Source organism: Cynocephalus volans, chromosome 1 (assembly GCF_027409185.1).
Source record: "Cynocephalus volans isolate mCynVol1 chromosome 1, mCynVol1.pri, whole genome shotgun sequence".
Taxonomy (NCBI): Eukaryota; Metazoa; Chordata; class Mammalia; order Dermoptera; family Cynocephalidae; genus Cynocephalus; species Cynocephalus volans.
Genome location: NC_084460.1, coordinates 290,333,986 through 290,406,074, shown reverse-complemented (window position 1 = coordinate 290,406,074; position 72,089 = coordinate 290,333,986). Strand labels below are relative to the sequence as shown.

General features: G+C 40.8%; 1 protein-coding gene and 1 pseudogene across 1 annotated transcript; both read left to right on the top strand.

The window, feature by feature from the left end:
• The first annotated feature begins 10,183 nt into the window (after positions 1-10,183).
• LOC134361839 (thiamine transporter 2-like) lies at positions 10,184-17,736 on the top strand. The gene is made up of 5 exons (XM_063076972.1): positions 10,184-10,333; positions 12,042-12,867; positions 14,922-15,114; positions 16,817-16,958; positions 17,560-17,736. Exons 1-5 carry the CDS (start codon positions 10,184-10,186, stop codon positions 17,734-17,736), a joined length of 1,488 nt encoding a protein of 495 aa, XP_062933042.1.
• A 15,700-nt stretch (positions 17,737-33,436) lies between these two features.
• Positions 33,437-71,629, top strand: LOC134369888 (thiamine transporter 2-like; annotated as a pseudogene).
• Positions 71,630-72,089: the final 460 nt, after the last annotated feature.

The window sequence follows — 72,089 nt, the reverse complement described above, 5'->3', positions numbered from 1 at the left end:
CACTAATAACATTCAGGGGAAGGTGTTCTTTATTTGTTTACCTCTGTAATCATTTGTGTTTCAAAAAGATCTAAATCTGGGTGGGTGTCTGGGTTTTTTAAGGGGATTCCAAAACACAGCAGCTGAGGAATGGGGTAGACGCCAGTGCATGAAGTCTGTGGCTTCCTTTTCCAGTTTCTTAATGGTATCTCTTGATGAGCAGATGTGGTTTTTTGGATGAAATCCAATTTATCACTTTTTTTTTTCTTGTAAGATGAATCTTTTTTGTCATTTCACTGAAATATTTGCCAGTCCCCAGATCACAAAGATCTGTTTTCTTCTAGATGGTATGCTATGATATTAGAGTTTGTTAGGTCAGACTAATTTTTGTGTATGACGTGAGGTAGTCATCAGTAACATGCTTTTTTTGTTTGTTTGTTTTGTTTTGTTTTTGTGACCGGTAAGGGGATCGCAACCCTTGGTTTGGTGTCGCCCGCACCGCGCTCAGCCAGTGAGTGCACTGGCCATCCCTGTATAGGATCCGAACCCGCGGCAGGGGCGCTCCCAGTGCCACACTCTCCCGAGTGAGCCCCGGGGTCGGCCCAGTAACATGTGTTTTAAATGATATGAAGTCACAGCCAAGATACAGTAGCTCGCTAGAAATTAGTGAAAGCGCCCTCCTCCAGTCCCGACTTTGCAGAAAAGAAAGCAGTAGCCAAGGAATTCCCTTGAATTCCTCCCCCATGCCTTCCTCCAGCACCAACTTGCCTTGATTTAAGCTGCCACAACTCTTTGTTTTATTTGAGTGTTTTACTCACTGTTGCATTCTCTTCCGTTTTAGAAGTAAGTAGATTAAAGGCATAATTAATTATTATACTCTGCTATCAGCTAAAAGCAAATATCTCAGTTTTTAGTAATCAGACTTAATTTAGTTTGTTTCTGGATAGTGAAGGGTTTGACTCTGGCAGCACTGAGAGCCTAAAAAATGGGCTTTGTGGAAATGTACCTTTGGTATAATATGAAATACTCGTATATTTGGTCTCTGTTCTTGGTTCCTGTCACAGAGCTAAAACTCATGGAAATTCCTGAGTGATAGGAGTGTCTTTTGTTATTCATATTGAGCCCATTGATAACACTTGAGTTTATGTTAATGAGCTGTTTTAGGGTGTGGCCCATAGAGAGCTTCAGGATGGATTCAGTCACCAGGAAGAGCAAGTGATTGGAGTATTAGAGGGTTGGAACTTTCAGTCCCACTTAACAACCTCCAGGAAGGGGAGCTGAAGGCCAACCTCTATAAAACTCTTGAACAATAAGAGCTGAGAGCTTCTAGGTTGCTAAGCCCTTGAAGGTGATGGGAGGTTGGTGCACCCAGAGAGGGCGTGGAAGCTCTGTGCCTCCTGCCCCATCGCATCTCTTTACCTGTATCCTTTGTAATATCCTTTTTATACTAAACGTAAATGTTTCCCTGAGTTCTGTGAGCTGTCCCAGCAAATTAATCAAACCCAAGGAGGGGGTAGAGGGAACCCCAATTTATAGCTGCCAGCTGGTCAGAAGTATGGGTGACAACCTACTACTTGTGAGTGGTGTCTGAAATCGGGGGCAGTCTCGTAAGACTGAGCCCTTAATCTGTGGAATCTGATGTTATCTCCAGGTAGAAAGTGTCAGCATTGAATTAGAGGACACCCAGTTGATATCCACAGGAGAATTGCTTGTGTGGGGGGGAAAAACCCCCATGTCTGGCCACAGAAGTGTTCTGTGTTAAGAGTGTGAGTAGAAGGAAAAAGTTTGCTTTTTCCTTCAGTAAATACTGGCCCAAACTCTATTTTTAAAAAGGCTTTGGGCCTTGGGGCAAGTGAAATCATTTGCAAATGTCACTCTCTTGCCCAGCTGCCCAAATCCTTTGGAACTTAGAGGCGACTGGTGATTCTTCTTGTGTGAATGCACTCCAGTGGTTTGGCCAACCCTCTGCGTGGTGGTTGTGGTATCTAGCCACTTTTGCAGCAGCCATGGTTATTGTGGTGGGCCACCTACATGGGGGTGCTGTTTTTGTATGCTCCTTGGCACTGGCAGTATGCCTGGTTGTGGGGTGTGTTTGGTACCCTTCTCCATACCTCTGGTCCCTGGGCAGGCCCCAAGGCACTGGCGCCACGTGACTGGTTGTGGGAGAGGTGTCCGGTCCCCTTCTTCATGCCCCAGTTCCCTGGGCAGGCCCCGAGGTGCTGGTGCCAGGTGCCTAGTTGTGGGAGGAAGGTCCAGCCCCAACGTGCTGGCATTTTGTGCCTGGTGTGGGAGGAGGGTCCAATCCCTGGCTCCATACCTCAGGTCCCCAGGAGGGCCCTGAGGTACTGGTGCAGTGTGCCCGGTTGTGGGAGAGAGGTCCAGTCCCCTTCTCCATATCCCAGGTCCCTGGGTGGGCTCTGAGGTGCTGGCATGTTGTGCCTGGTTGTGGGAGAGAGATCTGGTCCCCTTCTCCATGCCCTGGGTCCCTGGGTGGGCCCCAAGATGTTGGCACAGTGTGCCTGGTTGTGGGAGAGAGGTCCAATCCCCTTCTCCATGCCCTGGGTCCCTGGGTGGGCCCCAAGATGTTGGCACAGTGTGCCTGGTTGTGGGAGAGAGGTCCAATCCCCTTCTCCATGCCCTGGGTCCTGGGGTGGGCTCCGAGGTGCTGGCATGTTGTGCCTGGTTGTGGGAGGGTGGTCTGGTCCCCAACTCCATACCCCAGGACCCTGGGTGGGCCCCAAGGCACTGACTCAGTGTGCCCTGGTTGTGGGAGGGTGGTCCAGTCCCCTTCTCCATGCCCTGGGTCCCTGGGCGGGCCCCAAGATGCTGGCAAGGTGTGCCTAGTTGTGGGAGAGAGGTCCGGTCCCCTTCTCCATGCCTCAGGGGACCTGAGGTGGGCCTTGAGGTGCTGGTGCAGTGTGCCTGATTGTGGGAGACAGGTCTGTCCCCCTTCTCCTTGCCCCAGGTCCCTGGGTGGGCTCTGAGGTGCTGGCATGTTGTACCTGGTTGTGGGAGGGTGGTCTGGTCCTCAAATCCATACCCTAGGTCCCTGAGTGGGCCCTAAAGCACTGGCTCAATGTGCCTGGTTGTGGGAGAGAGGTCTGGTCCCCTTCTCCACGTCTCAGGTCCCCGGGCATGCCCTGAAATGCTGGCTCAGTGTGCCTGGTTGTGGGAGAGAGGTCCATTCCCCTTCTCCTTGCATCGGGTCCCCAGGCAGGCCCCAAGGTGCTGGTTTTGTGTGCCTGGTTGTGGGAGGGGGGTCCAGTCCCCTTGTCCATGCCTTGGGTCCCCAGGCTGGCCCTGAGGCACTGACTGGTACAGTTTCCCTGGAAGTGGGGTCTGGTCCCCAGATCCAAGCCTCTGGTTCCCAGGCAGGCCCCAAGGTGTTGGTGGTGTGCCTGGGCCAGAACTAATTTTTTGTCCTTTGCTTCTAACATGGGGGAACTTCCTGTGGGAACCAGTACTTGAGTGTGTGGTTGTTTAAATTGCTACTTTGCTGCTGTTTCCCTAGGGAAGGCTTTTTGTGCAGCTCAGGGTTTAATGGTTGATCTTTGTTGCTTTGCCTTCCACGGATTCCCCTGGGTGACAGAGCCACAAAGGATTACACAAAGCCCATCTATTTTGAGCATTGAGAAGCCCTGAAGAAGTTAATCTCCCAGAACCCTCAAGAGCAAGGCATTCCTTCCATTTGGGAAATTAACCACGAATTGGGGTTCTCTTCCCACATTTATTCTCCAGACCAGAAAGTTACAGGAAGAGAACATAGGTGGGGTTATAGTTTAACAATATAGGCTGGTAACATTCAGGAAAACAAGCCAGATGACATTCCATAAGGCAATTTAAGTGATTCAGCAACAAAAGCTTGATCTAAGCAAACATTCCTTCTCTCTACAGCAGCTTTCCAGTATCTTTACATATCAATCAGTAACTTGTCTGTCTTTGAACCAGCAGCCTTGCTGTGTTACAATTCTTTATCTTATGACAGATACTATATAGCCTGGGGAAAATTTTCTTGTTTTACACAAGGTCAACATTTTATATGTACTTTTAAGAAGTTAGACTAAACCTGAAAATGCAAGAAACTAGGCCCTGTGAAATATATTTGCTTTATAGTATACTCCACAGATCTTATAGGTACTTCTGGCTCTCCAGAGACCCAGTGGATCTGTGTTCTGTAGAATCTCTGATCTGGGCCTGAGTGTTTCCAGCAAACTGCACCCCATGCACATCTGCATTCCTGACCAGTCACCTCTGAGTGGTCTTGTGCTGATTGGGGGGCAGATCAGCTGTCTTTGCTGTGTCCCAGTGTTCCCCTGGTGGGCACGTCTCCCCCACCACCTGTACTCCAAACACTTCCCATGGGATAGGCCCTGTGCCAGTCCCTTGCAATGACTCACTGGCCTCTGAATGGCTCCCTTTTTTCAGTTGTTCTGGCTCCTCGCTCTTGGATGGGTCCACAAGAACCCTATTAGTGGTCTTGCTGTCCTGGGGGCTGCCAAGGCCCTCTTCTCCCCTGCTGCCTCCAAGTAACTCCATCTAAAGGGCACAGCTGCAGCTTCTGCCACCTCCCGCTCCATGAGCTCAGCAGCTCCAGCCGTGGCCCGAAATGCTCAGAGCAGCTTTTTCTTTCTCTCATCGTGGTTTCTCCCACCTTTATGCACTCCGTACGTCTTTCCTCCTCTTCCCCTGAGCTCCAGCGACCCCAGCTTGGCTGATGTTACATTTTTATAGTTTTAAATTTGGTTGATTTGTGGGAGAGAGTGACACTGGGGACCATCTATTCTGCCATCTTGATTGGATCCTCTGCATTGTTATTTTTTATTGTTGTTAAAGCATTTGTATAGAAAAGAATGCTGGCCTGAAGCCACTTGGAACGATTTAAGGAGGTAGTTAAAGAACAACTATAAGGATATGGTTAAAAGTTAAAAAAAAAAAGCCAAAAAACATGGTAATTGGAATAAAAGACGAGAGGAAAAGTTGAAGTCTGATAGGAAGATACAAGCATGGAAGAGGTAAGAGGTCACATAGAAAGAAATTTCCCTGAGGGCCGGCCCGTGGCTCACTCAGGAGTGTGCAGTGCTGATAACACCAAGGCCACGGGTTCAGATCCTATATAGGGATGGCCGGTTGGCTCACTTGGGAGAGCGTGGTGCTGACAACACCAAGTCAAGGGTTAAGATCCCCTTACTGGTCATCTTTTTAAAAAAGAAAGAAAGAAAGAAATTTCCCTGAGTTAGACCAAAACAAAAATAGTGAGAAGCCACTCCAGGCAAACTTGATTATAGTCAAAATATAAGTAAATGTTAAATTTTATAGTAGATAAGGAAAAAATCTATGAGCACCTTAAAATGAAGTAGGATTGGATATGCCAGCAAAGGAATTGTCATTTTTCAGAAGGCTACAGCACTCCGTGTCCCCAAGGAAGGGGAAGCAGTAGTCAGAGATGTAGCCCAGCGAAGGACCAAATTACAGCAAATTTAATTGAAGATCTCCATTGTCTTTATCATGATTCTAGAATTGGGAAACGCATTATTCCGTAAAAGCAATAAGGGTTCCAATGAGCCAAGCAGAAGAGGTTGGTTTTACAGACAGAAAAAGGCAAAAGAAAGCAAAAGCAAAGAACAAAAGGCAGATGGGTCACTTCAAAGTAACTTTCTGTGTAAGGTGGGGACAGGAAGACAGAATAGAAAAATAATACCGGGTCACTTCAGACTGTCTCTTTTGTGTGAAGCTTAAGGCAGAGAGAACTTCATTATCATCCCTATTGAAGATTTACACTGGCCTGTTCAGGAAATTGGCTGTTATCTTTCTCCTGACTTCTCAGAAGTTCTGACCACAGTCTAAGTGACTTAGCAGGGGTGACTCCATTTTGATTTTTAGTCTGGTCTTTTGGGACCTAGTGCAGGAACTTAGTCCAAAACAATGGCCTCCTGTAATTTTTGTTTAACAGGCCTTATGAGGAATAGGTGGAAATGGCCCAAAATAGAGACTGAGAGAAGTTGGAGACTTAACAGTACAATACTGAAAGGTCCCCTGGTGGGACAGCAGCAACTTTTTTTCATAAGGTGAAAAATATTTATTCTCCTACCAGCAAAAGAGAAAGGAGTGCATCATCTCCAAGGTAATTTAGATGGTCACTTCCAAGCAAAGCTGTTGGTGGTACTGGGGGCTCATTCAAGGTCACACATGCTGGCTGGGTGAGCGTCTCTGTTGTGTAACCCGACAGTACCCACTGCCGTTCCTCCAGGGCCCACGTGGTGAGCTGCAACTGGGTCAGAGGCAGGTGCTCTCTGGGCTGCTGGTGGGTGGAGCAGGGAGACTGTGACCTGCCTGCGGCCACCATGTCTCAGAAGTGGAGCCGGGGCCAGAGCACAGGGCTCACCTCTTCTATCTGTTGCTAACTTGTGTTCTGCATCTGCAAGATCTTTCCTACACACCCAAGCTCACCAAGGTAAGCTCTGTTGTAGATTTAGCTGTTCCAAGTCCCTGCTAGAAGGAGCAGCCGTGAATTCAGCCTTTCTTGCTACTTCCGGCATCTTCACTGAATGTTTCAAGTCGTGGTAGCTTGATTGGCTGACCTTTGTTTGGGGAATGTCTTTTTTTTTTTTTTTTTTTTTTAATCTACTGTTTACATAGTGTTCTTGTACCTTTTTAAAAACGGTGATGGGACTTATGAGTAATGTGTGAGGTTTACTTCCACGGGAGCAACTTTTAAAATAATTATCGTATTTGGAAAGTGCAGAATGAAAGGGAAAGGTAAACATCTTGCTTTCAGAAGAGCCAAGTCAGAAAACCAAGCCAACTCATGTCCTCAAGTTAGAGGCAGTGAAGCACAGAGAAGTTTAGGGTACTTTTTAAGAGTCAAAATGGAATGGTAAATGGTAAAAGAACAGTCTGTTCCAGAACGGTGCTTTGCTGTGAAGGCTGTGGCCCTCCCAGACAACACATGTGTTCTGTGATGACATTCGCACGTGTGCTTATGAAGGACATGTATATTTGGTCCTATTCTCTCTTCTGCAACTTCTAACCCAGTGATTGTGTCCCACAGTGAGGGAGTATACATGTGATCACAATGTATATATATTACTAACCCAAACAAAAGGTTCAGACAAAAACTTAGCCTTATTCTTCAAAGCACTCTGACATTTAATATTTTTGCAACATTTTCTTTTTAAGTTCCGTTTGCAACTCACTCCATTTCTTTGACTTCATGATTTGAAACACGCTATTCTAAAATAAACTGGAATTTCAGTTTTGATGATATAGCCAGGCTCTCTCAACATGGTATAAGAGGAAAGATTTACTGAATTTGGAATTAGAAAAATTGAGTCCAAGTCCAAGCTCTGATGTTTGTTAAATGTGAAAACTGGCCCAAATTTGATTGCCTCAGTCCCTCGGTTTCCCCATCTATAAAATGAGGACAACACCATCTCTATCTACCTCACACAATGGCCAAAGAAAAATTAAAATAATTTTCCAAATGTAAAAATTATAGAAAGAGATTGCATAAGTAATTTGATTGTCATAGTCATAGTCATGATGACAGGAAAGAACAGCATCTCCTTAATGACAAGAGTAAAAATAAAAGTTGATGACCAATATCTAATGCCTTGCAGGCATTAGAGGGACCATCAGCTACAACCTCCTCTAGCAGGAGAGGCGATGATCTTGGCAGTACCCACATTGTTATCCCATTTTACAGATGAACAACTGAGGTAAGGCACGTGTAGAGTTGAGGACCTCCCTGGCCTTTATTTACCTGATGCAGCTGGGAAGTGAAGTGCACTCAAGAAAACCACACAGCACTTGCATTTATTCTCACTGGCAAGGCTTGACGCTCACCCCTGTCCTTCTGCAAAACTGCCTTCCCCAAGTCCTGGACTCTTGCCTGATTCTGATACCCCTTTTTCTCCATCCCCGCCCTTCTCCAAGCAGGCAACAGTTGCTTGTTTATTCAGTTCGTTCAGCATCTTTCTTGAGAGCGTTCTGTGTGTCGGGCCCTATTCTTATTCTAAGCACTCAGGATAGAGCAGTGAACCAGACAAAATGCGCCACCCTACTGGGGCTTAGACTTGAGTGGAGCATATACTGTCTTTCTTTCTGCTTGACTTTCCCAAGTAAATCGAGTTAGGTAGCAGTATTAGACCATAAAGAAGCAGAGAGACAGATACAAGGGCACTTCAAAAAGTTCATGGAAAGTTCATGGATTTGTATTATCTTTAAATTCTATTTTTTCACAAACTTTTTGAAGTACCCTTGTCATCCAGGGAGCTTTTAGCAGCTCCAAGACCATGGGCATAGTCTTAGGTCTCTGAGATGCATGGAGAAGATGATGACTTGGAGTTAGTGAAAAAAGTCATGGTGAGCATAGATGGAGAGAATGTTCTAGGTGTAGAGTCAGCAGATAATACCCCGTCAAGACCATCCTTCAAAAGATGACCAGACCTACCCGGGATGGCCTTTTCTATAAGACCATTAATAAAGAAATAAGGCCCCAGCAACCACAGCAGCACCCCAGGAAGAAGGGAAAGCCCGTGCTTTCTGGGACTACAGAATAGGTGGAGGACAGCCAAGCCGAGTTTGCCCTTGGCAGAGTTTTCGCATTGTTAGCATTGTTTGCGTTGCTTACTATTGTAGTAATCCCCATTCCAAAATCTGATCACCATTGTCTCTGTCCTGCTTCATCAGGGGCTTTGTTGACATAAAAGAAAACCTTACTTAACTTGAGAAGAATTATGCAGGTGTCCAGGGCCACCGTGTGAAAGTGCAATGGGAGTGGAAAGGCTGATGTGACCCAGTAGGTCCTCCCCGCCCCCCTAGCCCCTAGCGAAGTTCTTCCACCTGGATACCTAGAATTAGACCCAGGTGACTTGCACTTCTGAGAGGAGCAGCCACTTCCTTCTCTCTGGCCTGCTTTCAAACTCTAATTGCCCCTGGAAGCTCTGTATATTAAGCCATAATTGTTAGTATGAATGTGTTGATATAAACTTTCTTTCTTTTTTTTTTTTTCTTGGCAGCTGGCTGGTACAGGGATCGAACCCTGGACTTTGGTGTTATCAGCACCACGTGGTAACCAACTGAGCTAACCAGCAGCCTTACAAAATCACTTTCTTCACTCACTGTGCAGAGAGGTTGTCATTAGGTCAATCCTAGCAGCAGGGGGAGAAGGGCCACCAGAATGAGGCAGAGTGGAGTGGGTTAAGGGAGACCTGGATTCAAATCTTGACCAAGTGGTTTGAAGCCAGTTGTTGAATATCTTGGATCTTCCATACACTCACCTGAGAATTTGGGGGAAATATAGAAAAGATGGCAATTCAGGTCTTTATCCAGTTTAATTTTTTTAACTGAAGAACTATAAATTCCAAAAAGCTTAGACACCTAACAGAAATATCTTGAATGTCTGTTATCTTTCCAGCACAGTGCTAGGCAAGGGACAGTCCAATGGAGAGGTAAATGTGTGTCTTAGTCCGTTTTGTGTTGCTACAACAGAAATATGAGAGAGAGTAGGGAGAGGAGTGAGAAGAGAGAGATGGTGCCAGGGTCTTTTTAAGCAACGAGCTCTGGTGGGAACTAACAGAGCGAGAATTCACTCATTAATCCCCCCTCCCCCAGGGAGAGCATGAATCCACTCATGAGGGATCCGCCCCCATGACTCAATCAGTTTCCAACACTGCCACATTGGGGATCAAATTTCCACATGAGTTTTGGTGGGGACAACACATCCAAACTCTATCAATGTGTAAATAAACAATTGCCATTTGGTGTGTTAAAGATTTCAGAATCGGTGCAAAAATGTAGTGGGCAGATAAGAAGTTCTGATCAATTCAGTCTGTGTTGTCTTGGAAGTTCTTCACCTGCTACAGGTACACCAACAATTTACTAGCCAGTGTTTTAGTCACTTTCAAGCATTTGTTGACTCTTCGTCTGTCACTTATTAATAGCTACTCATTACCATGTTTGTGATGGAGAAAACTAAAGAAACATGACTCTATCCCCAGCAATAATGAATAAGAAGTTCATTGACAAAAGAGGGCTTGCCTGACTCACCTAAGGAATATTTGAAAGCACTTTTCCATTTTAGCTGCAGATGGATGAAACATTACCCATTCGTAAAACATTTAGAAATAACCAGTTTTTAATTATAGCTAAGGTGCTCAAAAGAATAAATGTCACTTAATTTTGCTTTGTTTCTATCTGATCAGCCATGGATTGTTTCAGACCTTCACTGAGCAATTCCTGGATTTATCCCACTGTGATCCTTTGCTTGTTTGGATTTTTCTCCATGATGAGACCCTCAGAACCATTCCTCATCCCATATTTGTCTGAACCAAGTAAAAACCTGACCAGTGCAGAGGTAAGTTAACAAACACACATATCTTAATGTGGTTTAATTCTACGGGACTTGAGCAAGGACATAGAATCAGGGCTTCATTCAACCTGAAATAAAATGAACACAATGACCTCAGTGAGTCCCATTTTCATAGTACAGTGGCACTTCAAAAAGTTCATGGAAAAATAGGATTAAAAGATAAAATGAATCTTTCCATGAACTTTCTGAAGTGCCCTCGTATTTGTCATGGAATAGAACTGTTCAAACTACTCTTTCCTCCTCACACTTGCAAATATGGGCAGCCCAAACCCATTCCATGTGTCATAAATAATTTAACTTTTTGTAGAGTCCTAACGTTACTCTTAATGCATAGGAACCTTTCAGGTCTTCATTGATCCTATTATACTAATCCTAAAATAAAGTGGCTGCCAGGCATGAGATCTAGACCTGATAAACTGTCAGGCTGCTGAGGTAGAAGCAGGATCTCACAAAGAATTGTAGTATTTCTTTAGGACACTTAACTCAGTTTTGAAAAACTATTTACCAACAGGTGAGGCATTAACAGCTCTATCTCCCACCCTTTCACTCCTTCCCCAGAAGCCAAATTCTCTTACTTAATAGATCCACTTCTTTTCTTATAACAAGTGCAACAAGAGGATGCACTGATCCAGCTGGATCCATCCGTAGCCATGAAAACACAGTAGAGAGTGTGTGGCAGGAAGGCAAGGTTGTTCTGTAGTGACTTTGGGACCAGTCTATTTCAGAGTTTCCCAGGCTGAAGCATGCCACAATTAAGACAACACACAGGATAGATAAGAGAATCCACTCCATGAACCCACTGGGGTCTGCTTCTGCACCCACCATCAATGGAGCTTCCCTCCCAGGTGCAGCTCAGTCGCACTGGCCTTTGTTCTGTGCGCTGCTGCTTCCTACAGCAGCCTCAGTGGAGCCAAATGTCAGTGATGAAGGCAAGTGCAGTGATGCGAAAGACTGCTGCGCTCACCATCAGGCCCCGAAGATCGACAGGTCCTTCCTTTCTGTCTGTGAGAACTGAGGTCCCATGCATTTCTGACTAAATTCATGAGGTGACCCATTTTAACCTGACGCCAGATTTCTTTGATAATTCAGTTTATGATGTTACTATGGGCCAAAAGTTAAATTGTGAAGTATAGTTAAATTCCCTCAGCTTCACTGTGTTATTTAAAATAAAAATAAATTGGACTTAAAACCAAAAAAAAAAAAAAAAAAATGAGGCAGAATTGAGGAAGCACAGACAGATTAGTGGCATTTTGAGGGAAAAGAGTTGGGAACCAAGCACATTTGCTTAGGAAAGAAATACATATGCGCTCCTGCTCCGTACTTCATCAAAGATACGAGTATTTACTCTTTTCATATTTTAAGAACCTGAGAAACTTAGAAGTGTCTAAACAGTTTTTAAATAATTTACTCAACTGTACATAGTATTTAACTTTAATGTGTAGTTCAGATGGCGTATTGATCCAGTATATGCTCCTTTTACAGGGGTACACCTTAATATATAAATAGGTTTGTTTTTTGTTTTTTCGGTGGGGAAGGGGGCTATCTTTTCTTAGTGGTTTCCTTGAAAATCAGTATTCTATCATGTTTTTCCATAATATGAAGAATATCCAATGGGATGCAGAACTTGAACTACAAACCACATGTGCCTTAGTCAGGAGTACATTCACGGTCACATTACTTGTCACCTTCTCAGATCACCAATGAGATCCTCCCTGTTTGGACATACTCTTACTTGGCCCTGCTGCTACCTGTGTTTGTCGTCACCGATTACGTCCGCTACAAACCAGTCATCATCTTACAAGGGATTAGCTTCATCATTACCTGGCTGCTGCTCTTGTTTGGCCAAGGAGTCAAGACCATGCAGGTTGTGGAATTCTTCTATGGGATGGTCACCGCCACCGAGGTGGCCTACTATGCCTACATCTACAGCATGGTCAGCCCCGAGCACTATCAGAGAGTGAGCGGCTACTGTAGGAGTGTCACGCTGGTCGCCTACACCGCAGCCTCGGTGCTGGCCCAACTCTTGGTCTCCCTGGCGAACCTGTCATACTTTTACCTCAACGTCATATCTTTGGCCTCTGTCTGCGTGGCCTTCCTTCTCTCACTTTTTCTACCCATGCCCCAGAAGAGCATGTTCTTTCATGCAAAACCTAGCAAAGAAATGAAGTCACTAAGCACGAGCACAGTGCTGGAGGAACCTCTCAAGGGTGAAGCGCCAGGCTGTGAAGACGAGAAACCCACTTCGGAAACACCCACCACTGCAGAGAACCTGGAGAATGGCCAGCTGAGCAGCTCAAAGCTAAAAAAGGTGGTTTTGAGAGTTTTTGTGCAGTGGTTCCAAGATTTGAAGGAGTGCTACGCCTCCAAGCGTCTTTTTTACTGGTCCTTGTGGTGGGCTTTTTCCACAGCAGGTTTTAACCAAATTTTGAACTATGTTCAAATCCTGTGGGATTACAAGGCACCATCCCAAGATTCCGTCATCTATAATGGGGCAGTGGAAGCCCTTGCAACGTTTGGAGGTAAGTAAATGGTGCTTTTTCTTCCTTTGATGGGCTACTCTTTTAAGTTCTTTTCTCCAAGTCCTAAACTTCTTTACAGTAGTAAATTACTTCTGTTCCTAAACTTCTTTACAGTAGTAAATTACTTCTGTTCAGAAGCCATAATTTTTTTCAAGAATGGAAAGTACTGGAAAAATAAGAGTACCATGACCTTCTATTTGATGTGTTACAGTTACAACCAGTAACTCAAGAGCTCAGGGCTTAGCTCCAAACTCTGGTTGAATCCCTGAGATTCCATTTCATCATTAAGACAAGTACTAACAATGTATCCTGTTCTTTCAGGATTGTTTTTAATACCAAAAAGAAAAAGTAAAGGGTTTTTACTAATTAGTTTAGCAAATAAATTAATGCTTCTAAATTGTCACTGGGAGAGTCATGTTAATCAAGGATTTGATCTTAGCTAGTCCTCACCTTTAACAATTGTAGGCTATACACCCACAATTTTCAAAAGTAGCTTTCTTTGGAGATTTAAATTTTGGTGGAAGAGATATGAAAGTCAGGATTCTAATATCAGAGAGAAATCTGCCTTTGAAATTTACTCTACAATAAATATTTATATCCTAGTCAATAGGAATTTAAATGTCAAACGGGACTTTGAAAATATTTGCTAGGAAGTTGGAATTTTCCACACCCTCATTTACACAAAGTTTCAGAAAACCCACGTTTTATTATTGTCTCCCTTTTAGGTGATTCAGTTTGACTCCTGGCAACCAGGACTGTGCTGGTTCACTGAAATTGTTGCTTCTCCATTTTTAAATTCCTGGGGAGAAATAATTTTATTTCCTTTGTAGTCATGCCTCTTTCCTAGATCATGTGTAGAAAGTTAATTAATTAAAGGTCAGTAAATAATTACTAACCCTAATTACTGTCAATTATTCAACATCTTAAACTCTGTAAATCAATATAGGTCTTTTCACCTAAAGAGCCTTAAGTAAATTAGGGCCAATCTTGAAGACTTTGAGGTGGAGAATAGAAATAAGATTAATAATTATTAACAAAAATTAATAATAAAGAGTAAAACTGACAATTCAATCTGACATATCTGGTTTCCGTCACTGAAAAAAAAAACTAACGATAAAAAATGATAAAGGAAAGGCAAATAGAGAAGACAGGTATAGTCCCAAAGCATGTATTTCATCCTTTTTTCTTCTGGCCTTTTGTATTAAATGACTGGGTTAATGTCTCCCTGCACTGCTGTGGTTAGGAAACTTTCTGGCCCTTCTGCATAGTACAAGGCCTGGTATGTACTTGATACTAATTAACAGTGTTAAGACTAAGTGGCTAAAAGAATAGGAAGTGAAAAGAGAAGCCAGAAGAAAACATGGTTGAGAAAAAGATAAATCCACATCTAGGTGTATAATAGTCTCTTTCTGTTGCTTATAACAAAACATCTGAAACTGGGTAATGTATAAAGAAACGCAATTTATTTCTTACAGTTTTGGAGGCTGGGAAGCCCAAAGTCCAGGAACACATCTGGTGGGGGCCTTCTTCTACAACTACACAGGGTGTCACACGGTGAGAATGGGCTGAGCAAGAGAGAGCTAGCCTGCTCCTTTGCTCTCCTTTTAAAGCCATCAGAACCAAACCCATTGCTCCATGATCAATTCATTCACAATCTAATAATCTCTCAAAGGCCCTGCCTTTCAGTTACCATAATAAAATTTTCCACCTTCTTAACACTGTTACAGTGAGGATTAAGTTTTAATGAGTTTTTTGAGGGTGACATTCAATCCACAGCAAGGTGGATCACACAATTTTTGTGAAAGCAATGTGTTCATCTTTTTAGAGTTGCCTTTACAAAAATGCAAGCATTACCCTATGTAAGGAATTTTCTGGAGAGTTATTCATTTCGTTATCAATTGCCTGTATTTCAAAGTTTGGTATGTGAACCGTTTATCTAAATTCAACTAAAATTTACCTAAAATTACCCAAGACTTGAGTTTGTAAGACAGCATGTTGATATTTCCCACATGCAAAGTTAGTGTATTTATTCTTCCTCAATGTATTTTTCCCAGGGTCTGTGGCTGCCTTTGCAGTGGGTTATGTGAAGGTCAACTGGGATCTTCTGGGAGAGCTGGCCCTGGCGATCTTCTCAGTGGTCAATGCAGGCTCTCTATTTCTCATGCATTACACGCCCAACATTTGGGCATGCTATGCTGGCTATTTGATATTCAAGTCCAGCTATATGCTTCTTATAACCATAGCAGCGTAAGTATTACTCATTCATTCCACTCCTAAAACAAAACCATCTTCCTCTCTTTTCTGCATTCCTAAAGTTTCCCTGAGAACTTCAGATGGATTTTAATCAATTGCAATATTAAATGTTGACTACTTCATATTTAATTAAACACAGCTATGCCATTTTTTAACTTAACTATTTGCCCTCTAAATGTTGCTAAGACAAATCATCAAGGGGAAAGATCTCCACAGATTTATAAAACAAAAGATAAATTGTCAGGTATTGACTTTTTATTTGCAGCAATTTGCTATAACAAGATGTGATGAGATCTGGTTTTAAATGCTTAGGTTTAGATTTCAGCCCTAGTTTTATTTGGCTACTTGAGTAACTCTAGGCACATACTTTTTTGTGTGAAACAAAACATGTTTAGGAATGATATAAAAAGTCGGATGCTGAGAAAAGTAGATGCGAAGATTACTAGAAAACAGCAGCTCACTTATAGGGAACAACGTGGTTTTAAATCATTTTCTGAAAAAGATTTCTGATTTAGAGTTGCCTTTAATCCTTGCATCTACTTTTTTCAGAGATCTTTTTTGGAAAACGATGAAAAATCATTTGGTTTCATATGTAAGTGCGCTAAAGTTGACTACACAAAATGTGCTTTGGTATTAACCAAAGAGATGAGAAATATTTGAATTTTAAATTGCATGGAGGAAGTGGAGATAAAAGCTTTATCACATTTTGTTGGTTTTTAATTTGTGAAAAATGTTTGATAAACAATTGACAAGATGCAGAAGTACAAGAAGCCAGAGAGTAGATCATGAGACAAAGGAAAGAGATGAAATTAGTTGGCAAGTTTTGTTTGGTTTTTGGTGGCTGGCTGGTATAAAGGTCCTAACCCTTGACCTGGTAAGTTTCTTTTTCTTCACTGAAATGTCTCTGTTTAATGAATCAGACTCATATGTCTTCAGTTTTGTTTTTGTTTTTGTTTTTAATGTGAGGATTTTCTTAAGGTAGGATTACATTATTTCTTTGCATTTATTCTATTTCTGAATAGAACCCAAAGCCTTTTACCTGCATTCGAAGGAAGAACTTTAAATAATGTACATTTACCAGTCTTTCATAAATGTTTTGTAATAAGATTTTTAAATCTATATAATTATTAGAAATAAATTAGTTACAGATCCACTCAGTTGTACAAACAGTCATGGTCTGGGTCTTTGAAAGAATAATTCACCTACTAAACTTTGAAACTGTCAATGTAGGCAGTAAAATGAATAACTCTCCAGGAAATTCTCAGATAAGGTAATGCTTGCATTTTCGTAAAAATTCATCGCAAAACAGTATCTAAAATACAATAACATCTAATATTCTCAAATTATGAGAGCTTTGAACATTTAGGTTTAATTTCTGGAAAGCACTAAATTGGACAGAAGGAGTTTTGCCATGTTACCTATAATTCAGCCTTTCACAGCATTTTTTTTTTTTTTTTTTTGGCAGCTGGCCCATGCGGGGATCTGAGCCCTTGACCCTGGTATTATAACACTGCACTCTACCCAACTGAGCTAATCGGCTAACCTTTTAACTTCCTTTCTTTGATCTACCTGTTTGTCTAGACTGGAGGAGATTTAGACAAGAAATGCTGTTAGCAAACACTGCTTTCTTTATCTTTTAAAGATAAGAATTGCATGCATGTTATGGTTAATATGTTTTTCCATGTTTTCATGATAGATTTCAGATTGCATTTAATCTGAGTGTGGAACGCTATGCCTTGGTGTTTGGAATCAACACCTTCATTGCCTTGGTTATTCAGACCATCATGACTGTGATCATAGTGGATCAGAGAGGGCTCAACCTCCCAATCAGCATTCAGGTAAGCTGCAATATTTGTTTTCCTACTAACATAGTTGATGAAAAGGTAACTTGGTAACCTGCAAGGTTTTTCAGCCTTATGACTAGCAATATTTAAATTTCTTACATGCCTTGGCTAGACAAATTTTAAAATACACAATTCCTTAATTATAGTATTGTAATTATCATATTGTAAACACCAAGTAGGTTTCCAGCAATAATTGCAATTACAATACGTAGCTGAATAAGGCAGATAAAAAGTAACCTCAGTGTCTAAAATTTATTATTGGAAATATTGCATATAGCATTATACCAGCCTCCCAACATAGACACATAGATCAGTGGGATCTAGTGTGTTTTCACTATTGGTGATAGCAACTAAGATTTGAAACCAACCAACCAGCTTCGAAGTATGGACTCTTTGTCACTGTGTCCCTTGCATTTTCATACTTGATTTTTAGGAGAAAAGAGTATTGGTTCAATCTAAATGACCTATATTAACATCCTGGTCTCAGTTACCCCATAATCCAAGCAAACCATCAACATCATTATGTATTATCAATGACATAGACAGTCAGATTTTATATGTGGCTAATTATTTGGGTTTTTGGGTTTTTCTCTAGTTTTTAGTTTACGGGAGTTATTTTGCAGTCATTGCTGTGATTTTCCTAATGAGAAGCATATATATTATCTGCTCAGCCAAATGCCAAAAGGAAGTACAGAACCCTGTTACAAGCCGGAATCCAGATGGGCCTCCCCCAGAAGAACCTGGTAATATTGTCATGTCAACGCAGCTCTAAACTCACTACTTCAACTACTGCCACGGTTTTCAAAGTCGCCAGATGAAAATGAGGGATTTTGAGACAGATAGCATTGTTTTGCCACAAATTGACATGGATTCCAATGAACCTTTGTAAAACCACAACAGAACCTCAGTTTTAGACCAGACATCTGTGTTCCCGGCTACACTGGAGGCAGCTGGCAGGGCCCACCATCACAATCAAACAAGCCATGGTGGGGACCCCCGTGTTAGCAGTAACTGGAAAATTCTGGTTTTGATCACAGGGACACAAATGACATGGAAACAAACCATGGACAAACCCCAGCCATCCTGGAGTTGACACTCTTCATCTATGAGCAGAGATGCTAACTGGACTGATCACGTTGCTTAGCTCAGATACTTGTTTGCTTTTACCCCAGCAGGCAACACATAGGATATTTTTGACATGTGGTCCATTTTCCTTCCTCTTCTAGTAAGTGTATTTCTGTTTAACTTACAGTTCTCTGAGAGAATTTACAAGGTTCAGTCCCATTTCTAAGGACTCCTCTTCAACCCTGATAACACAGCATTATTGACAAGCTATGATTTGACAGTATCACCATTTAATATTTTTTCATGGTTGTCTTTCACTTTGGCTCTGCTGAGCTTTGTTGTTGAAACTCTACCTCGGGAATGGCTCCAGACGCTCCTCTGTGTCCGCAGAGTGACATTCACATCCATTCCCAGTGGCCTGGGAGACGCAGTGAGTCTTCTCCCCACCAGGACCCCAGACAAGTGTTTTAATGCTAATCAGTGTGATGTCTGTCTAAAATAGGAAAACTTAAGGAGGACTTTCCAGGTGTTTCTAGAAGTAATTGTAAATAAGCAAATAGTGATGGGGGAATAACACACCTAATTTTTAAATGGCAAAGATTGTGCTAAATAAAATGTATCCAGAAATTTTAAAGAGTCTTTCTAATTTTCTAATCATTTCTGCTAAGAGTAATCTGAGCATGTCTGTCTTTTGAAACTTTACTAGAGGATGCATTGAGCAGCATTCCTGAGAATAAAGAATGATGACTATAGATTTATGTTTCAAATATACTGTTCTCCAAATCACAAAATTCATTTGTGGGACTGAATATAAAAACTCAGCCTAAAACCAATACACTCAATTAATGGTGAAACCAATAATATTCCTACTTACACCAAAAGCAAAGAGAAAATGGCCAGTGTTATCCTTCTTATTATTTAACCTGCTGTACTAGAGGCATTTACCAGCACAATTAGATAAGTTTAAAAAAAAAAGAATCAAAGTCAAAACTTGGAAAGGAGGAGGCAAAACACTCAAGCAACTCAACTAAAAACTGAGATAGTAGCATAGAAACCAATAGCTTTCCTACTACAATAACCATTTAGAAGATGTTATGAGAGGAAAAGATCCCATTTATAGTGGAACAAAAATGATAAAATACCTAAAATTAAATTCTTCCTATTTAATAATTTAATAAATGTGTAAGACATTTATGAATAAGCCTAAAAACACTCGTAAATGTTCTAAGCTAAACATATAAAGAAACCTACCTTGTTCTTGGTTTAGTTAGGAAGAAAAAATATATGTAGACATCAGGTCACCCTAAATAAATGTATAAGTTAAAAGCCCATCCCTGAGAAAAATTAATGACACATTTGTTTTTTCAGAACTAGTATAGATGATTCTAAATTTTATTTGGAAAATTAACAAAGAAGAACCAAGAAAATAATTGCTTTATAAAAGGGGCACAGGTAATTTTACCAACCATAACACATTTTTAAGAACACATGTATCTGTCTACCTGTTTCCAATGTATTAATAGCTACCTACTGAAAGACTGTGTCCATTTTATTGACACAGGACATTCTAACAGAAAATTTATACTACTAATAATTTTTTTAAGTTTTATCCTAAATTAGGATACTTTATGGATTCCAATGAACCTCATCAAAAAGTCTGTTACCCACATTAAAGCCACCCGTCTACAAGGCTCCATGAAACCATTGTCATCAATTTCAAGGACATTCACATATGCCTCAGCAAACTAGAACATGGGGGAGTCTCTGACCAAATTATTACAATCCACCAACATGCTCAATAACCACAAGTAGTCTCTACTTTTCTGAGAAAAATGCCATAGGGAGTGACCAGTGTCCCCTGATTTAGTTTATAGACTTTATCAATGTAATAGATTTTTCTTCCTACTCTGAGCCGTTTTCTAGTATCTAAAGGACATTTACTTTATTTCCAATTATCTGATCTCTTTTCAAAGGAAAATTTTTCAGCCCTGAAATGCTGAAGTATTATCAGCTGGTTATTCAATATTTCATTATAATTTATCATTATCTAATTTATCAAGCTGTGTTTTCTCCAGACCGTAGTCCGGGAGTAAGTTTTCAAAAACTTCCAGCCATCACGTTCTCTACCACTCTTGCAGGACTTAGAAGAAACAGTTATCTCTTTGTTCCTTAATTTTCCTGTTGTGAAAAATAGGAAAAATAACGTATAGATTAAGATATTTGTGATTACTTGAATGACTATAGCATGATGACTTTTGACTTAAGTATTTTTATAAGACGTCAAAGCCTGTCTATGTAGGAAAACTCTGGGATGAAAGCTTAACTTTAAAGTGGCATAGTTTTATGGTAAGTCTTATGACAAATATTAACAATCATGATACTAGCTTTCTTTGAATGTTGCCAGGGGAAGTCTTGTGTATCTCTGGAGGATTGCCTGTGTTATAAACTAAAAGTATTTCCTAGAGGCCCACAAGATCAATGTAACATACTAGAATACCTGGAACTATTCTGCTATAATTAATTAGAATGCATAAGGAAATTTGGAATAAGCAAAACTGTGACTGGGTGTCTCCAGTGGGAAAATGTGAGATGTTTAGAGCACATTGTTTTGGGGTCCACTGCCTTCGAGCTATTTCATAACTCTGCTGTAAGAGAACTGATAGCAGTGCTGAGAAAGAAGGGCAATACAAAGAAATGATGGCAGTGCAAATGATCCTGTCTATGGACATGCAGAGGAATCTGTTCTGTGGAGAGACAATGACATGATTTTCTGATATTAAGAACCATACTTGGTGAAACTCCAGTTTCAGGCAGTCATAGCTACAGAGGCACAGGATACACTTTTGACAAGAGGGTCAGAGGGTCTCTGGAAGAAGAGGTGCCTGGTGGTGGAGATAGGAATATCCAAGGGAGGTGTGGCTCTCAGGAGATGGAGAAATGACAGGCACTGGGAGGGGCAGGTCCCCAGAGGTGGCCCTGTGCTCACACTGCTGTTGTGGCGTGTTTATCTCTCACTTTAAGACAGAAATTTTTTATGCATCTTGTTGACATGGCAGAATAAAAAGTAGAATCACTCAGGGTTGTTTGCTTTATTAGGAAAATTAGGCAGTGGCTACATGGTGGCTGGAAACAATAGTGATAGAAAAGGTGGGAAATAGTGCATATGTGGACACAGAGAGGCAGAAATACAAACTTGGAGGGTCACAGGAATACCCATCAAATAGAGCACTCAGAATCATGACACCTTTGGCCAGGCTCAGTGAGATGAACTCATCTTTAAGTATTGAGCTGGAGTTAACATTTTTGTAATGGCCACCTCCCAAAGGTTCAAAGAGAGGGGATAGAGTTTAAGGGAGTAACTCCCAGGACGCCCAGGAGATACCAGGTAGGAAGGTCTGGGAGAGAAGAAGACAGGGGGAGGAGGAAAGTTCTGTTAACCAGAGATAGGGGGTCCCATCATCTCATAGCCTAGAGGCAGAGCCTGGCCACTGCCAGCAGCAGCGTTGCTTCTGGCAGCTGCACTTCTCCTTGCCACAGCCCTTCCCACAGCCACAACCACAGGAGCCACAGCCACAGGAGCAGTGGCAGCAGCAGACCACGGGGACCCTGCAGCAGCCCCACAGCAGCCACGGCAGCAGGGACAGCAGCCAGAGCAGCAGCTGACCCGGTAGCACCTGCAGCTGGAGCAGCTGCCACAGACACCACAGCCACCACAACCACAGCAACCCATGGTGTCAGTAGAGAGGACTCAAGTGCAGTGAGCAGGGAGGACTCAGAGAGGCGAGGGAAGTGTGACACCTGCTCCTGCTGGGGCTGTGTCATCAAGGAAGGACCACTATGTCTTGACTGGGGTAGAGAAGAGGTTCTACTGCTCTGCAGGCCACTTAACTTTACTTCCTTATCACATCCACAGACTGTACCTAAACATCTCTGCTGTCTTATAAATGTAATGGCAATGCGTATTACTCAGAACAAATTATTACAACCTCTAGACATACAATTGAAAGCGCATATCCTTCTGACATAACATGGAAACATCATTCATTATGTCACCCATACCTGATGTATTGGCTTGCAAAGGAAAAAATGGTACTATGGATGGACAAAAGAGAATTACAGAAATTATGAAAATAATTTGTGTAATTGAAATACATTACGTGGTGTCCCAACTAGATTTCCTTTGTATTTTGAATTACATTAGAGTTACCATCTGTTATGAACTGAATTGTGCCTTCCAAAACTCATATGTTGAAGCCCAAACCCCCAGTGTGACTGTATTTGGAGACAGGGCCTTTAAGGAGATAATTAAGTTTAGGTAAGGTCATAAGAGTGGGGCCCTAAGCCCATAGGACTGGTGTCCTAGTAAGAAGAGTAAGGGTTGGCTGGTTTGCTCAGTTGGCTGGAGTGTGGTGCTGATAACACCAAAGCCCAGGGTTCTATCCCTGTACTATCCGGTCACCAAGAAAAAAAAAAAAGAAGAAGAAGAAGAGGAGGAAGAGATTTCAGAGCACACAAAGAAAAGGTCATTGAGGACATAACAACAAGACAGCCATCAATAAGCCTGGAACAGAAACCTCACCAGAAACCTACCCTGATGGCACCTTGATCTTGGACTTTCAGTCTCCAGAGCTGTGAGGAAGTAAATCTCTATTGTTTAAACCACCAAGTCTGTTGTATTTTGTTAGGAAAGTCCAAACTGGCTGATACACTGTCTTCCTGGTTTCTCTCGCTATAGCCCTAAAGCTTAAGCCTTGATGCAGATTACAGAGAAATCTCAAGATAAAGTGCTAGATCTTTGATCAGATTCCAAAGAAGGATAAGACTCTGTCCACGCCCTAAATGTATTGTATCAAGAAGAAAAAATATTACTCTATAGACAGGGATTGTAGAACACTTGCCTGTCACAGAAAGATCCTTTTATTTTTCTTAGTGACCCATAAGAGAGTGATGTTTCTTATAATCAATGACACATTGTTTTTAATGAAATATTGAAATATAAAACAGTTAATATGCTTAAAGAAATAAAGGAAGATAATGTAGATATGGGAAAGGAACATAAAGCTATCAATGATGACCAAGTAAATCTGCAAAGGATCTAATTTTCTAGAACTTGGAGAAATGAAAAATAAGACAATTGAAAGTAAAAACTCATTGGAAGGGTTAAACAGATTATTAGACACAGCTGAAGAGAAAATCAGTGATAGAGAAGACAGCTTAATAAATTACTCAGAATTGAGCACAGAGAGGAAAGAAATTAAAAATATGAAGTGAGACAACATACATGAAAGAGAAACTTGATCACCATGGTTCTCAAGCAAAGGTGCTTACATGACAGCTTACCTTAGGTGGCATTTGGAAAAGTTTGAAGGAACTTTCATCATGATGACATTTAGCAACTGGGAACCAGAAATGTAAAATATAAAGAATAGTACCATGCAGTAAAGAATTTTCCCACTCAAATTTACAATAGTGTTTTTGTTGAGAAACATTAGTTCAATAAATGTGTAAGTATATCTTTGAATATTGCATCTTCTCCATTGAAGAAGTTGTCAATACAGATAATGGAGAAGATGTAGTATTCAAAGACATACTTGGGAATTTTCCAAAGTGATAAAAGATACCAGTACTCAAATTCAGGTGTCTCAGCAAATACCAGGCAGGGTTACTCAGAAAGATAAGGTATCTTGATAAGGAAAAGATAAGGAATCTTGAAGGGTGAAGGGAGGCTAAAATTATCCAAAGCAAAGTATTGGAGGGCACATCCCACACTCTGTTCCCTTCTACCACACACGGTGAGAATCTTGGATAGTGTCATGTCCTTCATGAAGTCACTTCCCTTTCCTGTCTCTCAGACTGATTATAAGGACAGTTGACCTAATCTAAGAATGTAGGTAGGCTCCTGAGCCATTATGTAGAATTCACAGTGTAGACTGACAAACACCTGGCTCTGGAAGCTATGCCCACATGGAAAGAGAATGCTGGCCGGGAGCCAATGGCAGGAAGTGGAGTAATAAGAAAAAATAAGGTGGCACATTCATAATTGCAATAAAGAGAGGTGGATGTCTGAACCTTGATCCTGAGAGACTGAATTGCTTTTGTGATCCTGGAAAGGATCAAAGAAAATGATAGGGGGCAAAATGCAACCAACTTTGGAAGTAGGAATCAAGGAAAAGTGTCATAAAGGAAAGGAATGTATCAACCCTTAAAAATTCATCTCAATTAGATGTGCCAGGGGAAAAAAATATGACTTTGAAAAAGATCCCTGACATGAGATTAAAACAAGCTAGTGAAATAGTAGGAATGTGAATGGTCTTCTGGTCACTAACAAAATTAGGTACTGAGAAACGCTGAAGTTAGCTTCTCTGAGAAGTTGTTGATAGGACAGCAGTGCAGTGATTAATTTTTAACGCAAGGAAAAGTCAGTTCTCTCCCAGTGCCAAGATGGAGGTTTTATTCATCCATGGTAATGGAACTCTGACTTGGTCCTTTCTGCCTGCTGAAGAGAGTGCAAGATATGCCATGGTGTGTATTGCTTAATCGAGATTTGCAGCAGGTGTATCCAGTCTTCCCAGCAGACAGGAACATTGAGATTGTGGCTGATTGTGGCTGGCCTCATGTCCTAGGGGAGGGGAGCCCAGAACTCCAGACTCACCCTGTTAATTCCTTGTGTGGCTAGCTAACACTCGCCCTTTGTGCAAAGCCTCTTCTGCTCTTGCCTTCAAGACCACAAAGGTAAGCCCAGTTCTGCTTTTCTTACCTGCTGGAAGAAGCAGCTGAGGAAGGCATCTTTTGAGCTGCTTTGCACACATGTTTTACCAATATCGAGCCATGCCCACTGGTCTTGAATGCGGAGTTGTGGTAGTGGGAGGAGGTCCGGTTTTCATAATTTATCAGTGTGCACTCTGATAAAGCATTGTCTATTCTTTTTATATATTTTTAAAGTTTTATCAAAGCAATCAAATGAGATACAAAGGCGTATAGGGAAAGGCAACCCTTCTCTCCTGCCCCACTGTCCTCAGCCTCAGTTTCTCTCTTAGGGGAATCACTGTCAGCAGCTCTCTTTAACAGTTTCTGCTCCTGGGTTTCACTTAGGAGATATCACCCCATCTCTAGACGATACACTCAGACACTCTTTTCTCGAGCTATGGATTTTCTATAGAATCCATTGACTCATCTATTATAAAGATTTATCTTAAATGACAGCTCCCTAATAGAGGTATATCACTGTTTTGAGTTTCTCTCTTGATCATGACGTGTTAAATCATATACATCTTCTTTATTTCCTGCACCACTCACCTAGACTTTATCTTAGTCTTTCCCACCTTCTAAAGTGAAGATACTGGAACTCAATAGCTCTTTCATCTCTCCTCCCCTCCTACAGCTCTCAACTTCTTCTGTCTCTCCTTTTGTTTTCACAAATCTGGGTTGATAGCATTTTATTCCTTTCTATAACGACGATTTGGCAATAAAGCAAGTCTAAAAATTAAAAAGCAATACACGGTGTTTGTGTAATTATAGGTTATAAATACTGTCTACTGGCCCAGCCAGGTGTGCTAGGATCGTTTGCTGCACAGCTTTTTGTGTTCATCTCACTCATTCTTAAACTCTTTGTTTCTGAGAAAAAAAGATGAGTTCTGCTGCCAGCCGCCAGCATGCCTGGGCTTGCTGGGCATCTGCATGTTGTCTTAAACTTAGCATATGTGGCTATAACTCTATACAGAAGCCCAGGTAAGTGGTGTTTTGGTATATCAACTTTGTGCATGTGTTACTGGTAGCTGTAGCCAATATTGAAAAATTAGTATCTTTGTTGGCCAGCTCAGGAAATAAAGATGTAAAGTAATGAACTGTGTTTGTAAGACAGCCCTGTTCACATCATAACAGGTAGCAGCAAAGAAGGAATGAGAATGAATGGGTTCTTAATAGGATAAAATAATGTATGGAACTTTATTCATTCCAGAGAAGATAAAAATGTTTATATCAGAACAGAAAGGGCAATTGCGAAATAGCAATTTGTATGCGATACCTATTTCTACTCTTCATTGGGTCTGTTATAGAGAAGATCCTTTGCATAAAGAAACAATCATTCAAATGCCATTGATTTTTATAATTTGCCCTAGATTGAAGAGGAGACACAACATTTACCCCAAATTATGTAGTATTAGGTTCTACAATAAAAGCAAAGCATCTTTGAAGCAAACTCCAAACCTCTGTTGATGGCACCACAGCAGGCTAGACGGGAGACCCTGGAGGAAAGGATAAGAAGGGGCCTTGTGCGTTGTGGCATCTGCAGGCCTCACAGCCGGAGTTGGCTCTCAGTACAGACACTCCTCCCCAGACTTTCAGTTTAGGAACTTTTACAGATGGGAATTAAGATCCTCTCACTAAAAACCTGGCGATCCTGACTTCTCCCGGTAGATGTCACTAGTAATAACTAGGACAGAATCACTTTGGACTAAATAACATTTGCAAGCTTAAACTGTTCAAAGATTATTGAACTGATTTCAAGAATTTGTGATCCATTTATTATCACTTGGAGAAATAAGTGAGCATTTAGCAGTACTCATCTTTTTAAGTGGCAACCTTAAGTCATACGGCTGCACAGATTCAACCTTTGGGGTTATCTGGCAGGGACAGAGGAGGAAATAAGGAAGACATGGAACAATTTGCAAGAAATGAGAGAAAGGAGCTGAGCATACCATGCTCCATCCCAGCGGTTATAAGAAAAAGAGGAAAAGCTTTGCATCCTTACCGAACTGGATTCTTAACTATATGACTGTGGACAAGCCCTTTTTTCTCTCTCTGAGCTGCTGCTTCCTTGTCCACCAGAAGGAAATGATAATTACTTAGCAAACTTTTCAAATGATCAGAAACAAGGCATGAAAATCATGTAGTGCAAGTGTCTGCCAAGTAAGTATTAAGTGAAAAATGCTCACAGCAGTGTTATTTTTATGTGCTTATGGACACTATGTTTTTGGAAGAGTTGATTTGGTTTTGATGGAGAAACGCATACTTGAAGTACAAGCTCAGCACTTAGCTCAGAAAATGTGGACAGACATGGACAATCAGAGTAAACTGGAATGCTAGAAGTCATAATTATAGGTGGTGCTTGAAATTAAAGAGGTATTAAAAGAAGCCAGATTACATTTTACTACCCAGGTACTTCCAGGGGTGAAGAGGTGGTGAAAGTCTTTTGTGGGCTGAAGAATTTCAGATATTTGTGTGCGTATCTCTTTTAACCCGTGTAGCCCTGCCATACCACTTTGTGCAACACTTATCCAGGCGGTGTGCAGACCTGACACTCAGGTGGTCCCTTTTTTAAAAAGCAGTATGAGCAGAGATACTCAGCTTGGGGTGAGGGCCTATCCGAATCAGGAGAATGACTGGGTAGCAGCTAAAAATTGCATGTGGGAGATTCTAGTATGCACTCCAGGAAGGCCACTGCAGAATCTCCATGAGAGAAAAGGAAGCCCCAAGCAGTAGTAATAAGTCTCAACTCCTACCTTTATGAATGGCCACTGTGGTATATACTCCAGGGGGCTGCATTTAGAAAGACCTTGGCCAATGGATGAGATGACACTCAGTGTTCCTCCGTCCACTGCATCACACTATGACCGTGCATCAGTAACACCAATGTTTGTTAAACGTGCAGATTCCTGGACTTCAAACTTGACATAGTAAATCTTTTATTTATTTATTTAACTATTTTGGGCGGCTGGCTGGTATGGGGATCCAAACCCTTGACTTTGGTGTTATCAGCACCACACGTTCCCAAGTGAGCTAACTGGCCAGCCCTTGACTTACTAAATCAGAAGCTCCAGGAAATTTATATTTTTATCAAGTCCCCCAAATGAAGCCGATGCTAAAGGCCATCCATTCCAGTCTTGGGTCAATGGCCTCCATGAGAGAGGATCAAAGGATAAAGCAGGCACATGAATGAGGCAACTGGAACGGCCACCCAAATACTGGAATAAAGATGGAGTTGGGGAAGTGTCTACATCTGAGCATTTGAGAGTCAGGCTTTGAGGCCCAGAAGCCTCTGCAGCAGCTCAGAGCTGAGGCTGAGATCAGCCCTGACAGCCAGGGGCAGAGCTGTGAAGGGTCCCTCTGATAATCACTGAGAACCTCAGCTCTTCTCTGCAACCCCAGACGCTGGCCTCTCTGCCCATCCTTCTAAGACGAAAGGTCTCTGACTCAATTCTGAGCAGACAGTCCTCCTGTCATTTCCCCCAGGCAGATGCACCTGTTTTGGGCATAGTGAATATGGGGCAAGGTTGGAGAAACGCAGCCTAAGGGAGCCCCCTGAACACTCCCAAGTTCAGGGATGAGCCCTTCGACCCTCCCCAGACCACTTCTCACTGTTTTCATCTGCCAAGACCAGTGTCTGGACCACAGGACACCTACACACCTCCTACTTATGAAGGCAGGTAAACAGTTGCCAGTTATAAAGTGGGAAGAAAAAGGGACCCAAACTATGTTGAATAACAACTGTATTCCAGATAACTGCACTAGATTCTCTACATGCGCTTATCTCATGTCATCTTCACAGAATTCCTATGAAGCCTATGTTATCATCCCTACTTTATAAAATGAGACAACTGGGGATCAGTAAATTTTCCATTTATTTAAAACATATTTGTTAAGCCCCTACGCTGCCAGACCTTTTCCTAGGCACTTGCCTACAACAATAATGGAGTTGATCTCTGATGTCATGGAGCTTACAGCCTAATGGGAAACTTGGCTATTAATCTAACAGGCACAATAACATAGAATCAGCAACTGGGAAATGTACTCTGTAAGGAAACTCTCTATGAGAGGACACAGGTACATGACCTTGACTGGAGAGCTGGGGAAGACATCTCTGAGGAAAAAACACCTGAGCTTAGAGCTGAAGAATGAAAAGTAGACACGCAGGGTAAAAGATGAGGGAAAATATGCCATCAGCTGGAACATGCAAAGGCCCCATAGTAGAGAGAAGCAGTGTGCTTGAGGAACTGAAAGGTGACCCATGTGGCAAAAAGCCACCATGACAGAATGAATGGCTCAAGATGGCGCTGTCAGGAGGAGGAATGGGCAGAATGTACGAGGTCTTGTAGGCCACGGTGGGGAGATTTTTTTAAGTTAAAAAATCCTAATTTTTTCATTTGGAAAAGATCACACTGTCCACAGGATGGAGAATGAATTAGAGGGAGGGCCAGAGAACCCGTGGGGAGAGCAGCTGGTAGGCACTCATCCAGACTAGAGATAAGGGCGCTGACGCTGGGATATTGGAAGTAGAAATGGAGAAGAGAACATAATTGAGAAACACTTAAGGTCAAATTGATAGAACATTGGGATGAATTAAATATAGAATCACAGAATAAGAAATTTCTAGATTTTTGGTGATACCATTATTCTGACATAGAACAATGAGAGAGGATTGAGTTTTGGGGGGAAGATCATGAGCTGGGTTTGAACATGTCCATTTGAAATATCCTCGAGCCATCCAAATGTACATGCCACGCAGGCAGTACACACACAGGTCTAGAATTCAGAAGTGGCATCTCTGCTACACACATAAATGTATCGGTGCCACACAGATGGTAGGTGAAGCCAGGAACAGACAGGAAAGTGCATAGGAAGGAGCTCTACAGTGAGAAGAGAGGAGAGGCAAGGATGGCGCTTGGGAGAACGACTGTGGCTCACTTACAGAAGAATGAGCACGCACAGGTCTCAGGAAAGGCCAGAGGAAAAGGAGGAACACCAAGAGGGCTTGGGTGGACACAGCCGTCCAGGGAAGAGAACGTTTGAAGCAGAAAGGAGTGACCAATAGTGTCAAACGATGCTGAGAAGTCAAGTAACAGGCTGCTGAAATGTCTTCATTGGATTTGCAAACATGGAGGTCATTTCTGACCTTAGCGAGGGATATCTCCATTAGAGGACAGTATACTCACAGGTGAGTTAAAAGGTGAGAGGTAAGGGGGGAGATAGAGACAGATGTTCAATATAGAGAAGTTGTTCAAAACAGTGGTCCTTGGTGGAGGGGAGAGCTCAGATGACACCTGAAGAGAGCCATTGGATCAGGAGAAGGTTTTCTAAAACAAAAAATGTTGAATACATGTTTACATGAGGAGGAGCAATTTAAGTAAAAGAAGTGAAATGTCAAAGACAACACTGTAGCATAAATGTTTTCAGAAGGAGAAAGGAGCAGGAACACCATGTCCTGCTGAAAGGACTGGCCCTAAAGAGAAGGGACAGCTCTCTAGTATCACAGAGCAGGAGAGGGTTGGGTCAGGCAGATGTAGAGAAGTTTGCATGTTGCTGGAAGCTTCTTGCATTTGGTGGCTTCCTTCTTCCCTGTGAAGTGGGTTACAGTCTCTGAGCATGGAGAGAAGCTGAGGAAATCAGAGGAATGGGAAGTAGAGTCAAGGGAGAAATGCCCCCTGTGGGGAGTGGAAAAACTGGCCGGCTGCAGAGGCCTCGCAGGACTGCCTCGTATGTTAAATCCCTTTGAGGCTGCTGCTGCTGCTGCACGTACAGTGCAATTACTCTGCTTTGTTGCGTGACTTCCTCTCGCAAGCAGAAATAAAGCAGATACAAGATTTTCCCAGAATTGTGCAGGCATTGGTGTAATTGTTGCAGAAATAAGGGGGGGGGTGAGAAAGGAGAAGGCTGGGAGATTGGGAGGAGAATAGAGGTATTCTGCTGAAGCTGAAGCATGGTAGCGTGGACGTAGTTAATCAAGCAAGCAAGAAAGAGAGAGAAACAGCTGTGGGCAGAGCCACACGACCGAATTCCTTATACTGGGGGGAGAACAGGGTGTGGCCATGAGAAAGGGGAGCTGAGGGAGAGTGGGAAAGGGAATCTTTGGAAACGAGGAGGTTGAGGCACTGGAAAGATGCATCCGTGGGATTATTGAGGAGCTGCAAAATGGTGGCAGGACTTGGGATTGAGAATGGATGCCGATGGGCCTGAGGCCTGAGGAAGAGACCAGGAGGTCAATAGACATCAGCAACTAGGAGAAAGCGGTCTAGCTGGACAAGTTTCAAAGAAATGAATGTTTTCATTTTCTCTCAAGGGGTTGGGAATAATCGCCTTGAGGAAGCAATGAGGAGCAAGGACCATAGCAATTGCCACATCTATGTGCCCAAGAACATAGCTAGAAAATGATGAAGTTTGTGTTGGAGCTCAAGGACCCGAGAAAGACCAGCAGCATTATTGCTCTTAGTTGTGGGGCCTGACTTCCATCTCCTTTCTCCCTCAAGACCATCCTCCGTTCTGTGTTCTTGGCTATGCATCACCTTCTCTCCCAGGTGGGAGGCTCTGGTCCCCTCCCATCCCCGGCAGGTGGGAGAGTATGTTTCTTTCATTAGGTTTGTTTCTGACTTTCTCATACCAAATTCAGAGAGCAGGATTGCTAGAGCAGGCAAAGCAATGAGAAACGGCAGAGGAACTTCAGCATCTCCAGGATAGCAAAAATAATCCCAGCTCTGTGACGGGCATGGAGAAGAAAAGACTGGAAGTTCAGCTCAAAGTTCAGACTTGGAGTCATGTGAACAAGACGTGGTCAGACTAGACAGAAATATAGTGGATGAAAGAAGGGAGTGGGCTTTCGGGAGCACAGAAATTGAATGACCCACAGCAAGGCTCATAGATGACTCAGCAGGTAGCCATTTCATCAGTTACTTACACAGCAAAGACCCTAGAAAACCAGAAGCATCCTACAAAGAATAGCATCTCCCTGCTCTCCAAGAAGTTGATGCAGGCAGGAAGCCGTCAACTCCACCTCACCACTGGCGAATTTTTCTCATTGTCAGCGTTGCTCTTTATTGATGCAATCCAGCCTCTGACCGTCATTGCCACCCACTCTGTTTAAGCAAGAGCCTGGTGGATTTCAATTGGGACAGTATCTACTTTACGACAAGGAAGAGGGCAATTCATTAATGAGTCTCTAAAGAAGGCTACCTTCACCTGGGCCCACCTTGTGCAAGCGCAGTGTGGGTGGCAGCCAATGGGGTGTGATCTGGAAGGTCATCCGTCCCAAAGTTCTTCCCCATGGAGAGCCAGAACTCCACCAAGTTTACTCACTCTCTTCTGGTGAGCATCGTCTTACATGGTGAGCATCGTCTCTGTCCTTTCAAAGTGACATTTCCCACTGGACTAGTTGACTGTTACTAGTGAGTGAGTGTAGATGCACTTAAAGGAACACTTTCATCTCTCACTGTAGGCGGGATTGACTCCTGCTGAAGAATTCCAGAAGCCAGGTATTCAACACGTCAGTTCTTTAACACATCACATTTATTTTCAGGCTTTCTTTAATATCTAAGACCACACACACACACACACACACACACACACACTCACACACACACGCACACGCACACACTCCACCAGTCCTCACCCCCATTTCCTCATGGTCAGGGGAGAAGGGGTCTTGGGATTCTTGGAGAGGAGATGAAACCCTGTGATAATCAGCAGGAGGGCAACAGGAGGTGGACTTTATTGTGAGTAAACTTCAAAAACATCTTTGAAAGGTCCTGGGCTTTGCTGTTTGTTGACAACTTGACATTATCACCAACACCCCCACCTTTCAGGGTTTCCTCCTTCTGTCATGGAAGAAACCTGGGATGACATTTACCCCGATTCCCCTCCCCATATGGTTGCAGGTCAGTCTGCCAATGAGAAGCACCCCTGTGAGATTTGGGGATTGGAAAATAAAAAAGTGGCCAGTCTTCTCCAAGTCAGTGATCTTAATTACAATCACACCCCATGGAGAATTCCTTGTCAGAGAGGCCTTTCGATATATATAAATATAAACATTCATTACGTTAATAATACTTAAATTTAAACTTCCTGAAGCCTGGAAGAATATTTTCTAACATAATTAGAGTACGTAAAAATAAAGTACCATAAATTTAAACAATTACTAAAAAGTGTCAAATGTTGTACTTTTAAACCCAGAAATGCAAGTGAAAATTTTTCTATAAATTCATATAATGTTCAGATTATCTGGGTCCTGTTAGAACCATTTCATAAAAGACACCAGAGTTTTGCCATTTTAATACACGTAACATCATATATATGTGTACATATGTATGTATATAAAATATATGTACATATAAAATAGTCAATCTTATGTCATATACTTTGGTAGCATTAGTTAATTCGTCCAATACATGTTAGTTAAGCACCAACAGAGTACTAGGAATATAGCAGACACCAAGATGGATAAAGTCCCTCTTATTTTAGCTCTTCTATTTTAGAGGGAAGAAACAAACGAAAAACAATTAAGCACATTAATATATGACAGGTGGTGATTAAAAAAAAAAGGTAAGGAAACAGAGAGTGGCAGAAGGAGGACCATTTTGGACAGGGTGGTCTGCCAAGTCCTCTCGGATGAGGTGGCACTGGGGGAGAATCTGCATGCAGTGATGGGGCTCAGCCTGCAGGTGCCTGGAGGAGAGTATTCCAACAGGTGGCACAGGAAGACCCAAGGCTCCCAAGAGGAAGAGCGTGTCACTGGCCTGCATGTTGTCAGAGCACACAGTCCCGTAGGTAACCCTGTGTCCTGTGGAAAATGCACTGGGCTGCAGTTAGGACACAGATCTTGTCACCACCCCACAGTCATTTTATCTTACAGTCTCTAATTTCTTATGGAAAAGATGAAGTATTAGGGACAGACAGTTGTTTTCTATCAAAATATCCAAAGTGTATTCCTCCACAGTGGTCCTGCATCTGCCTCCTCCCAGCAGTTTCCAAGGTACAAATAAAGGTTCAGAAGAACATTCCAGTAAAGGAGGCCGTATATCTGTAACTCAGGTTTCCAAACTTATTTGGTCTTCAACCATATATCCATTACTAATAGAACTGGACTTATTGAAAACATATTTCGAAACTTTAGACTTTAAGAACAAGTTTATCTCTCAACTCTAACATTCTCTGACTAATGGGAAATAAAATCACACACCCCACCCGTCCCCACTCTCCAGCTAACAGATACATGACTTCAAAATAAAGAGACGGGAGAGAACGCAGCTTTTAAACTTATTTTTCACAGCAGAACCTTTCTTAGTTATAAATTCCTAGGTGAAACATCTCTGAACAAAACAGATAAAACCAAAGATGTCTGCATGAAGCAGGAATCCATGAGACTAGTGCGAAAACACTGGTCTGGCTGCAGTGTGAAGTCAGTCTGCCCTCCATCCCCGTGTGCTGTCATCACACTGCCCTCTAGTGTAATCTTCAAAGGCAGTAAAGGTAAAATGACTACAGAACTCTCTTGCAAACCTTCAGCATGAGTTAACCCAAACCGCTGTTTGCTAAGCAGTAGCTCTCAAAGTGAAATCTCCAGAGCTGGCTGCTTAGCTCACTTGGTTAGAGCATGGTGCTGATAACACCAAGGTCAAAGTGAAATCTCCAACCGGAAGCATCAGCATCACCTGGAAACTTTTTGAAATGAAAATTCTTGGTCCCAGCCCTACACCACAAGCCCCGCTAAATCAGTAACTGAAAATGGGGCCCAACAATAGGTGTCAAACAAGCCCTCCAGATGAGAAAAAAAGGCACACCTCAGCTCATTAACCACAAGTGTGGGTGGTAATTTTTTGTGCCATGTTACTTTTCAATTAAAAAAAAAAAAAAGATTTGGGGACAGTCTGTTGAGCACCAAAAAGTTCGTAAGCAGAAGAGCTTTTATTTATTTATTTATTTTTATTTTATTTTATTTTATTTTATTTTATTTTATTTGTCAATATACAATGTGGCTGAAGAGCTTTTATAGGGAGCATTTGTTCAGCAGTTTTCACTATATGCTGTGCTTTCGGACTCAATATGAGTTACATTCATTTTAACAATATCACAAGACCCAATTTCTTTGTAGCACTGCCATGAATAACAAAAGAAGGTTCTAGAATAGACCTGGTCGTCTCTTTTAAAACCAAATGTCTGTGACAATAATGCCCATCGTAAAAAGCATTTTGCATTGAGAAGTAGAGGTGAGAACTCTGTAAAGCTTTGTTTGGTTTCACATATGCTCGTAGACAGGATGGCATTTCCAACATAAGTCTTTATTCTGGCCAACCACGCTGCAATGACGCTCTGTTCATGGCCAGAGAGACTGGGTAAAAGTGTATGAAATGATTACTGCAATTTCACAGCTACAAAAAAAAACAGCTTTCTTCCTTCCGTTCATCCTTCCTCCTTCCCCAAAGGCTGCCTGGGTACTCAAGGTGGATGAGGATTTTGTTGGCTGAGAGCTTGGATCTGCCAAAGGTGCCCTGGGAGCATCAGTCTCCCACACAAAAGACACCTTCATTGCTATCGTGATACACTTGTTCCCAAAGCATGATAACTTGATTAAGAAGACAGACCCAGTACAAAGGAGAGCAATGGTTATTAACACTCCTATCTCAAGAGAAAAATCAGTATAAAATAAATTTATAAATAGAGTAATGACTAAGTTATAAGGAAATGTCTACATTTATATTTGAAAATTATAACTTTCTTAGAAAGGCAGGTCATCTGGAAGGGTTAGACATCCCTTTATCATTTCTGCATTCCCTGTAACATTCTGTTTAAAAAACTAACATTGCAGTCTTTTATGAGAGTGCCTAAGTGTTCGAACAACCGCCATATGGGATATAAACAAGGTTCATTACCTAGCTAAGGATGTTTACGGGTAGTTACAAAAACAAACTGAAAAATCTCACTCCATGTGTAAATAAGGACTCATCCGTCCTATTAATATGTAACAATCTCAAAAGTCTAGATACATGGACAGCCAGAACAAAGAAGATTTAAAATGAAAAAGTTTTAATGTAAAATTAATCACACGCTTTGTGTAAATGATTAAAAATTCAAATTAATTGTATCAGAATCTGCATTAGTTTCCTAGGGAAGCTGTAACAAAGACCCACAAACTGGGTGGATTGAAACAACATAAATTTCTTCTCTCACAGTCCAGAGGCTAGAAGGCTGTAATTAAGATGTGGACAGGACCATGATCCCTCTGAAACCTATAGTGGAGAGCTCTTCCTTGCATCTTCCAGCTTCTGGTGTTTACTGGCAATCCTTGCTGTTCCCTGGCTTGCAGATACGTCACTGCAATCTCTGCTTCCATCTTCACATGGCTGTCTTCTCACTGTGCATGTCTGTCTCTGTGCATCTTTTCTATATCTTATAAGGACACCAGTCATTGTATAAAGGATCCACCCTACTGTACTCTGACTTCATCTTAACCAATTACATCTGCAATTACCCTATTTTCACAAAAGGTCACATTCTGAAGTACTAGGGGATTAGGACATCAACATTTCTTTCTGGGGGACACAATCAACCCATAATAGTCCTCCCTCTGCCCTCCCCAAATGTATGTCCTTTCTGCATGCAAAATCCATTCCAGCATTACTCTAAGTCCAACATTTCATCTAAATACCAACTCTACAGTTCCAAATTTCATCATCTAACTCAGTTAGGGATGAGACTTGGAGTATGATTTCCCTCTGGAGCAAAAGTCCGCTCCATCTGTGAACCCGTGACGCAAGTTATCTGCTTACAAAATACAATATCCAGGCATAGGAAAAACATCTCCCTTCCAAAAGGGAGAAATTAGAAGGACAAAAAGGTTCATGGGTTCCAAGCAATTTGAAAACACGGGAGGACAACTTCCATCAGATTTCAAGGCCTGAGAATAATCCTCTAGGGTTCGATGCTTTTTCCTCTAGGCTTGCTGAGGCCACCACAGTGGGAGCCCTGCCCTGGGGAGGTCCTGTTGGCCCAAACTCCTGTCCATGGCTCTGGCATTTAAGGCATTCTTCCTTAATTTTGTTCTGTTCCATTCAGTCCAGACTGGCTACTGGTATAAAATTCTCAAAAACCTTGTCAGCCGCCCATGCAATTCACTGGGATCTGAGCCATCAGACAAGACAGTCCTTCACAGGTCTTTCCTGATCCTCCACATCTCTATTCCTGGCTTCTCCTGAGATGGTTGATTGGATCCAAGAGCCATACACCTCATTTACTTAGCAAGCAGTTGTCGAGCCATACTCTTGCAGTTTCTAGAGTACACTATTTGGACAGGCCGAGAATTTTCTAAATCACCAACATCTGGTTCCTTTTCACTTAGAAGTTCCTACTTCAATTTATCTCTTTCTTCTCACATTTTACTATAAGCAGCAAGGAGAAAACAGGCTTCACCTTCCACATTTTGCTTGGAAATCTCCTCAGCTAAATATCCAAATTCATCATCACTTACAAGTTCTACTTTTCCATATAAAAACACAACAGAACTCAGATAAGTTCTCTTCTAGTTTTCACAAGGATTGCCTTTCCTTCACTGTCCAATCACACATTCCTCCTTTCCATCTGAGACTTCACCAGAATCGCCCTTAATGTTCGTAATTCTAGCAACATTCTGTACATGATGATACATGGATTCTCCAAGACAGTAGAAGGTATCTCCATATCTCCTCTCTTCCTTCCGAACCCACCAGAATTGCCTTTATGTCTAATTTCTACCAACAACCTCTTAAAGGTGATCCAGGCTTTTCCTGTCAAGTGCTTCAAAACACTTCTAGCCTTTACTCATTATGCAATGCCAAAGCCACATCCACATTTTTACATATCTGTTCCAGCAGCACCCCACTTTCCAGTACCAAAATTGACATCAACAATTTGTGGATCCTTGTGATTTCCTGGATGACAGAGAATCATATCATTGAAATGAGTTCCTAGTCCTAGCTCATGGCATTCAAATAGCAAGATCAGTAATAGACTGTTGAAAGTAAACTAGGAGAAAATCTGCCTCATCACCACTAAAAATGATGAGGCCCCATGGTCGGTGTATTAACCAACATTGCCAATAAGAAAGAGCAGGCGAAGGTTCAGATGGGAAATGTTGGTGGGGAATGCTGATGTAAGTAATCTGAATACTTTTAATACTTTTAATGCTGACTCATGATGAGCTGGAAGATAGAAATCATTTCCTTTCAACTCTATAAAAAGTACATCAGTAAATGTTCACCAATTTAGACTAGCAGAGCAGAATTAAAATGAATTAGTAAAACATCTGAATGGGGAAGTATGTGTGTGGACAGCATGTATTTCGAGCAGAACCTAACTAAACTGACCACGTGTTCCCGATAGTGGATGACTGTAAAGATTTGATTAGAGGGCAGATAAGGATGATTTATGATCTTTCTTACGTAAGTTAGTATTTACAAAGTGCTTTCTGACGGTGTAATTCCTTAAAGAAATAGTTCTCCTTGCAAACCTCATTAAACTATAAATTGACGTTTTCAATCTTTCCTTATTCTTATAACATAACCTTGAAATTCATTACACTGATTTTGTACAGATAGTCAACAACCCAATTTAGCTTGGTCTGACATTGTGAGTTTTTATTAGGAATTCATCGGTCCTTTTGATTTCCTGGTGACTGAGACTAGACCAAATTCTCAAAGAAAGACAACGGAAAGATGGTGGTATTTATGGTATTAGGTGCTGCCCTGAGTCCATGTATTAGTCTGTATTAGTTCTGTTATAACAGAAACACCTGGAGCTGGGCGATTTATAAAGAAAACAAAATTTATTGCTTATAGTTTCAGAGACCAGGAAGTCCAAAGTCCAGGGAACACAACTAGTGAGGGGTCTTCTTTGTTGCTGACTTTACAGCAATGCAAAGGTCTCACGTGGTTGAAAATGGCAGAGCAGAGAGATAGTTCCTCATGCACTCTTCTTTTAAAATCCTCAGAATCACACACCTGACCACCATTATTAATCCATTCACTCTGGCATGGCCCTACAATCTAATCACTTCTTCCAGGCCCCACATTTCAATTACCATAATAGGATTTCTCACCCTCAACAGTTACAGTGGGAATTAAGCATCTAATATATTTACTTTGGGGGACACAATTCAATCAATTCACAGCAGTCTGCTTCTATTGATCTCATTTACTCCTCACAAACAATAAAGTGGATAATTTTTATCTTCTTTTAATCAGTGGGACTCAGGTTAAGGAATTTGAGTGAGGCCAGCCAGCTGTGATTAAGTACAACAGAAAAAAAAAAAAATCTGATGGCTGTATCACAGTAAAAGCTGGGATATTTATGAAATTCCCTCCTGCTCTGGGTAGTACACCAGCTCTGCAGCAGTCAGGGCCCCCAAGCTCCAGGACTCCCTGTCTGAAACAACACTAGGACAGATCAGCATCATGGACCAGATGTCCACTGCTTTCAATGCACCCAACGTCCTCGGGAAGGCTAGAAATTTGTGTTTTAGCATAATTTAGAGTAAATCAGAGCATTCATTTGGTAGCATTTTAATTGATTTTTCCAATGACCTTTGAAGCAGTAGATTAAAAATTAACCAAAAATTACCACCTGCTTTAAACCCTAAAAATTATGTTACCGGGATAACCTGGGATTATAAATTCAGTGCTTGTGGTTTTTTCACTGTTATAATTCCACTGTAAATTTTAAAAGAGAAAAATGCCTTGGAATTAGAAAAAGAGTCACAAGGAATGAGTATTTGAATCTCTCGTCTTGAGTTTTCTGCTCCCTTAAATCTCAGAGATACCACAGAATCAAGGAATTTTATACTCTATGTTTTCAAAGTTCTTCCTAGGTAGTCGGTTTTCCATAGGCCATAGAGAAAGCCATTCAACTCCGAGGGGCTGCAGAGACAGAACACCCATCGATAAAATAAAAACACGCCATCTTTTTATAATTAATGAAGATGCCAGCTGGGGGCAAATTTGATGCCCATCATAACTAGAGTAGTAGAAAGCCTACACTGGAGAGCACTTCTTCTAGCTGTTTCTCCACGTCCTCAGTTGTTATGTGGTCTTTTCATTGTGGTGGTGATGGATTCCCTAACCTAGCCATGTTGCGAGGCCCCCTCCCACAAGAAATGCACTTACACGCTACTCGTACAGAAAAGGGCAGTTTATTCACTCCAGCTGCCCAGCGTCCGTCTGCCAAGGAGCAACCAAGCAAGGAAGAGCAGCACTGGGCCTTGGTCTTGTAGGGTTTTTAAAGGCGAAAACTACATCCCACTAGCACACGGGTTTGTCCAGGTGCACAAAGCAAGCTAGGGTCTAGGTCACAGAAGCCAAGAATGAGCCGTTAGAGCAATCAAGCATGCAAGTTTTCATTGTGTATGTTCCCATGTAATAGTTCATTGTGTATGGTTCCTGTTCCCATGTAATAGTTTACTGTGTATGGCTCCTGTTTCTATGCAATGGCCTTTGTTTCTATGAGAAGGTCAATGGTTTCTCATGCAGAAGGGGGTGTGTAGTCTGCAGGTCAGACAAGGGGTAAAATGGAGTTACTTAGGTTAAGCAAGCAATTCTACAGAAACAGATAGCATACATTATAAGGGTGTGGGGAGCTCTATTTCAGCCAAAGCAATCAATCCTCCCAATTTTTAAACATTCCGCTTCTACAAACTGGCTGCCAATGTAGGGTGGAATCGGGAGTTATTTCCAATATAAAAACCTGAAGCCATCGTCCCTCCTCGTCTCAGAAATGGTGAATGATATTCCATTCATACCAACACCCGATTCAGAAGGAGGATTTAAAATCTGCCTACAACCCCTGTTAGAAATTGTCTGCTTCTACTCTGCATTTTATTATTAGTATTCCAGGGATTAATACTCTCAAAAACTGCAATAGATCTGTCACTGAGAAATTATGAATTTTTATAAAGTATGCAATTATTTAATATCTCACTCTCCAGAGGATTATTTCTGATCAATAGTAATCTCCCCTGGCTATTTCCCTTAACTACCAGCAGTAGTTATATACTGATCAGTGTATATAACAACCTCATTTGCTAAACTCACATAAAACTGATTTGTTCCAGGCTCTAGAACCTGCCTGTGGCTTAAGCCACAATAGAAACTCCAATAGAAACCAGCTTGGTTATGGCAAATGCCACCAACATCTGTAAAGATGGTAGTTCCCCAGTCCATTGCCATGGAAGCTGGATATGGATACCCCAGAGACAGGAATCAAACCCACATTGAGAACCTGCTCCAATGACAGGTGTTCAGCCAGGAAATTCCCTGCCACTATACCTATGTGGTGGGCATTACGATCCACCTCTGCAGGTGAAGAAAAATGAGGCCCCAAGACAGAGAAACTTACCTACGGTAACATGACTTGAGAGAGTGGATTAGAGACTTGAATTTACTCAACTACAACGCCCATGCTCTTCCCACCAGGAAATCTTCTTTCTGTTATTCCAAAACTGCTTTTAGAGTAACCTACATATTCTTGAGAATCAAAGGCTGGCTTGCAGCTCCCACTCCAGAGAACAACTTTAAGTAACTTGAACACTTGGAAAACATCTTGTTCTTATGCGAATTTTTCAGTCAGTGAGAAGACCCCGTTTGGTCCAATGACTGCACTTTCAACAAGCACTTCTAGGATTCCTTTGATGGGTCAGATACTGTAGTAGACTTTGGGATGACAGAGCTGAATCCCTGCTCCCAGGCTAACAGAAGGATGTGCGTGTTGACATATCAATACCTTTCAAAGCCATGAGTACAACGAATTGTACAGCTTGTAATTACTGGACACCTAGCATGTGCCAGGCATTGTTCTAACATGCATTCACATGTGTAATCCTCACAACATATCGTCATCCCCATGTTACGCATGAAGAACCTGAGATACAAAGAGGCCCAACAACTTGCCAAAGGTCACATGCTTGTAAGTAGCAGAGAAGGATTTAGACCTGACTGTCTGACCCCAGAGTGCATGTCCTTCACTGCCATGCCACAATGTCTTGCCAGCACTGTAATGAGATGAGGCAGACTAAGGAGGAGAGGAGCTGGAGAGGGGCAGGAAGGCTCAGAAAGGAAGTGGCCAAGGACCAAGTGAGTGAGCGTTCTCCTGGAGCCTCTGACTACCTTTCTGAAGGGTGCCTTCATCCTTCCTTCCATCAGTTGACCTTGAGGCTTATCACTCTGAACAAAAATTCTCTCTTTCCAGTATCAGCAACATAACAGGGAAAAATTATAATGGAGGCTAAAATACCACCTTACCTCTAGGTGTTGTGTTTTAATTTTATCCATGTCATGATCTTGTTTAGATGTCAAATGAGTTTAACTCTTCCTCTGGAAATAGTTATTAAAAAGAGATCAAGGCACTGGATGAGTGACAGTTGAAATGAATTCAGCCTTCTTATGCTAAATCAATGTTCACTTTGAGTCTGACATGCAGAAAAAGCAACGGTCTATCTGCTTTATAAATCCTTACTCCCCAAAGGCTTTTTCATTCACCATATTTAAATACTCATTAAAATGAGTTTCACTTCATCAGTAGCAACATGTTCACAAGCACTTCAAGAGCACTTGGGTAAAAGTCTATCTGGGAATTCAAGGCGTAGGGCACAGATTAGACCAAAACAAAGGACATTCTCAGGCTTAGTAAATCAGTGGGTTTATTTCAGTGCTCTGATAACTCGGAGTCACCATATGGGCCAGCCACAAGAAAGAAGGAAAAAGAGAGAGAGAGAGAGAGAGAGAGAGAGCGCATTCTAAAGAAAGAAAATTCAGAGAGAACTGGGATTTGAGGGGGTCTATCTATCCCCACTTCATTTATGTCATCTCCTATCTACTATACATTCCCCTTATGGAAACTGAAACAATCACATACTGCGAATTGGTTCAGATAATTGGCTAATGCAACCAGTGTACCATGGGCAATTGTGGACAAAATCGGCTTGAACAAGAGAGCTACTAAATCACTTCTCATGGTTTCTCCAGAGCAGCCCAATAAAGTAAAGCCAGGCATGTGGAAGAGCAGAAGATAGACTCGAACACATTTCTTTCTCCGACGTTCAATCTCAAACTGGTTGTTTGCTCTATATTTTTGCCCGATCACCCAGACAGTATCTCGATGATCTGCTCATTCACGTACTGATGTGGATCAAAGGTCAAGATGGTCAGGTTCTCCCAGCAATGAAACATTCTTTTTGACCTTTTGTTCTGACTTTGAAGAGGAGTAGACCACTTCGTTGTGCTTATGGGCAACAGTACTTGAGCAGTGCTCGATTGCCCTGGAAATACTGTTAAGTGTAAAAAGACTAACTTAGGCATTATGGCCTCCTTTCCTAACATCAATAGCTTATACAGATTGAATTACCTTTAAAACATTTAAGAAGCAGATAACTCAACTAAGAGCAATAGCTGCTCTTTTTTTACACTTGGAGGTGTGAATGCACGTTATGAATATCCATCATCCTTGCAATTTGTTGCCTTGAATTTCAGTTTCCCATTGCTTTTCGATGTACTGTCAAGTAAAGTATGAAATTGGACCCACTTTGGCATAGCAATGTGTCCTGGGATTGACACATGTCATCTTGATAACGTATGTGTCAGACACCCATGGTGCATTTTACTTCTTGGTGCCTGAGTCCTCATGCTCTCGCCATTTGCAGATTACAAAAGACATCTTTTCCATTTGGACATACTCTTACTTGGCCCTGCTGCTGCCTGTGTTTGTCGTCACCGATTACATCTGCTACAAGCCAGCCATCATCTTACAAGGGATTAGCTTCATCATTACCTGGCTGCTGCTCTTGTTTGGCCAAGGAGTCAAGACCATGCAGGTTGTGGAGTTCTTCTATGGGATGGTCACCACCATCGAGGTGGCCTACTATGCCTACATCTACAGCATGGTCAGCCCTGAGCACTATCAGAGAGTGAGCGTCTACTGTAGGAGTGTCACGCTGGTCGCCTACACCGCAGCCTCGGTGCTGGCCCAACTTTTGGTCTCCCTGTAGAACCTATTGTACTTTTATCTCAATGTCATATCCTTGGCTTCTGTCTTCATGGCTTTCCTTTTCTCACTTTTTCTACCCATGCCTAAGAAGAGCATGTTTTTTAATGCAAAACTCAATTTATAAACCTCTCAAAAGGCATCAGGAAAGGATGCTGTCTTAAAGGAACCTCATAAGGACCACAAAACAGTCCACCAAGAATTATTCACCACTTCGGGGAATCTGGGTGGTGGCCAGTAGAGCAGGCTAAAGCCAAAACAGGTGGCTTTGAGAGTTTTTATGCAGTGGTTTCGAGATTTGAAGAAATGCTACTCCTCAAAGAATCTTTTTACTGGTCCCTGTGGTGGGCTCTTTCCACAGCAGGTTTTAATCAAGTTTTGAACTATGTTCAAATCCTGTGGGATTACAAGGCACTGTCCCAAAGTTCCGCAATATATAATGGAGCAATAGAAGCCCTTGCAACCTTTTGGGGTAGGTATATAAGGCTTTATCTTATCAATGTGCAGAAAATGTGCTACTCTGTGTTCCTAAGATACTCCACGGCAGAAAATTAGGCCTGTTTGAAAGTAACTCTAATTGATGCATTTCAGTGCTAGAGACCCCTGCGAAAAGTAAGATACTAAGAAGAACTGTTTTTTTCAATACCTAAACTAGGACAAGTATACAACACATAAATGTGACATTTTCATAGTCCATAAAGAAGAGGACAGGTGAATAAATGGAAAAACTCTGGGCTCAATTTTTCATCCGTGTTCTGTCATTCACCACATGGGCATATCAATTAAAACTCTAGCAATCTAGGCTGGCTGGTTAGCTTAGCATGGTGCTGGTAACACCAAGGTCACAGGTTCAGATCTCCGTACCAGCCAGCTGCCCGAAAAAAAAAAAAAAAAAAACTCTACCAATCCACTTTCTCTTCTCCTAAAAGGCTAGAACAATACTTACCAGCTTATTTCACAAGATTGCTTTTAAGATCAAAAGGGATCATGCATCCAGAAGTATTTGTCTATTGTAGAGTCTTAGGTAAAAACCAGGCATTTTTATTATTTAATTTCTTGAACCCCAGAAAAATTATAGCAGCTTTCAAATTGTATTCATGAATAACCTTGTTGTAGTGATTTCAACACTGAATACCAAATGGTTTGAAAAAGAAGAGCTTTTTCACAAAGTTTAAAACATGCAATTAATATAGTAAAAGGTTGATAAGTGTATACATGGAAGAGACAGTTTCCCCATCTCTAAAAACAGGGGCTACAAATTGGTATCCTGCTGGCCACATGTGGTTTGGCCATGGCAAGTCAGATGGCTTAAGGTGAAAATATCAAAACTCTTTCCTTTCTCTAATCCTATACTAACTCTAGTCTTTTTTTTTTTTTAATTTTATTTTGTCGATATACACTGTGGTTGATTATAGTTGCCCCTTACCAAAGCCTCCCTCCCTCCTCCCTCTCCTCCCTCCCCTCCAACAATGTCCTTTCTGTTTGCTTGTCATATCAACTTCAAGTAATTGTAGTTGTTATATCTTCTCCCCCCCCCCCCGTTTTTTTTTTGTGTGTGTGTGTGTGTGTGAATTTATATATTAATTTTTAGCTCCCACCAATAAGTGAGAACATGTGGTATTTCTCTTTCTGGGCCTGTCTCGTTTCACTTAATATAATTCTCTCAAGGTCCATCCATGTTGTTGCAAATGGCAGTATTTCATTCGTTTTTATAGCTGAGTAGTATTCCATTGTGTACATGTACCACATTTTCCGTATCCACTCATCTGATGATGGACATTTGGGCTGGTTCCAACTCTTGGCTATTGTAAAGAGTGCTGCAATGAACAGTGGGAAACAGCTATAACTTCGACTTGATGATTTCCATTCCTCTGGGTATATTCCCAACAGTGGGATAGCTGGGTCATATGGTAGATCTATCTGCAATTGTTTGTGGAACCTCCATACCATTTTCCATAGAGGCTGCACCATTTTGCAGTCCCACCAACAATGTATGAGAGTTCCTTTTTCTCCACAACCTCGCCAGCATTTATCGTTCAGAGTCTTTTGGATTTTAGCCATCCTAACTGGGGTTAGATGGTATCTCAGTGTGGTTTTGATTTGCATTTCCCGGATGCGGAGTGATGTTGAGCATTTTTTCATATGTCTGTTGGCCATTTGTATATCTTCCTTAGAGAAATGCCTACTTAGCTCTTTTGCCCATTTTTTTAATTGGGTTGCTTGCTTTTTCTTGTAAAGTTGTTTGAGTTCCTAATATATTCTGGATATTAATCCTTTGTCAGATGTATATTTTGCAAATATTTTCTCCCACTCTGTTGGTTGTCTTTTAACTCTGTTAATTGTTTCTTTTGCTATGCAGAAGCTTTTTAGTTTGATATAATCCCATTTGTTTATTTTTCCTTTGGTTGCCTGTGCTTTTGGGGTCGTATTCATGAAGTCTGTGTCCAGTCCTATTTCCTGAAGTGTTTCTCCTATGTTTTCTTTAAGAAGTTTTATTGTTTCAGGGTGTATATTTAAATCCTTAATCCATTTTGAGTTGATTTTAGTATACAGTGACAGGTATGGGTCTAGTTTCATTCTCCTGCATATGGATATCCAGTTATCCCAGCACCATTTGCTGAAGAGGCAGTCCCTTCCCCAGTGAATAGGCTTGGTGCCTTTGTCAAAGATCAGATGGCAGTAAGTGTGTGGGTTGATTTCTGGATTCTCTATTCTATTCCATTGGTCAGTGTGTCTGTTTTTATGCCAGTACCATACTGTTTTGGTTATTATACCTTTGTCGTATAGCTTAAAGTCAGGTAGTGTTATGCCTCCAGCTTTACTTTTTTTGCTCAGCATTGCTTTGGCTACGTGTGGTCTTTTATTATTCCATATAAATGTCTGGATAATTCTTTCCATTTCTGAGAAAAATGTCTTTGGAATTTTGATGGGGATTGCATTGAATTTGTATATCACTTTGGGTAGTATGGACATTTTCACTATGTTGATTCTTCCAAGCCAAGAGCATGGGATATCTTTCCATCTTCTTGTATCCTCTCTAATTTCTCTCAGCAGTGGTTTGTAGTTCTCATTATAGAGATTTTTCACCTCCTTGGTTAACTCAATCCCTAAGTATTTTATTTTTTTGGTGGCTATTGTAAATGGGCAGGCTTTCTTGATTTCTCATTCTGCATGTTCACTATTGGAGAAAAGAAATGCTACTGATTTTTGCGTGTTGATTTTGTATCCTGCTACTGTACTGAAATCATTTATCAATTCCAACAGTTTTTTTGTAGAGGTTTTAGGCTATTCGATATATAGGATCATGTCATCTGCAAACAGGGACAGTTTGACTTCATCTTTTCCAATCTGGATGCCCTTTATTTCCTAGTCTTCTCTGATCGCTCTGGCTAGTACTTCCAACACTATGTTGAATAGGAGTGGTGAGAGTGGGCATCCTTGTCTAGTTCCTGTTCTTAAAGGAAAAGCTTTCAGCTTTTCCCCATTCAGGATGATATTGGCAGTGGGTTTGGCATATATGGCTTTAATTATGTTGAGATACTTTCCCTCTATACCTAACTTATAGAGGGTCTTTGTCATGAATGAGTGCTGAACTTTATCAAATGCTTTTTCAGCATCCATAGAGATGATCATATGGTCCTTGTGTTTGACTTTATTAATATGGTGTATCACATTTATTGATTTGCGTATGTTGAACCTACCTTGCATCCCTGGGATGAATCCCACTTGATCGTGGTGAATAATTTTATGTACGTGTTGCTGTATTCTGTTTGCTAGTATTTTAGTGAGGATTTTTGCATCTATATTCATCAAGGATATCGGCCTGTAGTTTCCTTTTTTGGTTATATCTTTACCTGGTTTTGGTATGAGGATAATGTTTGTTTCATAGAATGAGTTTGGGAGATTTGCATCCGTTTCAATCTTTTGGAATAGTTTGTAAAGAATCCGTGTCAATTCCTCTTTGAATGTTTGGTAAAATTCTGCTGTGAATCCATCTGGTCCTGGGCTTTTCTTTGTTGGGAGCCTTCTGATAACAGCTTCAATCTCCTTTATTGTTATTGGTCTGTTCAAATTTTCTACATCTTCATAGTTCAGTTTTGGGAGCTTGTGTGTGTCCAGAAATTTATCCATTTCCTCCAGATTTTCAAATTTGTTGGCATATAGTTGTTTATAGTAGTCTCGAATGATTCCTTGTACTTCAGATGAATCAGTTATAATATCGCCTTTTTCAATTCTAATTTTTGTTATTTGAATCTTCTCTCTTCTTTTTTTTTGTTAGCCATGCTAATGGTTTGTCAATTTTATTTATCTTTCCAAAACCCAACTTTTTGATTCATTGATGTTTTGTATTATTTTTTGGGTTTCAATTTCATTAAATTCTGCTCTGATCTTAATGATTTTTTCCGTCTGCTAACTTTAGGTTTGGATTGTTCTTGTTCTTCTAGTTCTTTAAGGTGAAGTGTTAGGTTGTTCACTTGCCATCTTTCCATTCTTCTGAGGTGAGCATTTAATGCCATATATTTCCCCCTTAATACTGCTTTTGCAGTATCCCACAGGTTTTGGTATGATGTATCATTGTTTTCATTAGTTTCAATAAATTTTTTGATTTCCTGCTTGATTTCTTCTTGGACCCATATGTCATTAAGTAGAATGCTATTTAATTTCCATGTGTTTGTATAGTTTCCAGAGTTTCGTTTGTTATTAATTTCTAGTTTTAATCCATTGTGGTCTGAGAAGATACATGGGATAATTCCAATTTTTTTGAATTTATTGAGACTTGATTTGTGACCTAATATGTGATCTATCCTGGAGAATGATCCATGTGCTGATGAGAAGAATGAATATTCTGAGGTTGTTGGGTGGAATGTTCTGTAGATATCTGCCAATTCCAATTGGTCTAGAGTCTTGTTTAGATCTTGTGTTTCTCTACTGATTCTTTGCCTAGATGATCTGTCCAATATTGACAGTGGGGTGTTCAGGTCCCTTGCTATTATGGTATTAGTGTCTATTTTCTTCTTTAGGTCTAATAGAGTTTGTTTTATAAATCTGGCTGCTCCAACATTGGGTGCGTACATATTTATGATTGTTATGTCTTCTTGATGGATCAGTCCTTTTATCATTAAGTAGTGTCCCTCATTGTCTCTTTTTATGGTTTTTAGTTTAAAGTCTATTTTGTCAGATATAAGAATAGCTACTCCAGCTCGTTTTTCTTTTCTGTTTGCATGGTAAATCTTTTTCCATCCTTTCACTCTTAGTCTATGTGAATCTTTATGGGTGAGGTGGGTCTCTTGTAGGCAGCATATAGTTGGGTCCCCCTTTTTAATCCAGTTAGCCAGTCTGTGTCTTTTGATTGGGGAATTTAAGCCTTTTACATTAAGAGTTGTTATTGAAAGGTGTTGATTTATTCCTAGCATTTTATTCGTTGTTTGGTTGTCTTAGGTGTCTTTTGTTCCTTGCTTTCTGATTTACTGTTTGTTTTCTGTGTTTGTTGGTTCCTTAGGTTGTAGATAGTGTTTTTGTTTGCTTGTTTTCTCTTCATGAATGCCATTTTTATTGTACTAGTGGGTTTTGATTTTTCTTGGGTTTTTATGGCAGTGGTAGTTATTTTTCAGGAACCAAACCCAGTACTCCCTTGAGGATTTCTTGTTAGGGTTATCGTGTGGTAGTGAACTCCTGCAGTTTTTTGGGGGTTTTTTTTGTCTGAGAAATATACTATTTGCCCTTCATTTCAGAAGGATAGGCTTGCAGGGTAGAGTATTCTTGGCTGGCAATCTTTGTCTTTTTGTATTTTGAATATATCATCCCATTCCTTTCCGGCCCTTAGGGTTTGTGATGAAAAGTCTGATGTTAGCCTGATTGAGACTCCCTTATAGGTGATTTGATGCTTCTCTCTTGCAGCTTTTAAGATTCTCTCTTTGTCTCTGAGTTTTGCCAGTTTGACTATAACATGTCTTGGAGAAGGCCTTTTTGGGTTGAATACGTTTGGAGATTGTTGAGTTTCCTGGATCTGAAGATCTGTGATTTTTCCTATACCTGGGAAGTTTTCTGCCACTATTTTGTTGAATATGTTTTCAATGCAATCTCCGTTTTCCTCCCCTTCTGGAATACCCATGACTCGGATATTTGAATGCTTAAGGTTGTCTGATATCTCTCTCAGATTTTCTTCAATGTCTTTGATTCTTTTTTCTTTCTTTCTTTCTTTTTTTTTTTTTTTTTTTGTCTGCTTGTGTTATTTCAAACAGCCCATCTTCAAGTTCAGAGGTTCTCTCTTCAACTTCGACAAGCCTGCTGGTTAAACTCTTCGTTGTGTTTTTTATTTCGCTGAATAACTTCTTCAGTTCGGCAAGTTCTGCTACATTTTTTTTCAGGACATTGATTTCCTTGTACATTTCCTCTTTCAGATCCTGTATACTTTTCTTCATTTCATCATGATGTCTAGCTGAGTTTTCTTGTATCTCATTCAGTTTCCTTAGAATTATCACTCGAAGTTCCTTGTCAGTCATTTCAAGGGCTTCTTGTTCTATAGGATCTAGAGTTTGAGATTTATTAACTTTTGGTGGTATACTTTCTTGTTTTTTTGTATTTCTGGTATCTTTTTTTTGATGTTTATTCATTGTGGCAGGGGGTTTCACAGTCCACCAGTTTGAGACTATTGACTAACTAAGACGTTGCTGTGGTTGCCAATTTGGTATGGCTACCTCCATGACTGCTCAGGTGGCCTCTAGTGCCTTGTGTGTGTGGATGCCTCGGGTCTTGGGCCTCTCCGGGGAGCCACCTCTCTTGTCAGCTTGGACTCTGCTGGGCTGCTGGATCACGGGGCGGTACCACAGGGTTTGTGGTCTCTGCTGAGCTTCCACTTCCCGTGCAGGACTTCTCCCTCTTCCATGCACTCTGGCCTGGGCTGTTGGATCATGCAGTGGCGGCCACACAGGGGGTGTGGTTTCTGTCGAGTCTCCACCTCCCTAGCCAGACGTCTCCCCACTCTGTGCACACTGGGCTGGGCTGGGACGTGTCTTCTGCAACCCTCATCTATCAGCCGGGCCTTCAAAACCCTGCTCAGCACTGCCTCACCCAGGAAGTCTACCAGGTTTCTGCTAGGCGCAGATGACCGGTCGCTCTGGGTGCCTTTGTAGCACTGTGTAGATCTTTCTCGGGACTTATCACCTTCTTCCTGGTATCGCGGTTATTTGTGTACTTGTCTTATCTCCCACACTAGAGCATGAGCTCCTCGGGGGAGGAGCCCGCAGCACACGGTTCACCTTTGAATCCCCCCGGCGCGGACCGACTCCGGTGCCCGTCCGCAGTCAGCTCTCCGGCAGGTTCAAGAAAATTCAGGAACACTCCGACCACACTATTCCTAACCAGAAATTGGTTAGGCATTTTTCTGAACTGGTGGCCGCAGAGATGGTATCTGCCTCCCGGAAACAGGAAGTTTACCAGGGGCCAGAGCCCAGGGTGCGGTGGAGTGACAGTTGGCCCAGCCCGTACTTCCTTGCCCTCCCGACATTGGCCGGGGATGCCCCACACCACCAGCCCCACCAGAGAACTGCAGAGGGAGTGGGAGGGGAGGCCGGCCGCAGGCCCCGGGAAGCCCTGCGCTGGGCAAGCAAGTGGGAAGGCTCAGTGAGGAGCTGAGCTGGGCGAGGAGGACAGGCCTGGCCGAGCTGGGCCAGAGCTGCCACCACCTGAGAAAATGGAGGCAGCCCCAGGGCCGGTGAGTGGCCCGGTGGGGCAGGTGGAAGCTGGGTGGGTGTCAGCCCCCCAAGCAGGGCCGGGCCGGGGGTCACTCACGGGGTTGGGCCGGGCCGGGCAGCTCTCTCTCTGCCTCCGCATTGTCTCCGTCCCCGTCCTCGGCCACCACCGCCTCAGGCTGCTCACTCGGTCCCGCAGCACGGCTCGGCTCAGGTGCTCCCAGGAATATTCTTTTATGCCGGCCTGAAACCTCGTATCCTGAATAGGGCAGCTGGCCGCTGCAGCTAAGAAAGAGTTCTTTTCCTGCTCCGCACTTCAAAGCTGTTGCCTGTAAACGAGGCAGCCTCTCCTGCCAAGGGCAAAGTGGCGGTCAGCCCCCACGACCGGCCACCAGCAGCAGTCCTCCCTTAAGAGATGGCAAGAGGAAGGTCCACAAGTTTCCCGGCTGCCTAAGGCCCAGTGGCCGCCTTTTCCACCTCAGCTAGTCAGCACCAACCTCTGCAGCCACCGCCATCTTAGGATCCTGCTTCTGTGCTTTTGCACAAGCTGTTTACCCTAGTAACTCTAGTCTTTAAATTGTGATTTGCATACCATTAATACGAGGTGGGCAAACCATGAGCTATGGGCTCCCACAGCTAATATTTTTATATTGTATAATATACATATACTATTTTAAGTGGTTGTAGAAAAAAGTATGTGACAAGGGTCATAAAAAATAAACTAAAACAAAGAGGGATTGGTGGTCCACAGCCTAAAATATTTACTATCTGGCCTTTTGTAGGTTAACACATCTTTAACTCAATTTAGTGGGCAACTGACCAGCATTTTTAAATCAAAGAATAGAATTGGGTGGGTTAGGGAGAATATCAGATTGTGAGAATACATTCTGTTTTGTGAAAATTCTATTCACACACATATGTAAGTATTTATGTTGGTTGATATATAAAAGATTTTCTTCTTAGGCTATGTCAAAGAAGTTTGAAAGCTACTGATCTCAGAGCTACCTTATTTCAAGGGTTCCCAATCAAGACAACTTAAATAGTGTATTCGTGTCTTTCCTGAAGTCTACATATAGGGATTTGCCAAAGGTTGGTGCCTTTTGATTCAAGATTCTCCTCCACACCCAACTTCCCCACTCCCTACCATATACAGACACCTGCTAGAAGCACAGCTAATTTCACAGTTGACTCTGATAACCTTCCATCCTCTCTCTTCTTCACAGCCAAGTCATGGGACTAGCCTGTGTAATTTTCTGTCTGGCCTTTCATGCATTTTATACTTTCATTCCATTGTCATTAGTAAGAACCAGGGACACAGTATTCCTTGACAAGTAGTAATCCTTGATTACAGTAATCATGGCAGCAGAAGACAAAGAGCCATGGCAAGGTGTGTGGTGGGCTGCACACAGCAGTGGGTATGCATGTACCTGAGCATTGGGTGGTTTCTCTTGAGTTGGCTGGTAAGTGCCTACTTCATCCTTATTTACTCACAGATGGATTTCTGATATTGCATGTTGTCCCATAGGAGACTAGATGACCTAGAGAAGCTTTGAGAAGGTCTCTGGGGGGCTGAAGATTTCCAGCTCTGTGGGTGGATTCACCCTTCAACTCCCCTCCTGGCCTTTCTGCTTGGGCGAAACCTCCCTCATGGCTGAGAAGGTGCAGTAATTTTGGAGGTTTTAGATGCTTGTCCATGCATGTGATCTTTCTCTTTCCCAGAACGTATTTTGTAAAGTTGGAAACACTTTTCCAAAGCAAGTGAGGTGGAGGGAAGCAGACAGGGGCCCTGCAAGTGTTAAAATGCTAACGTGAGGACAGAGCCCAGGGCCGTCTTTGAAGTTCACCCAACAATACACAATGTACTTTCCTGACATAGCAAAGCTTTCACATCAAATGAGACTTTGAAGATATTTATTTTGAAGTTGGGTTGTTCCACACCCATCTATTTATTGAACATTTCAGGGCCTATTGTTAATTTACATCTTTGTTGTTTCTCTTTCTGAACATTCCAAACACTTGGTTAGTTAAGTCAGCACTTAGATCAGTATTTCTTGTCCTCAGCACTATTGACATTTGGGGTTGGGTAATTCTTTGTCATAGGGGCTGTCCTGTGCATTGCAGGATGTTCAGTAACATCATCAGCCTCTAAACTGCTAGATGCCAGGATGCCCCCAGTCTTGACAATCAAAAACATCTTCAAATATTGCCCTCTGTCTCCTGAAAGGCAAAAACGCTCTTAGTTGAGAACCACTAGGTTAGGGTTAGGGTTAGATTTGGGTTAGGATCAGAGCTCTTTTATAATCCTTATCATACTGTATTAAAACAACAAATGTATTTATCTAATTTCTCCATTAGACTACACTGTTTTCAAGAGCAAGGACCCAACGGTTACCACCACATTGGCCCACAGAGAAGCTTAAAAATGCTTGATGGGTGAAGAGATGTATGAAAGAATGAATGAACAAATGAAGAGGAGAATAATCAAACAAATGGGAAAGAAGTATGTAGAGAGAGTTCTTGAAAAGAAGTTTGGTATTTGTCTGGGATCTTTAGAAGATTTTTTAAATGATGTTACAGAGAGGAAAGAGAAAACAGACAAGGACAGAGAGAGAGAAGCCATCCTTGCTAGATCATCAGTGACAGGGCACATAGAAAAGAGCAGGTGCCACAAAGGAGGGACTCTAGGCAAAGACCTTGGGTACCTCACTCCAATGCCCAGCAGTTCACGGTTCCCCATACCTCACCCTCTGCTTTGTCTTGACCACACGTTAGTCAGGCTCCTTTCTTTCTCGTAGGCCCCTAAACCCTGCTTGTCCCCAACCCTGAGCAAGCACAAAAAAAGCATGGAATGTGCCCCCTTATCAACTCCTCCTGGGAACTGGCTGACCACAGTGGGACACCTTCCTGTTAGACTCTCTGACCATTTCCTCTCACTTGTCCAGCTTCCCCTGCACAGGTTCTGCTTATCTCAGCTTGCCTCTCCTTTGCCCTAGAAAAGAAAACCTTTTTTTCTGTTTGATTTTGAGACACCTGCAGATTTCTGCAATTGGAGCATTTTCCCTATTGCAATCATCTTTCTTCTAAATAAAGCCTCTAACTGTCTAAGTCTGGATTTGTTTTTACATGATACCAGGTTTCTGAGCCTGAGTTTTATCATCTTCAAAGAGAAGAGGAAAGAAAAAAATGGCCTCCCTGGGTTCTTATGATCTATAGAAACCCAAACTCAGTTTGTCTATTTTGAACTTTAAGAGAAAAGAGATGTACAGTTCAGAGAACTGGACCAAATGACTTCACATTCAATCAAAGTTTACAAGTTAGCATTTTTTACCATAGCCAGGAAATGTTTCAATGCTGCTAAAACATGGATTTTAACAAAACCATATGCTACTTTACTGTATACAGGACAATGAGATGTAATATATGTCGAGTCCTGTCTTTTCAGGGGCCATGGCAGCCTTCACAGTGGGTTACCTGAAAGTCAACGGGGATCTTCTGGGAGAGTTGGTCTTGGGGGTCTTCTCAGCAGCAGACACGTGTTCCCTATTTTTCATGCATTTCACAACTAGCACTTGGGTGTGTTATGCTTGTCTTTTGATATTCAAGTCAAGTTACATGCTGCTTATAGCCACAGCAGCATATTTATTTCTTTCTTTTAACTATCTAAACCTGAAGCAACAAAATATGTTTATTTATTCTTCCAGTTCTTCTAAATGGCATTTTGCAATGTTATAGTTAATGCTTCCTACAAAAGACAATGGAACTATATTCCTGTTTTAATCAACTTTCTCTCTTAATCTTTGATTAAGATTACTCACCAGGGAAAAAATCATAATTAATAAGCAATGATATAGATATATTTTTAGATTTTGATTTTGTCTTATTTAGCAATATAAATATAATAAGATGTGATCCTATCTAATTTTGACCAAGTTTAGTTTTTGCTCCTAATTTTTCTGGCCTGATTGAATTATCAGAGCACATCTCCTTCTTTTTGAAACAATTTACCAAATATTCTCAGAACTGTTATAGAAGTGAAGCTGTTCTATAAAACTACATATAAGAATAATAAATACTATATCACACAGTCATTTAAAAATTTGAAATACTTGATCTAGATTAATTAAAAAGAAAAGAAAATGAGCTAAGGACATAAGGCTGTTGCTTGAAGAGCATTTAAAGAATTAGACATTGCTTCTCATTTCCTGTGTGGCAATGGGTTTAATTTTAATTAGCAAGTTAACCAGAGATCAAGCACACATCTGAAAATATTTTTCTTGACCTAACATTATTGGCAGCATAATTTTTGACATGCTCCTTGGCCTTAAGGTTTTCTAGGTTATTTGTCCATAAGATGGAAGTGAGATGTATTTCTTTCAAAGGAATATCAAGAAGAATGAGATCTGAATTTTCTACAGAAATAATGGAAGCCAAAAAACAATAAAAGGATATATTGAAAGTGACATATAAAAGGACATATTTTAAAAGACGCATTTAAAGGACATATGAAATAAAGAACTGCTAACCTAGAATTTGATACTTAGCAAAAGTATTCTTCAAAAATTAAGGCAAAATAAAGACGTTTTTCAGTAGTTACTGTGGCTGACACTAAAATACTAAAGGAGTTCTTCAGGCCGAAGAAAAATGACCAGCATCAGAATTGCAGAAATGCAGGAAAAATAAAGAACACTGGAAAGGATAAATACGTGTGTAAATCTAAGCAAGTCTTGATTTTTAAAACAATAGTAATAATGTTTCTAGTTTTAAAAATATATGTAGAATTAAAATGGATAATAGTAATAGCACAAAAGGAAGACAGAGTAATGAATTTAAAGTATTGCAAAATCCTTATACTGTTAAAGAAGTGAAGAAAATACTAATTTGAGATAGACTGTATGTAGTGGATTGAATTATGTCCCCCCAAAACTCAATGAAGCTTGAATTGTATCCCACAAGTGTTATGTATTAGAGACTTAGCCCCCACTGTGACTGTTAAGAGGGTGGGAGATCCTATTATGGTATTTGAAAGGTGGAGCCTTGAAGAGGTGATTGGATTGTAGGACCATGCAGTAGTGAATGGATTACAAATGGTGGTCAAGGGCATGGTTCTGAGGGCTTTAAAAGGAGAGGAGACTCTGTCTCTCCCTCCCTCTCTCTGCTCTCTCTGCTTCCACCATCTTGTAATGTGAGACCTCTAGGTCACTGTTGCCACCACCAGATGGACTTTGGACTTCAGACTTCCCAGCCTCAGAAACTGTAAGCAATAGAAGCCATAAATTTTGTTATAAGCAACCAAAACGGACTAATACACTGTACTAGGTCAAAAATACATGCTATCATATCTATGGTAACCACTAAGAATAAAAAACAAGGTATCACTAACAAGATAATAATGGAAGAAAAGTATCTTTTAATTGAATTAATGCAAGAAAAAGAAGAAACATAGATCAGACAAGACAAATAGAAAGCCTGGAGTGAGATGATAAAGTTAAAATCAAATATATCAGTAAAATCATTAAAATGTACCTGAACTAATTACTCCAATTATACAGTCCACTGGAGGGATTATAAAATCAAAATCGAATTATGTTTCTTTCAAGAGACACTTCTTGAAAATAAGGGATCTAAAAGGTTGAAAGTCAAAGAATAGGAAAGTATATACCATGCAAACACTACCCAAAGAAAAGCTAGGTTGGCTATCCTACCATCAGACAAAATAAGTAATAACACAAGAGTGATTTGTCTATTCATGATGATAATTTGATGATCATTTTATAATGGCCAAAAAGTTAATGAATAAGTGGATAAATAAAACTGTGCTCGATTTGTATGCAATGAACAATAGAGCCTCAAAATATATTAGCCAAAACCTGACAAAACTAAAATGATAAATAAAAAATGTCCAAACTCATAGTTGGAAATATAAACAAAATTCTCTCAATAACCAGCAGACAAAAAATATCAGTAAGGATTAGGAAGACTGAAACTATATGTTCAATAAAGCTGCAACAACGGACATATGAAAACTGTACAAACTGCAGAGTAAACAGTCTCTTCAAGTGAACACGGAACAGTCACCAAAAACAAGCTTGGACATAGGGCCACAGAGTAACTCTTAACAAATTTCAAAAGCTTGAAATCAGATAGAATAAGTATTCTGACAACCATAATTCAGATAAAATCATTAACAAAATTGCAAGTAAAAAAATACTCAAACGTTTTGAAATTAAAGAACATGGTCAAAAAAGAAATTACTTAAAATTAGAAAATACCTTGAACTGAATAATAATGAAAATATGAAAAATCAAAACTTTAGGGTGTAGTTAAGCACTGCAAAGAGAGAAGCATATAGTCTCAATTGCATTTATTAAAAAAAAGAAAGCACAAAAATTAAGTTACTTAACATCCATTTCCAGAAGCTAAAAGAGAATAGCAAATTAAACTCAAAGAAAACCAAAAGAAGGAAATGATAGAGATAAGAGCAAGAAATAAAATCAGTAGAATCAAAAACAATACAATAGGAAAAATTAGCAAAGCCCAATTAGTTATTTAAAAAGACTAATAAAAGTGAGAGAGACGTTCATGGAACAAAACAGGAAAAAATAAAAGCTATCAAAATCAGTAATGAAAAAGAGGACATGACTGTATATCTTTCAAATACTAAAGAAAGAATAATATATTTTATTAATACTTTATGCCAATAACTTTGAAATTTTAGATGAAATGCACAAATTCCTTAAAAATTGCATTTTTCCAAAATGGACACAAGAAGAAATAGAAAACCTGAAGAGTCCCATTAAAGAAATTTAATCCTTAAATAAAACTCTTCCCTCAAAGGAAACTCCAGGCCCACTCTGCTTCACAAATAAATTCTTTGAAATATTCAAATAAGAAATAATGCCAATCTTATGTAAATGTTTTTAGAGAACACTTCCCAATTTGCTTTATTAGGTAACCATAACCTTGTTGCCAAAAATTTCCACAAACTTTCCAAGAAGGAGAAATTACAGGTTATTCTCTCATGAATATAGGTGGAAAATCCTGAACAAAATAGTAAGTAGTCATGTGCAACTTTATATAAAAATGATGATACATCATGGAAAGTTTGGTTTATTGCAGAAATGAAAGGTTAGTTTAACATCCGTAAGACAATTTATGTAACTCATCACATTAACAGAATATATGAGAAAAGTTGTATTATTATTTCATTAGATGCAGAGAAAGCTCTCAGTAAAATTTAACACTCATTCAAAAAAAAAAAAAAAGATCTCTTAGAAAACTAGGAATAAAAGGGTTTTGCCCCAGATCAACAGCAAGAAAGACAAAGAAATCTGCTGTCAACACTTGTATTCAAGATCGTTCTGGTGGTTCTAGCCAGTGCACTCAGGCCTACCGCACCCCCCAAAATGTACTGAAAAAACAAATAGGAATATTTGGAAAAGACTGATAACTAACTGTCAGGAGGTAAAGTATTTAGGGAAAAACAAACAAAATGTTTTGATTATTTTTCAAAATGTTTTACCATAAACATGAAGGAAGAAAAGGGTTAAGCCACGTGGATAGTGAACGGTGAGATTCTGAGAGGCTGTGAAGATTAGACTGCATCTGTCAGGGTTTCCCCAGGGCTTTCTACCTAAGACACATACAATCATCTTTTCTCTAATTTGTCGATTCAGCCAGATGATCAGTGACTTTAGTGACCAGAAGAATTATTTTGGACATAACTAGTTTGGTTACATTTTTTAAACTAATTACTGGGTAAGATTGAATAAACGCAGTATGTTGGTGACAGGAGACATACTCAGTGGGGAAAAGGAGGGAACTTGACCTCACAGATGTGTGAAATTTGGCACTAACTGAAATTATCACTTCCATATCAAACTCAAAATACTGATAGAATATCATTTTCTATATATTTGAATCCAGTATCTGTAAGTTCATTCACATCTAATTACTACTCTAACTTCTAGGCCAATTATAAATTTAGCAGGTGTAGAATAAGTTTATCTCGTATGCAAAGGATTAGTATTCAGATTTGAAAAAGATTCTAATACTGTTGATCATCCGTGATTTTAATTATGTGATAGAAAAGTTCACACAAAATAATTTGTGACTCATATAATAAGATATTTTCATGATATAAAAACTGATAAATTTAATTTAAAATGAGCCAAAGCAGTTATCTAATACCATTAAGTATTCCTTAGTGGAGTGCAAGCTCTGGAAGGACAGATTCGTTGTCGATCTGCTTCACTGTTATGTCCCTGGTGTTTACCCTAGTTTTGGCTCCGTCTTAAGCACTTGATCAGTATTTCCTGAAAAAAACACATGAAAGATGCAAAATGAAAAAAAACCTTCAACTACTGAATTCTCTTTGATTTAACCATTCCATCATTATACAACAATTCTTTTATCAAGAACTTACCAGTCCTGGGCAATGTTCTCTGCATGGTTCTCTATGTCTCCACAGTCACCAAGTAGATGCTACTGTGAAATGAGCCAGCAGGAGCTTCAAAGTAAGATTTTAGACAGTATGATTACAAGGTAATTTCAGATATCTTGGAAATAATTTTGGGGTTTGGACTGAAAATCTTAGGATTCAATGCCACTCTCAGCCTGCCATCAGAATTGTGTCTTTATTCGAATCTGTCTTAGGTGCAGGTCTTATCTAAAACCAAGTAATTACTGTCAAGCTGTTTAGGCATATGCACAGATTAAATCCAGATTCTAGCATGGAACAATTTGCATGCTAACAGTAAATCTGCCATTTGATTTAATTTAGGTTTCCAAAGCATCAATCTAGTATAACATTTGTTCAAGGGAAAAATTGTTAGCTGAGTGAGAAACACCTGAAATCACAAGTCCCATATGGACCACCTGTCAGGTTTACAGTGCAGGATCTAGGGTTATTTATGGGTTTTGTTATGTTATTTGGTACTTGTTTGCACAGAAATAATGCATTTTCATTGAATCACATGTTTTTTAAATTCTTGTGCTTGTTTTTTAATGTGAGGATTTGGGGAGAAGACAAAAGAATAGTTCAAGCTTTTCATTTGGTTTCACATTTTTAAATAGAGTCAAGTTACAAATGTTTTAGCTAAACTACATGGAAGAACTCTAATGCATGTACAGGGTACTTCAAAAGTTCATGGAAAGATTTGTGTTATCTTTCAATTCTATTTTTCCACAAACTTTTTGAAGTACCCCTATATGTCAATCTTGACTTACTAACTTTGAAAACCCAGCACAATTACTTAAAAAGAATCAATTGCCAGATTGAATCAACTGTGAAAGGAAATAATCTGGGTTTTCCAGAGAAAAGTTCACATTAGACTCCAAAACTGATAATTTGGAAAATCAATGTTCCAGTCACCAAATCTCCAAAGAAGTAAAAGTTCATCACGTTGACCTGTGATTAGAAAAAGTAGAAAAGTGACTGCTAACCCATATGTATCTCAAATAATGTTCAATGTTCTCTAGTTGCAGAGTATTTGCAATATTTGCTTTAATTTTAGAAACAGTGAACTAGTTTTAAGTCCTCAGTGTAATATGTCATATCCCATAAAATGTTAAAATACATTTTGCCCTCTTGTTTACCCTTATTTTCTCTTTCTCTGCTTGAAGAGCTTTCAGAAAGACGCTATCAACAGAAACCTGGGCTTCCTCAGCAGACCAAAGCCTTGGGAACAACATAATTCACCACTCTGTATTTAAATTAAGCCCACATATGTGTTCTTTCAAAACTCTTTCCATTTGTATAGTGTCAGGTTTCAGATTGCTGCTCATCTGAGCGTGGAACACTATGCCCTGGTGTTTGGAATCGACACCGTCATTGCCTTGGTCATTCAGACCCTCATGACTGTGGCTGTGGCTGACAACCAAGAACTGGGGCTTTCAGTCAATATTCAGGTAGGTGCATGGCTTCTGTGCTCCCATTGACACTGAGGCTTATTTTTATTTTATTTTATTTTATTATTTATTTATTTACTTAATTTTGGTGGCTGGACAGTACAGGGATCAAACCCTGGACCTTGGTGTTATCAGCACCACGCTCTAACCAGCTGAGCTAGCCAGCAAGCCAGGCATATTTTTAAAGCTATGTACATATATACACACTTTTAAAATCAGATTTCTTGAGACATAGTTTACGTGTGGTAAATTCACACTTTTGTATGTACACTTCAGTGAATTTGGGCAAGGATACAGTTGTGTACCCACCTCTATGATGAAGGTAAAGAACAGTTCTATCCCCCCAAACAGGGCCACGGTGCTCCTTTGCCATCAGTCCCCTCTCCCCACTGTAAGAACCCAAATGCCCCAAGGGATCACACCCTGATCACATAAGTCCTTCTCGGCCACACCCCATCATGGCGCTGGTTGCCCTTCTACTCTCCTTCCTGTGGGCGCTAATCGCACACCAATCAGCTCACCCCAAGCCCCATGCGGTATGCTAAGTAGGGATTGTATTTTAAGCCAATCAGCCTTCCCTAAAAGCCCTATATATATGTGTGTGTGCCGCCTAATAAACGAGCTCTCTCCGGTGGATCGTCAACTGGTGTCGACTTGTCCTTTCACCCACCCCTAGTCCCTGGTAACCATGATCAGTTTTCTATCCCTATAGTTTGTCATTTCAGAATGCCACATAAATGGAATCATATCATATATAGCCTTTTGTTTCTTTTTTCATTTAGCATAATGTCTTCAATAGAATAATTTTGTATTAAGAAACATAAATGTGTTGTGTTTAAGGTACATTCTATTTCTTAAGAAATCTTCTCATTAAACAAGTGACCTTTTCACTAAACAAGTAAAAGAATAAAAGAACTAAGTAAGGGCCGAGCCCGTGGCCGGTGCACTCACTGGCTGAGTGCCGGTCACGAAAAAGACAAAAAAAAAAAGAACTAAGTAAAATAGAGCTATAAAGTCATTCCAATTAAATTGGTTCGCATTACCTACAGCTAAAGGTTTTTCCTTGCCTTAGTTAAAGTTAAAACTTTCTAAAGCTTAGTTCACAAATTTCATGAGCCTACTCAGTCTCATAGACAAAATGGTAAATCTTACCTATCACTGTAAATATTCAATACATAAGGTTTAGAATGTTGAGCTGTGGGCTGGCCAGTTAGCTCAGTTGGTTAGAGTGTGGTGCTGATAACACCAAGGTCAGGGTTTGATTCTGACCAAAACAAACAACAGACAAACAAACAAAAAAACATTGAGCTATTTTCTTTAAAAACCAAAGGAAAAAAGGAAATCATTTCAGAAAACACAGTTAAATGAAATAACAACAGGACATTTTTAAAAAAATCTATTTTATCTTCACGTTTTTTCAATAGAGGGAAGGATATCTTCATTTCATAAATATTAAAACTGAGATTCATGTAGATTCAATGCTGTTTGAGGTCATAAAACAAGCATCACTTTCTAAAATAAAGTTTAAGTTCCTGATTTATTATCTGGCTTGCAAATTGTTCTCTAGTTTTTTAGAAACTAGTATATGTGTGATATGATGAAGAGATAACAAGCTTGAAATCAGCAAAATCTGGGTTCGAATCTTGATGTTTGTTAGTGACTTTTTAGAAACTTTTCATTTTGGAAAAGTTCAAATACATTTTAAAAAATAGAGAGAATAGTTTAATTTTGCCTCATGTTCCCCTCACCCAACTTTAACAATTATCAATTTATGGCCAGTCTGGTTTCATCTGTCCACCCTCCCCCATGAAACTCCTCACTCCTGCCCCTGGATTATTTTTAAGTAAACCTCAGAGATGTAATCTTTATTTAATGTCTCAGTTATCTCATCAATAAAATGTAGAATATAATACCTACTTCATGAGGTCTTACACAGGTTAAATGCTGGCCTCTAAAACACACCATTCCTGACCCACAGTGTCCTCAATAAGTGGACATGTCTTTCTCTTTTCCTAATTAAATAAATAAGATCTATTTACATTAGTCAACAAGGATAGGATGCACTTACCTACATCATTAATCATTGCCTACGTGTGCTAATCATCTTCAGACATTTCCTTTACTTTTCTACAAGTCTATTGTGTCTTAATTTGAAATGAGTGAATTTCTATAACTGAATGAGGCAAAATAGAACTAGAAAGATGACCCACCAATCTGTCTATACTTCTTTCTGCCACTATTTTGTATAACCTGATTTAAATGTGTTCTTTGTTGGCAAATCAATATATTTTGACCTTTCATCGAAAGGTGGGGCGGGGATCATACAAGCATCAAAAGCTAGAAAAAAATCTAAAATTTGGCAGAAAAATTCAAGCTTTGCCTTTTGTATCAACTGATAATTCAAGATTTCCAAATCTTTTTTACCTTCTCAACCAAGAGAGATAAGGCACTTCTTTAAAATCTTTCTTTTTATTTCTATCATATCTTTTTTTCTAGTTTCTGCTGACATCCTCAATGCTAGAAAAATTTTTAATTAGGTTCTTCCATAGAAAGTTATTTTAAAGCTCAGCTCCTAAAGAAGGAACCCGTTTACCCAGGTGTCAGAGCAGGATAAGCAAAAAACAGTTCAAAGGCATGAAAGAAGACATATCGTATTTTTATAAAATATTTCCTTGGATCAAAAAAAGAATGTGTTATTATAGATCCCTAGATTTGAAAAGCAAGCTTCTTAAAAATTGATTTTTGGTAGGAATCTAATTAAATGTGCTTGAATTCAACTTTTAAGAACCAGCAATATGGAGGTATATTGATTAAGGACTCCCAAATCTCAATCATAAATGTTCATTTATCATTCACTCTGCACTTATGGTATCCTGAGAATATGATGCCAAATGCCATTTTAAAAGGTTAAAATCTAAAAAATAGAAAATATGAACTGAGTCAACATTTTCATATGACACAGAGATTCATCAAACAGTGGGCCGCATTAGACATCCTGAAGTCATTCTTTTATTTTCTCAGCATTTCTCGAACTGTTATCACAACATAGGCTATTTATGGATTTCCCAGTTTAAAAAAGAGCATGGAGATCTTAAAAAGAGGTTTCAAGGCACCTCTTAAAAGATTTCTGAAAGATTAGGGGGGAAAGCCCATGAGAAAAGTTACGAAAAGCATTTTTAATCTCATCGAGAAAAAGTCAAGGAGTAACTTAGTAATAGTCTTTACGTATACAGCTAGTTATGTAGAGAGTGGTAACTATCAAATATCTTTACCAAAGGCATAAGAATATATTGTGGTATACTGATGATATCAAATAATTTTCTGGGGAAATCTTGTTTACAAAAATAGCTGAAATTCACAAGTCTGAGTATAAGAGGGATTTGGAGGGGTGGGTAAATAATCACACAATATCTCAAAAAAAGGTTAATTTTTTTAAACGAGCCTTTGTTTAGGTAAATGAAATAATAAAACTACAAGTTTCAGTCTAGAACACTCAGCTATTGGTTACCTGTTATCAGATCTCTTCACCCCTCTCAGCACCCCCAGATCCACCCCCCAGTTTGTTTGGAAGGGGGAACAGATTGGGTAAGCATCAATTTCTTTCTGATCTGGGGAGTTGACACTAAGACTCCTCTCCCACTCACTAATCTCACTGCCTTCACCTTCCTCTTCCCTGGATGGTCTTGAGGCTGAAGATATGAAAAGCAACTCTTGTCACCAAGTTTGGGAAGTACACACACACACAAAAAGAAAGAGTGACCCTAAGCAGACCTGTTCACTCCTATCTAGCAAAAGAAACAATTAACAGAGACAAAAAATAACCTACAGAATGGGAGAAAATATTTGCAACTTATACATCTGAAAAAGGATTAATATCCAGAATATGCAAAGAACTCAAACAACTCAACAGTAATAAAACAAGTAACCCAATCTAAAAAATGTGAAAAGGAGCTGAATAGACATTTCTCAAAGGAAGGTATACAAATGACCAACAGCTACTTGAAAAATTGTTCATCGCTAAGTATCAGGGAAATGCAAATCAAAGCCACATTGAGATATCATCTTACCCTGGTTAGACTGGCTATTATCAAAAAGACAGAGAATAACAAATGCTGGCGAGGATGCAGAGAAAGGGGAACTCTCCTACACTGTTGGTGGGACTGTAAATCAGTGCAGCCATTATGGAAAACAGTACAGAGGTTCCTCAGACAAATACAGATAGAATGACCATATGACCGAGCTATTCCACTGCTGGGTATATACACAAAGGTACGGAAATCATCACATCAAAAGGATACCTGCACTCCCATGTTTATTGCATTTCTATTTACAATAGCCAAGAGTTGGAGCCAACCTAAATGTCCATTGTTAGATAACTGGATACGAAAATGTGGTATATATACACAATGGGATACTACTTAGCCATAAAAAAGAATGAAATTCTACCATTTGCAGCAACACAGATGAACTTCGAGAAAATTATGTTAAGTGAAATAAGTCAGGCACAGAAAGAGAATTACTGCATGTTCTCACTCGTAGGTGGGGGAAGGAAGGAAGGAAGGAAGGAAGGAAGGAAGGAAGGAAGGAAGGAAGGAAGGAAGGAAGGAAGGAAGGAAGGAAACAATCACAATAATACAGTGAACTTTCAAAGAAAAAGATAACAACTGTGGTTATTGGAGCTGGGAAAGGGAGAGGGGGAGGGGAGTTAGCAAGAAATGAGTTAAGGGTCACAAAGATTAATCAGATATTGTAAACATGAGTATGCTAATTATCCTGATTTGATCACCACATTTCGTGCACATGTACTGATATTCAAATCTGTACCCTACTAATATATATAATCAATTATGTTTCAATTAAAAAAAAAAAAAAGGAAAGAGAAAGGCCGGAGGTGCAAAGTGGCACCAGGATGTCGCGAAAACCACAGCTGCTGTGCTGCTCTGTCTCTGGCCCCCGCCTTGGGACACGCAAAGTGAACCTCCTCAGCTCCCCTGGCAGGCAGCCACAGCACTCAGCTGCGCTGGGACCGGCTGAAAGCCCCTGCTGGTGCAATCCATTAGACGACACGGCTAGGATTACTGGTACTTTGGTCCTACCTTCAATTAGATAAAAGTTAGATTTGAGAAAATTAATTTTCATTTGTAACCCCAAAGGGCTTAGTAAGGAAAGGGGCACTCTGCACAGAAAGATTACCTTACAAAAAGTCAGACACTGATGCTATTATTCTAAGTGCTTGAAATGGGGATTTGTTTTGACTTTGGATATTTTTCAATGTGTCGAGAGCATGTAGTATTTGACAGTTTAGATAGCTCAGAAGAGTGTTTTTATTTCATATTTAGGAACTCAAACATGGGATGTGTGTGGTCTGTCAGCCTTAGGTTTCACTATTTCATAAGTTGTTTTGGTGTCTTAACTCAAAGAATAGCTGGAGTTGAAGGCCAGATTTTTATGATTAAACAAAATAACTACTTATATAGATTTCCAATGAGTTTGGGTCTGATTATATAGACATTGCCTTTTCTCTCACTTTTCTGCTTTTCTATTCTAATAAAGATGGCCTCGATGCAGTTACTTTGGCGAGGGTGGGGACTGGATTGAGGGGTTGAGCTTGAAGGAGAAGGTGGACTTCAAAGTTGCTTGAAATTTAAATAGATCTTGGTAGGTGTTTTCAAAAATATTAAATTAAGAATAGCTTATCCATTAAAGGTAACAGACATCTTTAAAATATTAAAATAAGACTCACTTCCATTAAGTAACAACAGGCTAGATATCAGAAAAATCTTTACACCACAGAACACCTAAATCCCATAAATATAAATTTTAAAAACTTTTTTTTTTTTTTTAACAAATACCTGAATTGGTAAGTAGGCCTCAGAGGCCAAAGCAGGAACAGGAGACCAGACAGTTAAGGAAGCACTGACCCTGGCCTGTGCTTAAGGTATCTTCCAGTTCCCCCAGTGGCCTGGATTTTGGTTTCAGTAGCAACCATGAAAGGCTACACCCTCAGTGAATGGTGAATTAAAACAAAATATAAAATTACCGGGGGAAAAACCCCTAACAAAGATGACTCACCTGAATGGAGTCTGGGGAACTTACCCTAAGTAAGTTCCTTCATAACGAGCACTCACAGAATTTTGGAGCCCAACTCCTTCTATAGAATAAGTTTTTAAAAAAAAAAAAATGCTGAAATTTTAGTTTAAAGTAGTCCTGATTGGCAATGTCCCCAGGCACTTATATGTGTCAAAAGTAAATGATCTCTGGAAGAATGACCCTCAATATAAGAATCAAAATATTGCCACAAATAAAATTCCATCCAATATTAGCTTATGATTGTAAAAAATCCAAAATCATATAAGAATAGAAAGTATCATGAACAAGCCAACTGAAATAATAAATAGTAGAATCAGACCAACAACAATTTGAGATAGATAAATTATCAAGATTAGAATATAAAATAAGATGTTTAATATGCTTATATACAGAGGAAAATAACAACATAGGATTGGAACAAGATACATTATAAATGATCATGAATATTTGGGAAAAAGTAGAACTAATCAGAACTAGAAGCTTAATAAGCATGTTAAGAGTAATTTAAACACATATAAGATAAAATTATTAAACTGGAAGAAATCACCTAGAATATAGCGCAGAGAGATATAAATGGAAAAGCTATTAACATACACGGAGATTAAAGTGAGAAAGTTAGGCAAATATCTATTTGGAGTTCCTTGAGTTGATAATAGAAGTAGTAGAGAGAGAGACAAAGAAATACTCACTGAGAATTTTCCAGAAAAAATAAAAGCCATGAATTCTCAGACTTAGGAAGACTAACAAACCTCCAAAAGGATAAATGAAAAGAAATTCATATCTAAACACAGTGTAGTAAAACTGCAGAATACAAAAAAAAAAAAAAAATCTCAAAAACAGCCAGAGTAATAAAACGAATATCACCTAGAGAGAAATGGCAATTAGATTGACAAGTGACTGCTCAATGGTGCACAATGGAAGCCAGGAACACAGTGGAATAACGTCTTCAAAGTGTTGGAGAAAGTAATTGACAGCCTAGAATTATATACAAAGGAAAAATCATTTCAGAAATGAGGGCAAAACAGAGACATTTTCAGAGAACAGAAATGGAGTCAGTGTATTATCAACCACAGAGCCTTACATAGGCAATTTCTAAAGGATGCACTTGAGGAAGAAGGAAAATTATCCCAAAAGGAAGGTCGATGATGCAAGAGAGAATGTGAAAAAAGAGGTAAACGTGAGTAAGTCTAAACGAGCACTGACCACGTAAAACAGTAACACTTATGCAAACAGCACTCACCTCTGATGGTCTGACCTGTGATTTTTCACTTTTACCCTGGTACAAAAGCAATGTGCATTTAGTAGAAACCACACTTCTAGTACTCATACAACCATTGTGTTTTTCACTTTCAGTGTAGTATTCAATAAATTACAGAGATATTCAGAACTTTATTATAAAATAGGCATTGTGTGAGATGATTTTGCCCAACTGTAGGCTAATGTAAGTGTTCTGAGCATGTTTAAGGTAAGTTAGGCTCAGCTAGGATGTTCCATAGGTTGGGTGTCCCGCGCTACCGTCTCGCCAGCAAGAACGACGCGGCACACAAAGGATCCTTCTGCAGTTCAGCTTTAATGCCTCTTGAGAGGAAGAGCATAAGCTTACTAAGAAATGGAGACCCCGAGCGAGGGGAGCCGCGCCCCTTATATAGAGACAGTCCCTCGCCTAGGACGTGCTCCCATCTGATTGGCGGTCGTGCATCAGCCCAGATGACGCCACGGGAGAGGCAGAGACTAGAGGTGGGGAAATTCCCAGCACATGCGCTCTAGACTTGTTTTTGCCGATTGTCAGTGTCGGCCGGCGCCATCTTGTAATGGCAATTACGGTGTAACGTGGGCAGCTCCCCACATCTCCCCCTTTCTTATTACATTAAGAGGCTGGAGCAAGCTCATTGGCCACAACATGTCTAGCCAGTAGTCCTGTCTTAGGTCGACCCACCTCAGGCCGTGACCTTACCCGTCAAAGGTTAACCCTATCGCCACCAGGCACCATGTCTTAGGTCGGCACACGTCTGGGGGGAAGTTGCCCGTCTCTGGATCTACTGGAGCGGACTCTGAATTGTGAATTGTGGGCCAGCACGAGCCAGGGCGAACCCCACTGATCAGTTTTCAGGGAGGCCAGCCGAAAAGAGGGGGGGGGACTAGTCTTTGAGCATAGATAGCCAAATATCGGGATTGGCTCCTTGCTCCAGAGCCACAAGTGCTTGGGCAATGACCACCTTGTCTTTTTGTGTTTGGGCTTTCAGCCTACAGACCAGCCAAAGAAGGAACACTAGTCCACAGCAGAGGGCCGCTCCAAACAATCCCACCCCCACCCATTCCTTGAAATGTGACATAGCAGTTGTGATCCAGGAGGACAATCCAGCTGCAAAAGAGGCATCCACTCTTGTCGAATTCACAGCCACGATGGCAGAGCGCAGGTCCCGCATCAGGCCGTCAAAGTCTCCTGTCCAGTTTCCTAAAAGATACTCAGACAAGCGATGAGACAAGTTTGCTGCCCTGGTATAATTTTCATATTGGATGCTAGTTACACATAATCCTGAATATTTCCATTGACATCCCAGTTGTGCAATTTGCCATAGAACCTCTATTTGTTCTTGGACTAAATCTACCCTTTGATTGACCACCATCAATCCTCCCCTTAACTGAGAATTTATTGCAGTTTGTGTGTTCAGGGCCTGGGCCACAGAAGAAGATAGTTTTAAAAACACATAAATCAAAAGGCTTAGTTTCATCAATGCGCTGCAACTGAGCATTTTGTAAGGCACTTTCAATGACCTGTAAGGCTTGATCTGCTGCAGGAGTTAATACTCTCGGGGAGGAGATATGAGAGTCCCCTTCCAATACGTCAAACAGAGGTTTTAACTCAGCAGAGGGGATTTTTAAAAATGGTCTCAGCCAATTTATATCTCCCAATAACTTTTGAAAATCATTTAAAGTATGTAAATGATCTCTACGAATCTGTAATTTTTGAGGGACTATTTTATCAGGATGAATAACCGATCCCAAAAACAAGCCAATTCCAGTAACTTGGACCTTTTCTGTAGCAATGTGAAGTCCCCATTGCTCTAATGTCTTGAGCAAAATTGGATATGCCCTCTGTAGAGTCTCTAGATGTTTGTGGCACATTAAAACGTCATCCATATAATGGATCAAAAGCGAGGATGGAAATTGTTTTCTAATAGGTTCAAGGGCTAATTGGACATATAACTGACACATGGTAGGGCTATTAGCCATGCCCTGAGGCAAGACCTTCCATTGAAATCTCTTATCAGGCTCAGAGTAAACTCAACAGGGGCATGGACCCGTCCTCCCTCGGAAGTCTCAAAGACCGGAAAGGTCATGGTCAGTCTTTTCCTCACCCTTTCAGGGATCAGCGAGAAGGCGGATGAGCTTGACGCATAGGGAGGCGGCGCCGGAGGCGGCGCCGTGGGCGGCGGCCGCGTTAACCTTTCTGCGTCACTTCTCCAATATTCATCAGGGTGATAGCTCTCTTCCTCATATCTAGCCGCTTCTTCCTCTAGTTCTGACTCATCACTAAGACCGAGGGAATCAGAGCCCGAATCCCCTAAGTTTAGGGCTCCCAGCTCCCTCAGGGGATAGAGGCTGTCCCTTTTTTCCTGAAAATCACTTGGGCGCTGACTTTCTCCCTCGTTAGCAGACTCGCCGGGAGGGCCCTTTTTCTTTTCCACTCCCTTGTCAGCAGACTTACCGGGAGGGCCGTTTACCTTTTTGGAGACGTCTCTCCTTTTGCGGGTACCCATCCTCTCACTCCGTTCAGTTTCTGACATGCTCTCTTGGACTTCCTCTAATATATTTTGTCCTTCTGTCACTACCGGTTTACAGCCTTCATCCTCCAAACAATTCTTAATGAACTTCCAAATGGTCTTGGTGCCCTGACGTAGGTCTCCCTCTGCGTACTTGCGGTCAAGGTCTTTGCCCAATTTGTTCCAAGAGCTCAAGGTTAGGGAGCCGGAACAGGCATACCATGACGCCACACGATCTACCTCTTTCACAAAATTTCTGAGTACACGGTCCCCCACTGTTATGCCACGTTGCTTCAATACTGTTTTTAACGCAGCAACTATGGATTGTGTGGATCCCATAGTTTCCGGGCAGAAACGTGTAGCTCTCTTATCTACGAGAGACTAACGCACGAATCGAAAGTGAAATGGCGCGCGGCTCTCTTATTTACGAGAGGCTCACGCAACCTAGGGTGCAGCTGCCTACGTACGTCAGTCTGACCACACCCGTAAGCCCCATCCACACAATCAGCGGCAGACCACCTCAGGAAAACTTGCAAACACAACTTTCTACGGAAGTGACAGACCCAACCCTAAGTCAAGGACAAGCATGCCTCTCTGAACTTACCTCCCTGCAGTTCTGAATCCTCCCTGTCACCAGGGGGTCTCCAAAGGTGCTGACGATGTAAACGTTTCCCGGGTTTCGGCACCAGATGTCCCGCGCTACCGTCTCGCCAGCAAGAACGACGCGGCACACAAAGGATCCTTCTGCAGTTCAGCTTTAATGCCTCTTGAGAGGAAGAGCATAAGCTTACTAAGAAATGGAGACCCCGAGCGAGGGGAGCCGCGCCCCTTATATAGAGACAGTC

What these genes read in the sequence shown, in the direction of transcription:
- LOC134361839 (XM_063076972.1), top strand. Translation starts at nt 10,184, where the DNA reads ATGGATTGTTTCAGACCTTCACTGAGCAATTCCTGGATTTATCCCACT. An exon ending in CTTCTTATAACCATAGCAGC is followed by an intron (nt 15,115 to 16,816) that starts GTAAGTATTACT and finishes TTTTCATGATAG; the next exon opens with ATTTCAGATTGCATTTAATC. An exon ending in ACCTCCCAATCAGCATTCAG is followed by an intron (nt 16,959 to 17,559) that starts GTAAGCTGCAAT and finishes GTTTTTCTCTAG; the next exon opens with TTTTTAGTTTACGGGAGTTA.